At 37.7% G+C, this 72089-nt stretch overlaps 3 protein-coding genes across 5 annotated transcripts; 2 read left to right on the forward strand and 1 right to left on the reverse strand.

The window, feature by feature from the left end:
* Positions 1-649: 649 nt before the first annotated feature.
* LOC109096247 (lactadherin-like) lies at positions 650-17199 on the reverse strand. The gene is made up of 10 exons (XM_042760655.1): positions 17052-17199; positions 15612-15737; positions 14343-14474; positions 9084-9197; positions 8672-8853; positions 8295-8450; positions 8065-8209; positions 7746-7948; positions 7337-7492; positions 650-1525 (listed from the first exon to the last, which is right to left on the reverse strand). Exons 1-10 carry the CDS (start codon positions 17128-17130, stop codon positions 1382-1384), a joined length of 1437 nt encoding a protein of 478 aa, XP_042616589.1. The 5' UTR covers positions 17131-17199; the 3' UTR covers positions 650-1381.
* Positions 17200-17262: 63 nt separating this feature from the next.
* Positions 17263-36626, forward strand: LOC109085240 (carnitine O-palmitoyltransferase 1, liver isoform-like). Of its 3 annotated transcripts, none has more exons than XM_042760654.1 (19): positions 17263-17402; positions 18669-18830; positions 18940-19082; positions 20817-20988; positions 21074-21178; positions 21600-21737; positions 22332-22409; positions 24981-25088; positions 25879-25963; positions 26971-27166; positions 27385-27573; positions 27723-27828; positions 28281-28397; positions 28514-28678; positions 28781-28912; positions 32221-32373; positions 32647-32760; positions 32881-32973; positions 35584-36626. In XM_042760654.1, the coding sequence occupies exons 2-19, from the start codon at positions 18690-18692 to the stop codon at positions 35668-35670; spliced, it is 2322 nt and encodes a 773-aa protein (XP_042616588.1). In that variant the 5' UTR covers positions 17263-17402; positions 18669-18689; the 3' UTR covers positions 35671-36626. The 3 variants fall into 3 exon arrangements, with proteins under 3 accessions (XP_042616588.1, XP_042616587.1, XP_042616586.1); XM_042760653.1 differs by lacking the exon at positions 17263-17402 and adding an exon at positions 17615-17741; XM_042760652.1 differs by lacking the exon at positions 17263-17402 and adding an exon at positions 17673-18009.
* A 5360-nt stretch (positions 36627-41986) lies between these two features.
* LOC109085243 (insulin-like growth factor II) lies at positions 41987-45689 on the forward strand. The gene is made up of 4 exons (XM_019099860.2): positions 41987-42195; positions 42541-42673; positions 43436-43611; positions 44319-45689. Exons 1-4 carry the CDS (start codon positions 42136-42138, stop codon positions 44553-44555), a joined length of 606 nt encoding a protein of 201 aa, XP_018955405.1. The 5' UTR covers positions 41987-42135; the 3' UTR covers positions 44556-45689.
* Positions 45690-72089: the final 26400 nt, after the last annotated feature.

The following is a 72089-nucleotide window of genomic DNA, read 5'->3' on the forward strand; positions in this document are numbered from 1 at the left end:
TACTAAATAAATACTAAATTATTATATTATTATAATTCTTATAATTTTATTATATCTTTTTATTTTTTTTTTTAAATACTGCTATAATATTATTTAATATTTTTACATAAAACAAATCTACAACTAGTCCAGGGACATGATATTCATAAAGTAAATTATTTTATTTATTAGTGAAAATCTCAATAACAGACTCCAAAAGCACAGACTGTTTAGAGATTCCAGGTGCTGAAAAGTCAGAGATCCCTGTTTAATAAACCTTAGCCGGTAATTTGGCAATACACCCAATGCTTTTGACTTGAAGAAGGGAATCTAACGCTACGAAAGCAACTGAAGCAATTCTTCCAGGTTTTTTATTAGATAAGAAGACTAATCACCTAGTATTTTTATTTGACAAAACACATACTTATTTCTTTCATTCTTCTTCAGTTTAAACTACATGTAAAGAGAAGCAAATATATTGGACTTGTTTATCAATATTGTTAAAGACAATGTGTTTTACAAAAGATGAAAACACTCAATATTTGCACAACTGTACAATTTGGATTTGAATGTTTACATTGACTCAAATAAAACTGAGTTATAAATTATGTAAACTCTAGTATAAAGTGTAGAGCAATGAAGAAATCAGAAGATTGGAAGATCCCAGGAATATTGATAGTGTTTTCAATTCATTTCTAATTTAATTTCAGCACTGTTTCTGACAGACCCATATATCAAGAACATATCAGAATTTTTTTTAGACAGCTTTTGTGTGCTAACAAAACAAACAAAAAAAAAAGAAAGAAAAAAAAGAGAGATACACAGAAGTTGACCTTTTTCCATTACAGATCAGTGCTGTACATGTGCTTGAAGGCAGGTTGAATCACGGATAGGTTTTACTCACCTTGGTGACCAAAGATGAGGAATAACAGTAACATTTTGAAATACAAGAATGGTTAGTTGTTATGAGACAATTTTAGCAAGAATTAGAATTTTCAAATTTTCCTTACAGGTTAACATTTCTTTAAATTTCGCAATACTCTCTGAAAAATATTTGAAGGCATAGTTCACCCAGAAATGAAAATTCTGCCATTATTTATTTACCCTCAAGTTGTTCCAAAACTGTATTAGTTACTTTCAGCTTTTGAACACAAAAGAAGATATTATGAATAATGTTGGTAACCAAACATACATTGACTTCCATAGTACAAAGAAAAAAAAAATACTACGGAAGTCAATGGCTGTTTGGTTACCAACATTCTTAGGCGACTTCAAAAAATCATCACTGTGCCCAAAGGCTTTTTCAAAGTTCATCAAAATAATGGCATTGATTAACAATAACATACAAAGCAATACAGATGAAGCTAATGCACACTGAAACAAAACATCATCAGCACATCCACTAATCATCACAGCCCAGCAGCTCCATGCGTACAGTTATTCGCTCATGCCACTCCCAGGGCAGAAACCGAACAAATCGGGCAAAGAACGGAGGCTCAAACAAATTCTTTTTGTGTGTGTTGTTGTCTATGTTGCCTTGGAAAATCTGCAAAAAAAAAAAAACATTTAATTTATTCAGAAGAAACGACTATAACTGAATGTAAGACCTGTGTGCTTTGAGGGTTTTGTTATATATAAATAACTAAAGCTGAGTTAGTAGCCTGATAATTCCTTAATTTCCTCTGACTATCCAGATCCCAATGTGTAGAGCTTCGAAGTTCACACTTCACACAGAGAGATTTACTGTATCCAGTAAACAAAACCATGTGATATTGCACCCTACACCCAACTCAAAACACTACAAAATTTACCATTCAAATGTTTGGGGCAGCTAAGTTTTTTTTTTTTTTTTCTGTATAATTTTATTCCGCACAGATACATTAAGTTGATCCTTTCACATTGTTACAAAAATATGTATTTAAAATAAATAATATCCTTCTGAACTTTCTTTTCAGGAAATAATCCTGAAAAAAATTTATCACAGTTTGCACAAAACTATTGAGCAGCACAGTTTTGAAAACTGTTTTCAAATGGACAATAATCAGCACCAAATTAGCAGATTATAATACATTCTCAATGAACAACAGAAACTAAATACATCATTAATTGCTGCTGGAAATTCAGCTTTGTCATCACAGGAATAAATTATACTGATACAGAAAACAGTTATTTAAAATTGCAATAATATTTCACATTTTTATTTTTGATCAGCCTTGGCAGGCATAAGAGACGCAAAAACATTAAAACCGTCTAAGGTTACGTATGTAACCCTGGTTCCTCGAAGGAACGAGACGCTGCGTCGGTGACGCTTTGGGGAACGCCTCTAGCGTGACGTCTCTGAATCACGTGTGTAATCAGTCCAATGGATGGGCGAGACATCATAGGCGGGTGACGTCAGAGACCAGGAAGCATAAAAGCACAAGCGACGAAGCCGGAATCCAGCCTCAAAAGATGAAGAAAGCGCCGGCCAGAGATGCTGTAAGTGTGGCACTGCGACGCAGCGTCTCATTCCTTCAAGGAACCAGGGTTACATACATAACCTTAGACGTTCCTCTTCAGGAACTCGAGCTGCATCGGAGACGCTTTGGGGAATGAGAATGCCCACGCCGCCAGACTTACAAATCTCTGCCTAGTGTGGGAAACTGCACAGCTAAAGCAAGAGAAGGAGTCAGGACCCTGACAGTAATCGGGACAACCCGTCCAATGGCCAAACTTCAGAGGAGTGAGACTTGACCCCCAAGAGAGGGGAGATCAGAGGACTCGAGGCTTCAGGATAGCATCCTAATCCACCGCTTAGCCTAAGCTTCTACTGGCCGGAGGCCTTAGCCTCAGCGCACCGCAGAGGAAACGTGTAACCAGAGGGGTGTCTGCCCACTGACTGGCCACCGAGAGGGGCGCGGTAGGCCGCAATGGCCGCCACGTAGACCTTCAGGGTGGAGTGGGTCAACCCTGCGGAGAGAAGGGCCTGCAGGAACTCCAGCACTGTACCAACCGGGCAGTTAACTGGGTCGAGCTGGCGGTTTCCGCACCAAGAAGTGAAAACTTCCACTTCAAGACATACAGTTTCCTCATTGAGGGAGCTCTGGATTGGAGAACAGTCTCAACAACCTCGGTTGAGAGACCGGAAGCTAAGAGTTGTGCCTCCTCAGAGACCACACCTCCAGCCTCTAAGCTCCATGCGGGGGCGCACCCTCCGCCTGCGAGAGGAGATCTCTCCTGACGGGAACCTCCCAAGGAGTGCCGTCAAAAAGAGAAATCAGGCCATACCCGGCCCGGCCAAAACGGGGCTACTAACAGCAGCCGGACTCCGTCCCAGCGCACTCTCTCCAGAACTCCCGGGAGCAGAGCAATCGGGGGAAAACGTACAGATAAAGCCTCGGCCACATCTGTACCATGACGTCCAGCCCCAGTGGAGCTGGATGAGTCAGAGGAAGCCAGAGGAGACAGTGCAATGTCTCTCGAGTTGCAAACAGATCCACCCGAGTCTGGCCAACTTCTCCAACTGTGCTTCATCACCTCAGTGTGAAGCCGTCATTCCCCGGGCCTCAGCCCCTGCCTCGACAGGATGTCTGTTCCCAAGTTAGATGCCCAGGAATATGGACTGCTCTCAGCAAGAGGAGTTCGTCCTGGGACCACACAAGGATCTGGTACACTAGTTTGTACAAACGGTGTGAGTGCAGACCTCCTTGGTGGTTGATGTAAGAGACCACCGCTGTGTTGTCGGTGCGCACCAACACATGATGATCTCTCAGGTCCAGGAGCTCGAAGCACGGCCAGCATCTCCAGGCAGTTCATATGCCATGTCGGATGGCGACCACTCCACAGACCGCGGGCAGGGTGGCCACTCATGACCGCACCCCAGCCGGTGAGGGACGCGTCCGTCGCTAGCATCACGCGGCGACAAGGAGCTCCCAGCACCGGGCCCTGAGACAAGAACCAAGGCTTTCTCCACATGTCCAAGGCACGTAGGCACCGCCGCGTGACCTTCAGCATGCGAAGTGGGTTTCCCCTCGGGGAGAACCCCTTGGTCTTGAGCCACCTCTGTAGGGATCTTATGTACAGCAGGCCAATAGTATTCACGTTGGACGCAGCTGCCATCAGACCCAGCAATCTCCGAGACTGCTTGACAGAGAGTGACCGGCCTTCTCTCACTCTCACGACTGGAGTGAGGATCGACTCTATCCGAGCAGGTGACATACGTGCCTGCATCGTGGTCCAATCCAACACCACGCCCAGATAAGTGGTTCTCTGTACTGGAGAATGCACACTTTTCTTGGCGTCAAGTCTTAACCCCAGCTCTTACATGTGAGCGAGAATGACATCTCGATGCCGAACCGCCAACCGCTCTGAACGAGCTAATATCAACCAATCTTCGATGTGGTTGAGTTGTGAAAGCGTGGGGTGAGAGTGCAACGCCAGAGGAAGAACCGTATTGGTAGGCTTTTGCCCCCAAAAGCAAACCTCAGGAACTTCCAATGAGGAAGGATGGAGAAGTGCAACTTATGATAGATCGTGACACACCAGTCCTCGGACTTGGTCTGTGCAAGCGTGCTGAACTTCAGTCCCCTGACTGAGCGGTTCAAAAATGCAGATCTAAAATAGGACGCAACACCTCATCCTTCCTCGGAACAGTGAAGTACCGGCTGTAGGACCCGGACTCTGCAACGGGAGGAGGGACCACCTCAATGGCCTCCGTCCTCGAAGAGTGTCTACTTCTGTTCCATTACCAGAGCCTGCTCGGGGCCCACCAAGGTGGAAAGGTCCCCATTGAATTGAGGCGGAAGAGAACCGAACTGGATTCTGTGGCCTCTCACTACAGTGTGCAGGACCCACTGAGACACATTTGGCAGTAGTTTTCACGCTGCCAAATAGTCTACTAAGGGAATCAGCTTCTCGAGACTGATCTCTGGTGTCATCAGAGCAGTTAGCTCGGTGCCCTGAAGCGGCGCACCGGCAGGAGACGGCCGAACTAGCTGCTCTGGAAACCTCCCAGGAGGTCGCGAGCCTCTTAGCACCGCTACGTTTCCGGGCGGTAACTGAGAGAAGCGCTCGCCGGAGACCGCTGCGCCCTGGAACACCGGCAGGGTTGGCAGATCGATCTCCTGAGGGCACTGAGGAGAGACGGGCACAGTGTAATGCGGTGTATACCGCTCTTCCCCAGAGGGGCCTGCCCTCTGAGGTCCTGAGCCACAGCATCAGGACTCTCATAGCTGAAGTCTCCTAAAACAACGGTCCTCAGACCCACGTCGTCTGCTAGGAAGACTAGACCAGATCCTGCTCGGGGCAGGACCCCATGAAGTACACTTGGCAGGGACTCCCATACTGCCATGTGACCTCGTAGGGGAACCAGTCTCGCGAGACTGGCCTCTGGTGCTCTTAGAGCCACTAGCTCGGTGCCCTGAAGTGGCGGACCGGCAGGGGACGACCATACTAGCTGCTCTAGGGACCTCCGTAGAGATCGCGAGCCTCTTAGCACCGCTACGTTTCCGGGCGGTGAACTGAGAGAAGCGCTCGCCGGAGATCGCTGCGCCCTGGAACACTGGCAGCGTTGGCAGATCGATCTCCTGAGGGCCCTGAGGAGAGACGGGCACCGTGTAATGCGGTGTACACCGCTCTTCCCCAGAGGGAGCTGGCCCTCAAAAAGTCCTAAGCCTTATGCATCAGGACGTTATGACGAAGGCTCTCCAGCGAAAATGACGGTCAATAACCAGACGAGAAAACACGGTCTGGAAAAATTCACATCAAACGAAACCAAGAAATATACACGTTGCCTCGGCAGCGCGCTCCTGGTTTTTATTTAGTAAAAATAGTTTTTTTTTTTTTTTTTTTTTAAATAAAAGACCGCTTTGATTGTTTTTTTTTTTTTGCACTCAGTCACACAAACAACATCAATCTCCCAGAGAAAGATGAATGCTGCAGCGAGCTCCGCATCAGAGGAGGAAGAAACCGCAGCGCGGGCTTCCAAACCTCGAGAACGAGCTCTAGATCTAGTGAACACGGGTGGAGATAGGACGATCCCTATACAACACTTCCCCAACACCACTCCCCATTAAAGCTACCCATGTCGCCGCCGTGCCTCAGCAGCAGCGGGACCGCAACCGCGAGATCGCACGCACGGACACACTCCTCGGAGCATGCCCGGCGAGAGCAGCGAGAAAAGCATGGAGCAGCAAGCTCTGCCTCAGAGGGGGAAGAAACCGCAGCGCGGGCTTCCAAGCCTCGAGAACGAGCTCTACATCTAGTGAACACAGGTGGAGATAGGACGAGCCGTCTCCAACCCGTTCGCCAGATCATGTGCGATTCCCGTGATCTCGGTCGCCGCCGTGCCTCAGCAGCAGCGGGACCGCAACCGCGAGATCGCACGCACGGACACACTCTCCTCGGAGCGTGCCCGGCGAGAGCGGAGCGCTTAACAGCGAGAAAAGCACAATCAGCCCCCCGAGAGCCGACTGCGCGAGCTCCACTCCTCATTAAAGCTGCTCATTATAATATCAGAATAATATGCTTGCTTGTGTAACTGATGCTTGTGCAACTGGCGAGCTCATCGACGCCTTTCACATCAATCTCCTCAGAGAAAGACAGGAAGAGCGTCGCGCCCTCTCACCAGGGAGAAAGTACCGCAAACGCGGGCTTCCGAAACCCCGAGAGCGGGCGCCGGATCCGGTGGTTAAGGAAGAAGATAGGGACTTGCCCGTCTACATTCCTTCCAGCGGATCCGAAAGCGAAAGCCGCGAGCGCAACCACCGCTCCGCCTCGGCGAAAGCGGGGCTGGCACTGCGAGAAACGCCAGTGAAGGCTCCCTCCTCAAAGAGAGCCTTCTGAGAGTGAAGCAAAATGCTCGCATCGCAGCCGTCAACTCCCTCGAGAGCTGATTCTGCGCGCTTCACTCTCAAGCAGACAACACACAAACTGCGTGTGTCCCTACCCTTTTTCTTTGCGGGCAGGGAAAACACACAGCCTGAACGCTGCCTGCTCTCGCCCAAGACTTCTCTTGATTGAAGTCTTTGACAAAAGGAGCTTATCAGTGGACAAACAACACTAAATAAGACTCACAAACAGATAGCAACTGACACACACACAGAGCGCTTGCTGAAGACAGAAGGCCGGATAGCGGCTTCGCCGCTCGTGCTTTTATGCTTCCTGGTCTATGACGTCACCCCCGCCTATGACGTCTCGCCCATCCATTGGACTGATTACACACGTGATTCAGAGACGTCACGCTAGAGGCGTTCCCCAAAGCGTCACCGACGCAGCTCGAGTTCCTGAAGAGGAAAGTCACTTACAATCTCACTTACTGACCCCAAACCTTGGAACAGTAGTGTATATTTAAAATAAAGATCATTGTCATTGCTGAAACCTTATCTGTTCTCATTATTTGATCCTTCACAATGCTCCAAGATTGTCCATCATCACTGTATGCAATCTTAAAGGCTGAAACAAACTGCACAACTCCAAAGTCTTTTGCTCCCTGAGTGATGATGCCTGTGATTCTTTTAGGTTTCTCCAGAGCCAGCTGTCACATAAGAGAAAACGCATTAAAACATACAGTAAGAGACAAATGTCAGACTCTGCAATTATTAAACTAATTGATATCAAAGCTAAAAAATAGGATAGTGTAAATTATTAATTTAGAGAGTTATTACTGTCTTTACACAGATCTATGCATATCATGTTATGACTGTTTTAAAGCATAACTGAATTATGATTTCAAGGACTGTTTTTCACAGCTTTGTAAAAAAAATAGACACAACGTCTCACAGTCTCACCTGGAGCCACTCTGAACGGTTGTTGTTCGCTGCCGCCCAAGCGTTAGTCTTGCCTTGTTTGTCCAGGCGAGCGTAGTAGGGGTACCAGGTAAAGGCATCAATACCCCAGGTGCGGAAGCTACTAGATGCCGTAAGCTGCACATCAGAGATGAGACGGGACTTCATGCCCAGCGGATTGGTGCAACCAACTGTTCTGGAGTGCACTGTCATATTAGGAAAAATGAGAGTGCTAAATGGCTAAGAATGAGTAAAAATTAAAATAAAAAACTATTAGTATAAAAATAGTGATTCATAGTTAATTCAACTGCAATTGCAGTACCATTAAGCTCACAGCCCACAAGTTCCATCCGGAGAGTACAAGCTTTACGGCACACCACAGGAATTACACGTATATACTGGGTCACAATGGGAGGGTCAAACATGTTTGTCTTAGTTCCATCGTTGTCTGTATTTCCGAAAAACACCTGAAAAAAAAACAAGAGTTATAGTCAAGAGGATAAATATTAGCTTTTAACACACCAGGAAGACAAGATTTGTAAAGTTTCTCACTTTGTCTTTTCTCTGGCCATCCACTCTGTACACTGTGTAGGATTTGCCATCAAAGCTGGACGCAACCTTGAAAGCCTTGACAAACTCAGCTGTCCCCATGCGGCTGGCTCCTTGGGTGATGATTCCAGTGAGACGCATCTTCTTCTGCATGTTAACCTAAAATGACAAAATCAAGGACAGGAAGTGTGAACATCTTTTCAGATGTACACAAAAAGAAACTGAATCCCTCTGTCCTATTTTGTTCAGTTGTCAGTTGTCACACAAACATCTCAAAAGGACCCCCCAGCTATTGTTTTAGATTTTTTTTTTTTTTTTTTTTTTGAGGTAAAGAGGACCATTTTATTAAAAGGTTTCAGTAAATGGGCTGATTGGCAAACCTCAATCCAGGGGTTACTGTCTTGGGGTGCGGAGCTCCAGGCATTCACAAGGCCCTGGTTATTGAGGCGTGCGAGCTCCGGTCCCCAGTGCTGCAGCCCCAGAATGCCAGAGTGTACAGAGGAAGCCGAGATCTGGGACTCTACGATTCCTCCTTCCTCCATCCCCAGCAGAGATATGCAGCCTGCACCATAATATAGTGTGAGTACCATTTAATAGGGCATGAAGTCTACTTTGTTTTGCATGGCATACTGCTACTTGGTTTATTCATTAATTAGCTGTACCTCAAATACTCTGGATTTGTAGCGAAACACTCAAAACTCAATGATATGGCACTCTAAAATGTTATTCAAAATTAAGAGGCTAAATTAAACACTGCCACCAGGAAAATATTGGTTGTGTATAAAAACTCACGTAGCTGGCATTGCTTCCCAATGTATGGAGAAGGGCAATGGCAGGTGTAGTCCCCATCCAGATCACGACACAGGCCTCCATTCTTACAAGGCTGGTTTGCACAGTCATTCACATCTGTGTAAGGATACCAAAAATAATACAGTAAGTATACAGTAATTTGGAAATGTTGTAATGGGACACTTCTCTGCAAAAGAAGGGAGATGTCATGTAACTGCAGCTGAAGTATGTATAATTAAGTGTGGTGACAAAGGTGTGGGGCGGCACAATGCTCAGCCTATGCGCCTACGCAGGTGGCTGAAGGATCTCTAATTTAAAAGGGGACAGAGTTCTGTGTGGAGCACTGGGTGGGAGTCTAGTCTGCATTGCCAGTAAACTGCTTAAAAATTGCAACTACAGCATGTTTACTGAAAGTAAACACTTTACATGATGTTTGTTAGTATAATTTTCTTCTTATTAAAGTACAATTATTAATTAAAGTCAAAACTGGCTTATTGCAGTTATTATACATCTTCACTAGGGGGCAAACTTCTTCTCTCAGAAATATATGGTATAAATTATATAAATTGTAAGACAAATATAATTTTTCACTGTGTACATGACCATTCAAAGATACGGGTTCAGTCATTTTATTTACTTATTTGTTGAAGAAATTACTACATTTATTCAGCAATGATGCATTAAATTGATCAAAAGTGACAGGTAAGACTTTTATAATGTTACAAAATATTTCTGTTTCAAATAATTGCTGTTCTTTTGAACTTTCTATTCACCAAAAAATACTGATATATCAGTTTAACACAAAAATATGAACAAAAATATTTATATTATCTACACATTTAATATATATGTAGTATGTGTTTGTGTGAATACATATATATTTACTATAATTTAATTCCTGTGGTGGTTTCTGTTTGAATATATATATATAAATGATTTCTAAAGCACAGGAAAATTGAATGATAAAATATTAAAGTTATTTTAAATTGTAATAGTACTTCACAATATAAAAAAGTTATTTTAAATTGTAATAGTATTTCACAATATTACCGCTTTGACAGTATTTTTCATACTGTAAATACAGCCTTGGTATTCATTAGAGACTTCTTAAAAAAAAGTAAGTAAATAAATAAATAAATCCTAAATCCCAAAAATTTAAACATAGTGTATATTATTCTGCAGGCTGCTTTTTACCCCGTTTGGCCTTGGGAAAGTATTACAGAACTAACAGCCAAAAAATTCTAGCTGATACATGCAGAAATGCTGTGTTTCTTATTGTTTTGTTCACAAAACAACACAGAAAGGCTGTAATAGAAAAGAAAACACGTCCCAACAACAGAAGTTGTTTTGCTCCTAAACTGTTAAGAGGATTGAAGAACACAAAAAACCTGATTCTGCTCAAGGCCTGGATATATATGTGGCAAACTGGCACACACACACACACACACACACACATACACATGCATTCACATAAGCAAACACACCTGTGCAGTGACAACCCGACAAGATTCAATAATTCTAGGTCAGATGTGCTCCTGAAAAAGATGTCTTGAGGACTCTTTTTTTATATTGCAAGCTATGAATTTATATAATATCAGAGCAGCATCTATACATATTACATATATATTACAAGAAAGCAACTTAACAGTCTGCCGAATAATCCAAACAAACATGTAAAATAACAAATTAGATTTAGTTTCAGGGTCAGTTGCTTTTCATCCTTTAATGAGTGTTTGAATTTGGCAGGACATTCGATGGAAGCGTTTAGAACATTCTTAATGCCCCAAGGCTGGTCTGTACTGTTCTTCTTAGTATAAAACCTCTTTGGCTTGATTAAGTCTTGCCTAATTGCACTGAAGCTGTCTGTAAGGCATGTCCCTGTGCCAATGCTAGTCTAATATTTCTAAAACCAGTATTTTTCACATTGCATTTTAACCCCATTGATGCATGAATTATTAAATAACAAAAAAAAAAAAAATCTTCAAATTTCTCCTTACTTCAAAACAAGCATATAAATATTTCCAATATCCTTTTTAGTTTTACAAAACGATGTATTATGCATCGGTCCACTGCAATTTAGTAGTAGAGGAGTTCAGAGGTGTGTGGTGAATCACCACTTTCATCAGTCGTTTTTAATGAGTCATAAATAAAAATCACAATGCCATATAAAGAGGACAGCTGCTGTGTTCATGCCATGTCGTAATTACCATAATTACTAGATGACACCCTGGACATTCTACTCGGAGCTGTCCTCACATCCTCAGCCTATGAATTATTAATTAACTATGACAACAAGTAACAGTTGCTATGCAAATGCTTTATTAATAAACTTATAGGTTTAGCTTTATTTAACTGTGTTCTAGCTACTTGAAATTGTATTGTATGCCTTTTCTTTATTTTCAGATAAATCTTGCATTAAGATATTAACAACAATCAATTATATCTGAAATATTATGAAATCACTACTTTTTAGTGTTGAAGCTGCTGCTATTTTTGAACATTTCCACATGACATTGCCGTGGTCAGTTTTAACGCAAGTCAGAATGTCGTAATTAAGGTAATTCCAACATAGAACAAACACACCACATTATATAGAATTACAAGTATGGATCCTTTGTAACCAACCATTGTGCTTTGGATATAACATCATAATCTGAATGGTTAAAAATGGCTTTAATAGATGTGTCCACTATAGAGGACCTCAGGTAGCAGAGAGTTAAATCATACATAGAAATGGACTTGTGTGGACCGGAAAATTTTAACAAAGCCTATTTAAAACTCAGTATGGTTACAGCTCTCTTTAACCACCACTGACTGCTCAACTTCCTGGGTGTGTCTGGTGTTTACACCAGTCCCATTGTACAGTACATTTATAAGCTTGACGTCAATGAAACAAAGTAGAACAAATGATGTAGCACGCAGTAACTGAATTGTAGGTCTCTGTGGGCCTGCAGCCACAAGAAGATTCATATGCTTTAAAATGAAATAACCACCAAATGCATCATAGGAACTTCACATATTACATAATTGGGCACAAATGAGTTTCAGTCAATTTGTGCATAATAGGGGTCGCACATCGGATGAGAAGCGCAGCACCGCCATCAAGGACAACTCACAGGTATCACACTGGATGCATCGCGTTCAGTTCAAGACAGCAGTCCAGGGCCGTGCAGAGACCTTTGGAGTATAAAAAGTATAAAAGGGGCACATGGAACACACTTTTAATAGGGCTGTGCTCTTTGCTAATTTGTGTATCGAAACGGATGCTTCTGTATTGATACAGCAGCAAATGCCGTGACGCAGTTTTGAAAAAGAAACACAGAAAGACCATTTTAAGTTTAAAAGCTAACGATTTTTTTCTTTGCACCTCTTAATTACTCTGGAATTAGAAACTGAACTATATTATTATTATCATTGAGTTAACATGGTATGGTGGTTTTGCTGTTGTAAACACTACTGTTGTTGTTGTTGTAGAAATAAAAATATTTGTCTTTTTTAAAATAGAATTCTATTCTAATCCTGTTCTGAATGTATTCATTTTTTGAATGATAATTATAATAAAAACAGGATTGATAATTATTAATTCGAAGGATGAGAAAATCAGTATAAGCCTGTTTTATCAGTGTTGTGATAATTATTTTAATGCACTCTACGGTTTTAAATAAATACTGTAATAATAATAGTTCAAAATATGAATAGTTTTTAGTCAGATAACATAAAAAATACAAGATCCCTTGACGCCCTTTAAACTTTTCTCAATCAAACAGCAAGAACGAAAGAGAACAGAAAACTTTGTTTATATTGCTTTGTGTAGAACAACATTAGCTGCATTTTTAATATTTAATAAATATTAAATTTTAATAAAATGTAAATTCATCCCCTTCACTTTATTCGGGCAGGTGGTTTCACGTAGAGGTTTCTAGATTTAAATCTAGATTTAAATTCAAAGAGACAGTTGTCGATAGTCTCTGCATGACCTGACGTTTTATTCGTATCCAAAATGAGGAGATGTGAACATTACAGAGCGCTGAACACTCTCATGCAGTGCATGTTTCATTCATACTCGAAGCCTGAGGGCGCTCTCGCGCAGAAAGTACAAAACGGACTCAGAGAAGTAATAACTTATGACGTGCAGGAAATCTCGAATATGGACAAACGCATCTGGCTATCGCTGTAGCTGAGTTGAATAAAAAGCAGAAACATTACTGATAAAACGTGAAGACAATAAACACACGATTGCGAAAATATATGGTTTATGTGTGTTTTTCAAGTTATCTCCAGGTAATAAATAAATAAACTGTTTGAATAATGCAGTACTGATTGACATATCATTTCGTATAGAAACTATAAGATACATTTCCTGCCTTATTCTGTGATAAAAATTGGAAAAAGGTGTTCGTAGTAGCCTTTATAAACCAGTCATAAAATTGTCATTAGGAAAATATTGAACAAAAATATTAGAGCCCCTTGCTGCAGCTATAGTTACTTCCAAAGGCTACATCAGCAATATAAACAACAGCTGTGCATGCTCTCTTCACATCGTTCTTGTAAAATAATAATAAGATCTCCACTTACCGGCAACTGCAGACAATGATGCGCTAAATTACTGAAGGTGTCTGAACGTGATAGATCATCCCGGATGAGATCGTCAGGTGAAAGGTCATCATGTGGATAATTTACGGCTAAATTATTATTCATTAATTTTACTTATAGTTAGATTGGGCAGGCCCTCACAAAAGGGCATTTAATTAAATAAAAATTTAAAAAATTCACTTGACAAAAGGGCAATTTGGGCATCAAGGGGAAAAGGCACTGCAAGTGCCTGCAGCAGTCAGTTAATCTAATCACCAAACAGGCAAATGTTCACTTCAAGAATGAACAAAGTAGCGTTGATGAGTTTAAAGGTATTTGACAAAAAAGAGCAAACTGTGAGTGGCGTGTCAAGATTTTGAACAGCGTCCTGAGCTGCTGAGGACAGTCACAGAGTGGTGTCGCCGATAGAAAACTGTTCAAATTTTAAAGACGTGACGTGGTGCGGTGGTAAGCTGTTGGTTTTATTAAAATAGGACAAAGATTTTGTATTATTTTGTATTTACACAGAAATTTGTTCTTCTACTTTTTATGAATAAGGCCCAATGTGTGTGCTTGTTCAGTTTTGTTCAAATGTAAGTTTTCTTTTTTTTATACAAACTTCCCCTATTAATTAGTGCAACAGATATTGATGGTCTGATGTAAATCTGAAATAAGTGGTACAAAACTTACTGATATGGCAGTGTGCACCTTCAAACCCAGGTTGGCATTTGCACACATATTCATTAAAAACATCTCCTCTTCCAGAGTTAGCGATCACCTCACATGTCCCATCGTTTTTACACGGGTTTGGAATACAAGGACCTGCAGTGGAAACAGTTAAAAGTTCTGATGTGAGTATCAAAATAGGGACAAACCCATAGGAAAGAAAAAAAAATCATCCTCAGTTGAAGCTGTAATAATAGGATGCACAGTGAAACGTTGTGCGTATTTGTGTTTGCATCAAAGGTTTCTATTTACAGCGTGTTTTTGCAGGGATAGGTAATGTAGCTAATCACTGACATATCTGCAATGGTCAATCAGAGGTGTTTAAGTCAGTTAGAATCCTGCTGAAAGTGCGGGAATATTTGTGAACTTGTGCTAAGTTATGCATGCTGGCGAATCATCTCGCTATAACAAACAAAGTGTTAATCTGCTGTAAATAAGATATTCACTGTGCAGTGGAAAGAGCTTCATTAATTATAATGGAACTGTTTGTAAGATCACAGTGAACTGAGATGAGTGTCAAATTTTTAGCGATTATAAAGGGAGTGCTCTTTGCGCACTTTCTAGACTACTGTATATATAATACATTCAGAATTTGAATTCAAGTTTTGTTTTTCAAACTGCTAAGAGGACCAATGGCCACATACACACTGGAGTGATATCCACTTATAGCCTAAATACAGGATTCACTTCCATAATTGCAATGAGTGACATAGTAATAACCATAGCAATGAATGGGACAAAAATACAATACTCCCAAATAGATGAGGCTAGAGCACACTCACTAATTTCAGAAACACCCTCAGTGATTTGATTCTGGAGCCGGGCCTACTTGAGATCATTTGAATTGTTCTTCCTAGACAGCAATGAGATTTAAAGAAATCAAATGTAAACTCATTCCCATGTCTCTCATATTTTTCTTCTAAAGAAAGTAGTAATCTGATGTCTCCTTGTTTCTGAAAAAAATAATAATAATCTCAACAAGGTTTCAAACTGTGTTCATTTTCCAAGACACCAAAATCTGCCATCGGAAATCAGAACACATATTACAAAATCCAAGCATTTTTTACAATTTCTACTCTACGCAATTATTATTATTATTACGTTTTCTAAGCTATGAAAGAGCAACTTCTGAGCAGTAAGGCTTTCCACAGGGAACAGGTTGATCCATGTGAACCTAATCTGAAATTCAAATGAGCAGTAAACCGGGAAATTCAGACAAACATCATTTCTGACCATTCTCAGTGGCATTGCAAGTATCTCCAGCAAATCCTTCAGCACAGATGCAGAAGAAGGGATCTTCTCCAATGCCAGTCACACACGTCCCTCCATTATGACACAGGTTCACCTTGCAGTAATCTCCTACAGAGACACACATAAGCAGGAGTGACTGGAATTAGATCTTATTTTATAATTCAACAACAGACAGAGTGGTCCTGCATATTAAGCTTCGAGAGATACAAAGGTATAAAAAGGGAAAGAACACTTTTCATGCTTCTCAACATGATCAGGAGAGTACAAAAGATAAGAGATGTGAGCAGCATAGGCAATGCACATAGTGAATTTTCAAAAGCAGATGTATACTTTCAAGGGTAGGAAAGGTTCTGTGATATTTCTAGATAAGTGAACATGAAATAGAGCTCATATTGTGTTATTGTTATGTGTATAAGTATCAGTGCAGCACAAAATGTATGCAAAGCAAACAGATAAATAACAAATAACACAAAAGAGCGGCCTAATTAAAGGCAGCTCATGTTTTGTTTGGGAAGTATCAGGATACATTGCGCTTCTTTACGGCTGACCAACATTACAGAAAAGGCATGAACAGAATGTAAGCACATAAAATGCTCTTAGGCACACATTTCTAAGATGAGTGAATGTTACACAACGTGCTCTCTGGAAAGCTGGGAGATTTGTGCCATGTTTACCCTCTGAGCTCATTAAGATTAGATGTAGAATGGGGTTCTTTGAATATGCTTGAGCAAGAAATTAAAGGCACTTTCCTATACAACAATGCACAGATTTATTTTCCAGAATTTTGTAGTTGTGAATCATATTATCCAGTCGAGTGCAAATCTCTTTCCACCTCCCTGCACTGGATTGGATTTGTTCTGTCCTCAAAATGGACCGGACGTCTCTGTTTCATCCGGACGGTTAGAGATCCACATACTAAATCATCTGAATTTCATTTAGCAGGATAATATAATTATTTGGATAGAATAAATAAGATATAATGAATAAGGCAAATAAAGAGAAATCATAGTACACAAGGATTTTTTTTCTTTTCTTTTTTTGAACATAAGATTTTTTTTTAACTATTAAACGTATGTTACGATACAGATGCCTTTTGTACAAGATGGTCTAAACCAGACTCAGGGAAAAAGATACACTGCATGAAGAAAACAAAACTGTGAAATGTTCATTAACCACAAATAAACTTCTTCATACAATAAGAAACATTCACTATTTAAGTACTGTAATACCTGCAGTATCATTTCCTTGTTTTCTGTATCATAACAGGAAAAAGATGTCCATAACTATTGTTAAAAGTAAAAGAGGCAAAAGCTCAAATTATTTAACTAACGTTACAATGAAGCAGTGACACCCAATACTTTTATGAAGGTTAAAAAAAAAAAAAAAGCATTTTAAAAAGTACTTAGAATTTAAGTTACTCACCATTCACGATACAAATGCTACAAATTACTAAACTGACGAAAACTATTATACAGGACTGAGTTAGGCTAATGGTATTCATATTGGTACTCCACTGTGTGATTCTTTTCAAAGTCCCGGAGCGATTTCTTTACCGCTAGGTCTCCTGACGTCATCCCCAATCGTTGAGCAGCAAGACCATAGACGCGCAGCACAGGGCGCGCGCACTGTTCACGTGCACGGCTCGGCTATTTCAAGATCTGTTGTAGTGTCACACTCGTAACCTAACGACTCGATACTATATGATAGCTTGCGCTTTAATAGACTAACAGTATTGTGTAGACGTGTTTTTCGGATGTTTCGTTGAACCGAATAGTAAGTTTTCTGTACTGCACTATGTATCATTTTTGGGTAATCAATTTCAATTACATTAGAAATATTCAAATATTGGCCAGTTCCGTAATCCTATTATCCCCTATTGAAAGGTATCAGTAAACAACCTATGGGACTGTGGTAAACATGCTTTGTTTTTGTCTCATCGTAAAGAAAATTATGCAGCAGGCAGAAGGTCCACTCAGCCTTCACTTCCGTGTTGGGCACGCGGTGAAGCACGTGATAGTTTTAGGTTCTCCGATCGGTTACTTCCGACATTTCTCAAAAGATCTACTTGGATGATGAAGGTCAAACCCTAATCTCTAATAATAAAAATCCAAGGTATCTGATATTGATATTATATTTAAATAAGCCTGTTTGAAGGCAGTTTTATACCATTTTATCTGTAAGTTACAGCTTTTAGCCGTCTGGTCACTGGAAAGTAGACGGGCTATGTTAGTGCTCTGTTGTTTAGTAACAGGCGGGGAGAAAAATCTAGCCAAGTAAACGTTGCAGTTCTGAATTTCATTTCAGCGAATGCATGTCCGATTATACAGTTAATCTGATCAAGTTTACAGGTCTTGCCAGGAGAATAAATAATCAAAAGACGGTAAGTCTGGCATAGAGTTGGCAGATAAATGTGTCATCACGGACGTAAATAACAGTCCACCGGGTTAGCCATAGCGCACGCATGGAGATAGCAAATCTAGAGCAGATTTGTATTCAGCAGGACCAGATTCAAATGTGTACATGTGCCATTTACGATTATATTGTGTCATTGTCTGTATTAAATCGCGTGATTTAGTTCTGTTTGGTAGATAGAGGAGGAAAAGGTGGCCACATCATCAGGTCTGTATGCATTGCTGTGTGCAATTGCATCTGCAACTTTCCAGATTTAGCTGTTTTTAAAAGCTCTGCACGATCGAAATAGTCTTTTATTATGTAATAAACCGGTGTAATTTGAATATGAACTTGAATGAGTCAGTCAACGATGTAAGTCCACAGCAGTGTTCGGTTTAGAAATTTAGAAATATTAATGACTTAATTATAATTCAGAAAGTTGGAGTATTGTGCTTGCTTGTTGAATATGAAGGCAAGCAAGTAATTAAGTATTAGTTAGTCGATTGATGGTCATTTATTAGCATCAGGTTATAACATATATAGCAACGATTTTTTTGTAAACAGCAAAATGACAGCATGTTACAATAATTTGTACTTTAAGCTAGTGACCTCATGTGTTTTGTACTGAAGAATGCTGTTCCTTCACAGAATTGTTGGTGGTGATTCAGTATGGCAGAAGCTCATCAGGCTGTGGCCTTTCAGTTCACTGTTGGCCCTGATGGCATTGACCTACAGCTCAGTCATGAGGCTCTTCGGCAGGTCTACCTCTCCGGAGTTCACTCCTGGAAGAAGAAATTTGTTCGCTTTAAGGTACCCTGAGTGTGTTTTTTTACATTTTCTGTGGAAGTGTTACCTTTTCAAGATCATATGTAGATTTAAAACCGGTCTTGGAGAATTTGATTTGTCATTGTGCCCGCAGAATGGGATTTTGAATGGGGTTTACCCTGGAAGCGCGCCAGGGTTCATGCTGGTGTTGGCAGGGTACTTGGGAAGAGCACATTATTTAAAAGTGGACCCTTCCTTAGGCCTGCTCGTCAAACTTGGCAAACTTGTCCCAGTCAGGTATGTCTGGTTTATTTGTGCTGTATGTTATTCCATATTTCAGTAAAGTGCCTGTGGAATTATGTTTTAAATTGTATTCGTGTGTAGCAGAGGTTTTTTCTCAGTAAGGCTCCTTTGAATACACTACACTACTTTTATGCAGATTTTTGCCCCAATTTGCAGTTTGGACGAGTTCAGAGCCAGTCTGCAGATTTTGGGTAGTTGGAATCGACAGATTTCACAAAAAATTGCATACTGTATAATGGGCACTTCAGACTACATCTGTGCCTGAAATCACATCTATGTAGTATGGATATGGGTAGTATGAATGAATTCGGCATACTACATCTGCCATGTTGTATTGTCACATGACCTACCAGCATCAGTTGTTTTGTAAATTTACAGCCAATCAGGAATCCTCTCCTCTGGCCTTACTGGGTAGTGAAGTGTTCATCGTGTACACAATTAAATATATCGGCAGTCATCCTCAACCTTTCACCTACTGAATACTATGAATTCTGTGGAAGCTTGTTTCTCCCACTTAAAAAAAATAATAATAACTTTCTCAGAATTGTGAGCTTACATTATTTTGAGTTATAGTGTCATAAGTTTATAGTATAAACTCACGGTTGCAAGTTATGATCTAAACTTGAAATTGTGAGAAAAAGTAAGACTTTATTTCTCAGAATTGCAAGTTTACGTCTCGCAATTCTGACTTTATAACACGCAAAAGAAAACAGGATGAAAGAATTGTAAGATATATAATTGCAATTGCGAAAAATTGTGTGAAGTCACAGTTACGTTTTTTTATCTTTTATTCAGTGTCAGAAACAAGTTTCTATAGATTTAGACAAGTTCAGGATTCAAACAGCACGTCACATTCAGTTATGATATATTCCTATTATAATACTTGATATGTAGATAAAAGTCTGGGGATTCGCATAAAATTACATCTTGCTGGAGTTCATTGCTCTCTTAGCGTTTCACATTATCAAAGTTTTGCAAACAGAAAGATTATTAGAAGCCTTGTCTCATGATTTTATCTTATTTTCATGAATGTAATTTGTAAGAATACAAATAGTTAATAGAATAAACATGTTTGAATTGTAAAATGTGCACCAAAGATTTTTTTTTAAGATGCTAAATTTTACAGTCAGCTAGTTTAATTTCATAGCTTATATATTTTTATTCAAATGTAGTTTTTCTCTGTAATGAGGAAGTATTTAGTGGATTGTAAAAAAAAAAAAAAAAAAAAAAAGAGTGACCATTAGTTCCACAAACACAGTATTGATATTCTGTAGTGGTGTAGAAAAAAAAAAATAGCAGTCGTGTTGGATCGGTATTGGCCGATTCTTAGAGTTTGGAATACTCTATGTAATCTTACGCTGCAAAATAATAACTCAAAAAGATTAAAAGTTAACATCATAATTATTAACTGAACCCTTAAATTAATCACAATTATATAATGAAAGCCATAAAAAACAGATAATCGGCATAATCGCCAAAGCCCTAAAACAGACAATTAATTGCAATAACGGTGACTATTTTTAGACAAATAATCGTCAGCCAAATTTCATAATCGTGACAGCCATATCTGGTACTAGTGTGTGATTCTCAGTCATTTACTGAATGATGCACAGTTTTTCTCTGGAAATAATAACAAAGTCAGCAAGTGTATGATGCCTAGTGTTTTAACCTGTTCAGGTTTTAAAAGTCATTTGGTGTATTCTAGCCTTTATTCTTCTCTTTTTGCAGTAGGTACATGTCTACACAAAAGCAGATGTTAGTTGGGGGTGTCATGGTGGGCACGGGTCTGTGGATTGCCATCATATACAGCATGAGGACTGTCCTGAAGGGTCTGCTGTCCTGGCATGGGTGGATGTTTGCTCCCCATGGCAAAATCACCTGTCAAATTCGGATATGGCTGGTGTGTATTTGTGATAACTGTTTTCTGGAACAGTTTACGCTCACTAATCCATTCTTACTCTTTTATTTGTTCTCTGACTTTGCAGATCCTAGTGAAGATTTTTTCTGGCATGCAGACACCAATGCTATACAGCTTCCAGAACTCTCTCCCTCATTTACCTTTGCCATCTGTGAAGGACACCATGAGAAGAGTAAGTTATTCATCTTTACAACAGCAATCACATCAAAACTCAGTCAAATGCTGTTTTTATTGAGACGTTTTATTCAGTTATCGAAATGTCAGATTGGTAAGCCAGGAACAGCTGCACTTTTGTTCGTTTTTCAATGTGAATTTTGGTCACTTGTTTTCAGAGTTAACTTGCTCAGGTGATTATCTACTGATTTTGGAGGTAGGTTGCACAGCGTGGATGAAGTGAGTTAACTTACTAAAACATGCACGCTGTTCAGAACGGTACTAGAAAAACAAAACTAGCTTAGTCGCTGGCATTTATTATGAATATGCTTGGATTTCAGTTAATACTAATTTCTTTGACAACCCTGGCAGTGAGATTTTGCTTTAAGGTGTGAATTTTAGCTGGGCTTTCTTATTTTCTTTTAATGTTGGATCTGTAGTATCTTGAATCAGTTCGGCCACTGCTGAGCGATGAGGAACACCAAAGAATGCAGAGCCTTGCACTTGATTTTGAGAAGAACCTTGGACCAAAACTTCAGTGGTACCTCAAGCTGAAGTCTTGGTGGGCCACCAATTATGTAAGTAAAACACATTACTCAACATATCAGTGACATTTCAATAAAGAACTACAGCAGGAGTTTAAGTTATTGCATTATGTTGTGTGATATTTTCTTCTTTGTGCATCACATGGATGCAGACTACTTGCATTTCGGCAAAGTTTGACAAATTTTTACAAATATTGAGATAATATTAAAAAATGTGATAAATTTAATGTGATTTGTGCATATCTGAGTAGTTCATTCTAATTCACAACGATATTGTAAAATAGATTTCAAATAAATGCTGTTCTTTTGAGCTTTATATCTTTAAAGAATCCTTTAAGATATTGTGGTTTCCACAAAAATATTGAGCAGCATAACAGTTTTCAACTGTGATGATAATAGTATTTTATTTTTCAGCTTTAGATTTTGAAATAATTGGGTTAAACTTTATTTTAAGAGGGTGCCATTGTAACTTAATTATACATTTTATTACAGAGTAGCATTAATTACCAACTTACTATAGGGTTAGGGTTAGAAATAAGGTTTGGTCTAGGATTAGTTGCATATAATTATGCATAATTAACTATGATTACTATTTTACATTTGTTTGCATCGCTGTGTGTGTTTCAGGTCAGTGACTGGTGGGAAGAATATATCTACTTGAGAGGTCGTGGGCCAATCATGGTTAACAGCAACTATTATGTAATGGTAAATAGTACTTGCAGGCTTCACATGCATATGCAGCCACAAGGTGCAGTGTATTTATACAGTGGGTATAGAAAAGAATCAATCCCCTTTAAAATAATCACATTTTGTTGCTTTGTAGCCTGAAATGAAGATGGACACAGTTTTTGTTTTATCCAGCTGTATTTACTCAGTGCAACTTATAACATCCAAGTGAAAGATATAACCGCAACATGTCAGAAAAAATAAAATAATAATAAACAGAATGACTGAGTTGGAAAAGGATCACCCCCCTTCTAAAAATGACTTTTAAAGTCAATCAGGTGTATCTAATCACCTTCTCAATGGCACACAAAGCCATTTGCCTTTCAACTGTGATGAGCTGTGGTCATTTTGATTAGCTCAGCATGAAAAGACCTTTCTTGGAGCATTTTAGGCTGCATCTGAAAACTTAGGCAGCTGACTTGTTGCCTCGCTGCCGTATGACTTTGAAGGCAGCCTTTTTGCATGAAGGCACCTCATGAAAGTGATTTTGGACAGACTTCTGAGGCAGCGTAACGGTTTAATGATCTACAACAAAATAGAATGAGTTTTTGTGATAACTAAACGAATATTTAATTACTATAATACTGATTTCTCGCTAGAACTAACATCAAAAATTAGTCTGAAAAATACATGTACACACAAACTGACCACCAACGCAACTTTTAGACGCCTTTTTTTTTTTTTTTAGCTTAACCATCATGGAATGGAATGCACAGGATTGTGGGTGATCAAAAGCAGCGAAGGATACATCTATGGCTGCATCCGAAAACTATAAAATGCTGCCTTAAGAGGCAGCATTCCAAGACAGGAGGGCATCAAGGCACGTTCGAATCCAAATTCTGCTTTACTTCCTGTCTCCGGAGGTACCTTCTTCTGATCAAATTTTGAAGGCAGCACAGATGTATCCTTCGCTGCCTTTGATATCCCACAATCCTGTGCATTCCATTCCATGATGGTTGAGCTAAAAAAATATATATATATGGCATCTGAGAGTTGCGTTTGTTGGTCAGTTTGTGTGTAAATGTATATTTCTGACTAACTTTTTGCACTTTTGATGTTAGTTCTAGCGAGAAATCAGTATTATAGTAATTAAATATTTGTTTAGTTATCACATAAAGGCATTGTATTTTGTTGTAGATCATTAAATGGTTATGCTGCCTCAGAAGTCTTTCTGAAATCAGTTTCATGAGATGCTTTCATGCAAAAACGCTGCCTGCAAAGTCATTGCCTCATACGGCAGTGAGGCAGCAAGTAAGCTGCCTAAGTTTTTGGATGCAGCCATAAAATTTGATCAGAAGAAGGTACCTCTGGAGACGGGAAGTAAAGCAGAATTTGGATTTGAACGTGCCTTGATGCCTTCCTGCCTTGGAATGCTGCCTCCGAAGGCAGCATTATAAGAGTTTTCGGATGCAGCCTTAGTCTTTGGTAGTGCAACTGAATTAAACAATCAACTATGAGTGGCAAGGGGCTGTCAAAAGATCTCCACAATAAAGTTGTGAACAGGCACAAATAAGGAGATGGATATAAAAAAAAAATTAAAAAAATTAAAATGCCTTATCAATGCCTAGAAGCACATGGAAGTCTATTATTATGAAGTGGAATATGTGGTATAAAACAGACCCTCCCTGGATCTGGACGTCCCTCCAAACTGGATGAAAGAGCCAGAAGGAAACTGGTCAGAGAAGCTACCAAGAGGCCTACAGCAACTCTGATGATACATTGTGTGTATGTGACAACAATATCACAAATTCTCCACAAATGTAGCTTTGTATGGGAAGATTGCAAGAAAAAAGCCACTCCTCAAGAAAGGCCACATGCAGTCACGACTGAGCTTTGCCAAAACACACCTTGAAGATTCTGAGGCAGATGAGACTAAAATTAAATTATTTGGTCTCAACACCAAATCCAATACAGCTCGCCATCCAAGTAACAGCATACCTACTGTAAAGCATGGAGTTTGTTATATCCTGTTATGGGGGAGATTCTCTGCAGCAGAGACTGGAGCAATTAAACCTCATTGAAAATCTGTGGAATGACTTGAAGATTGCAGTCCACAAACGCTCACCATTAAACTGAACTGAACTTGAGCAGTTCTGCAAAGAAGAGTGGTCTAGATGTGCAAAGTTAGTAGAGACATACTAGTAGAGGCAAAGTTAGTAGATACAACTGACTAAAGGCTGTAATTAAAGCAAAAGGTGGTTCAACAAAATACTGACGCAAGGGGGTGATCCTTTTTTCATACTCTGTGATTGTTCTTTTTTTTCTGACATGTTGCTGTTATATCTTTCACTTGGATGTTATAAGTTGCACTGAATACAGCTGGATAAAACAAAAACTGTGTCCATCTTCATTTCAGGCTGCAAAGCAACAACATGTGGTTATTTTAAAGGGGGGTGATTATTTTCTATACCCATGGTAGATGTATAATAGTCGGCTAGCTCCATACTGTATAGCAGTATGCAGAGTTTGACTAGATTATATTTTTGTTTGGTCTCAATTAGATTATACATGCATTCTTGGTTTCTGAAACCTTTTTTTTCCTCTGAACAGGACTTTCTTTACGCCTTTCCTACACATCTGCAAGCAGCAAGAGCCGGCAACGTCATTCATGCAATCATGCTTTACAGTAGGAACCTGGACCGGGCTCAAATGAAGCCGGTTAGACAAGCTACCATATTTTATTGCATCTTTTCTAATGGTTTAATAATTGGTTTTAATCATCTGTTTTTTTATTTTTTTATTTATTTATTTATTTATTTTTTTACCATTTTGTTAATTATTTCATGACAAAGAAGTTAAAAAAAAAGATCTTTAGAATTTAATGGCATGACACTGTAATAACTTTTGCCCTCTATCACAAATAAATGATTAGCACTAACTAACCTTAGGCCTGTTACTAAGGAGATTGATCTCCTTATTTAATCCTGTGAATGTTTCTATATTTCATGCCTCCTGATCATATGGTCAAAATGGTGCAGCTTTTTGCACTAATGAACAGCGTTCCACTCTGTTGTGTCCAGTGGGAGCGGCTGTTTAATACATGCCGCATCTCAGGGCAGGAGATGGGTAAGAGTGGCCAGTCTGTGCACCACAGACCAATTAACCATCAGTTAATTTTGATTAGAAGTATAATAGACATGGTATTGTATAAGTTCATTGGCAGTTCCATTGACAGTTTATTCAATAATATAATAACTTTGTAATGACAAGCTGGTGACACAATGCTGTGCTGCTTAAAATCCATCTCCATTCATTCCATTCCCTTCCTTTTATTTTATATAGCATCATTTTTCAGACTAGGACCCCAGTCGGTCTTCTTATATCCTAATGATTGCATAATTCTCTCTAGTGCATCCATAAGTGATTTGTGACCCTTATCTCATCTGTTAGCTTTATCACTAGTTCCTCCATCCATCTTTTATTTGACCTCTTCCTCTCTGCTTCACAGCTTATGCTTCAAAACACCATCCCTATGTGCTCGTCCCAGTATGAGCGCATGTTCAACACCAGTCGCATCCCAGGCATAGAAACAGGTACTGAACACTGACAGTCTTTGCGCAGAGAATTTGTCTTTGTGGCAAATTCAAGTTATAGGGCGATGTACTTTCAATCCCACTTTCCATTGCATGCACACTTTCTACTGTTTTAGTTTAAGGAGCAGAGATAGACAGTTATAGAGTTCTACAGTAAAAGGGGGGAGGGAGAGTGTAAACAGTGGGACTATCTGTTTGGCTGACTGGAAGATATGTTCAGGAAACCCATTTTCAAACTTTGACTCTAGTGGTGTAGGAATTACATACTTCAGCTTTAACTTTCACCTTAGTTCCTCCCTTGATCATTTGCACCCCATTTGTTTTATAATTGTGTGTATATATATATATGTGTATATATATATATATATATATATATATATATATATATATATATATTTTGTATTATAATGGTGTGTGTGTGTGTGTGTGTGTGTGTGTATATATATATATATATATATATATATATATATATATATATATATATATATATATATATATATATATATATATATATATATATATATATATATATATATACACACACACACACACTACAGTTCAGTGTCACATGATTCTTCTGAAATTATTCAAATATGCTGATTTGCCCAAGAAACATTATTATTATATTTATTTTTATTACCAATTATTACTTTATTACCTTATTATTAAAGTTGTTTTTTCACAGTTTCCACAAATATTTTTTTTCAAGATTTTTTAATATTTAGAAAGTTCATTAGAACAGCATTTATTTGGAATTGAAATATTTTGTAGAATTATAAATGTCTTTGTCACATTCAATTTAATTTAATTTAATTCATTCAATTTAACACACACAAACACACAAAAATCTTACTGACCTTAAACGTTAGAAAGGCATTATGTGTCTATATATACATTTTCTTTTTAATTTATATTCATTGTAATGTAAATGTTTGACTACCTGCAAAACATTTAATACCTACATTTAATACCTACTTACTTTCTTTCTTTCTACCATCTGAATATAGACACAGTTCAGCACATGTCTGACAGCAGGCATATTGTGGTGTATCACCGAGGCCGTTACTTTAAAGTGGGGATGTTTTATGATGGGCGGTTATTGTTGCCACGGGAGATAGAGCAGCAGATGGAGAGGATACTGGCTGACACGTCAGAGCCACAGCCTGGAGAGGAAACCCTCGCTGCCCTCACCGCAGGGGACAGGTATTCATAACACACCCAACAGCAGGAGTCACTACCGTTTTCCTGCCGTTCATTTGTCTGATCTCTTGTAACCACTGTAAAGCATTGGGATGTCAATTTGAAATAAGGCCCTTCTTGTTTCTTCTTTCCCCCTTTTTTAACTGTTATTTGTTATCATTTTTACTGAACAGTCAAAACTATTTTAGATGAAGTAAACACTTGTTGTCTGTCTATGTCAGAGTGCCTTGGGCGTGTGCCCGTAATGCCTACCTCAGACATGGCAAGAACAAGAAGTCTCTGGATTCTGTGGAGAAGGCCTCTTTCTTTGTTACACTGGATGACACAGAGCAGCGCTATGACCCAGCAAACCCTGTGGAGTCCCTTGACCGTTACGCTAAATCCCTGCTCCATGGAAAGTGTTATGACAGGTGAGGAAGAAACCATAGCATGTGTTAAGAAAGACCACCTCCTTCTATGCCCATTTGAAATGCTTTTTGTTAGTCTCTAGGTACCCAGTACTGTTCCTTGGAGTAGCTTTTATATAATGTACATTTGGTATTGGTTAATTTTTCCATAGGTGGTTTGATAAGTCCATAAACTTAATTGTCTTCAAGAATGGAACCATCGGCCTTAATGCAGAACATAGCTGGGCTGATGCTCCTGTTGTTGGCCACCTCTGGGAGGTACACATGCACACATACTCTACCATTCAAAGGTTTGAAATCAGTAAGATATATTTATTTTTTAAAACTTTATTGTATATTTTTATTCAGCAATTAAATTGATTACGTTGTTACATAAATATTTTTCAAATAAATGTTCTTTTAAGCTTTCTATTCACCAAACTGTCCTTGAAAAATAATTTTAAAATAATAATAAAAAAAAGTTAAAAATCCCCATATTAGAGTAATTTCTAAAGCATCATGTGACACTGAAGACTGGATTAATGGCTTATACAAATACATACAGATAAAAGCAACAAAACAAAACAAAACAAAAAACAACAACTAAAAAAACTTACCAACCCCAAACTTCTGATGTTTATATCAGTTATATTTCACTTTTAGTTCATATGTATCATGCATAAAATGTTAATGTGCTGCTAATGTAAATTTTAATGTCATTTTTCATAAAGCAAGTGCTCTCGATGGACCCTGTTAAGCTGGGCTACACAGCAGATGGCCACTGTAAAGGAGAACCTCACCATAATCTTCCTGGACCTCAAAGACTTCAGTGGAATATCCCACCTGAGGTCCGTGTATGATTCACTTTGTAGTAAAATAATAATTTTCTCAGTTTGCTTAAGTGGATATGAAAGGACCAAGACATTCTTTTGTTTGATGTTCTCTCTGCTGTGTTTCATGGCAGTGCCAAACTATGATTGCCAACTCTTTGTCTGTGGCCGTGGCTTTGGCTGATGATGTGGACTCTCACATCATCCCCTTCAGTGACTTTGGGAAAGGCCTGATCAAGAAGTGCAAGATCAGTCCTGATGCCTTCATCCAGCTTGCATTGCAGCTGGCCCATTATAGGGTGAACTGTCTTCTCACTGAACATCTGAAATGTAGCAAAATATGTCTGCTTATCACTCACTTGAAATGGTGAAATAATGTCAATGTTTTTTTCATTATACAGGACAAAGGAAAGTTTTGCCTGACTTATGAGGCATCCATGACACGTTTATTCAGAGAAGGCCGTACAGAAACGGTGCGCTCCTGCACCATGGAATCCTGTGCTTTTGTCCGTGCCATGATCAGCAACAAAACGGTATCATGCCAAAAACAACCCTTGAAGGGATAGTTCACAAAAAATTGAAAATTACCCCAAGATTTACTCGCCCTTCAAGGCATTCTAGGTGTATATGACGAATACAATCGGAGTTATATTAAAAAATGTCCAGGCTCTTCCTAGCTTCATGATGGCAGTAAATGGGTTTTGACATTCAATTGTCCAATAGAAGTCCAATAAACCGTGTCCATCCATCATAAAAAAGTACTCCACATGGCTCTGGGGGGTGAATAAAGGCCTCCTGAAGCGAATTGGTGTGTTTTTGTAAAAAAATATCCATATTTACAACTTTATAAACCATAATCTCTAGCTTCCATTAACTGGTATGTACATACCCGAGAGAGTGGCGTTCCAGCGTAGGACATAATTGAGAATATGCTAGTCTTGCGAGATCCAAGTTTTGTGTTCAGGAGTAAAGGAAGCAAAGTTTTCCTTATCCTCATTTGTCTCCTCTCACCAGATCTTATGCTATGCCTACATCGTACTGGAATGCCACTCTCTCATGAACGCATGTACGAAAGTTAATGGGAAACTAGAGATTAAGGTTTATAAAGTTGTAAATATGGATATTTTCTTACAAAAACACACCGATTCACTTCAGGAGGCCTTTTATTCACCCACTGGAGCCGTGTGGATGGACACAGTTTATTGGACTATTGATCGTCAACACCCATTCACTGTCATTATAAAGCTTGGAAGAGCCTGGACATTTTTTAAATATAACGATTTTATTCGTCTGAAAGAAGAAAGTCATACCCACCTAGGATGGTTTGAGGGTGATTAAATTATGGCGTAATTTTCATCTTTGTTTGAACTATTTCTTTAAAACCCATGGGGGAGGGCGATTCACGCTGTAGCAGTGTTGTAGTACTTGAGACTAGACTATGGAGACAGATTAGTCTCAAATATAATTCACGCAAAAAACACGATTCACACATGCGTAAACAATTTCACATGCATGAAACCTAATTCACGTACACACAAAAAAAATTCACGTGCGTGAAAAAAAAAAAATATATATTCACAAAAAGCAATTCACATGCGCAAAATAAAATCATATATTCATAAAATACATTTCACAAATGCAAAACACAATTCGTAGATATACAACTGTGCACAAAAACCTTTGAATGTTTAAAATGTACGAGTGTCTGAATGTACAACTCATCATTTACTACGAATCCCCTCGGATTTGTGTGTGTGTGTTTTTGAGACTTTTCTGGCAGAGCTCTCTTCCCACGTGGGTCTGTCGTACTCTTTAGCCAATCAGATGCGAGCTTACCATTCAACCAATCATATCATAAGCCACCGAGAGTGCATTCAGAAGCTCGCAGTAAATCGGGCAGACGTCAAGAGAGAAGCCCATAGAAGCCCTGGCGTTACATTTTAAAATACTATACAAAATAATTAATCAGAATACTTACTCCTGCTCACTCACGCCAAAGAACTCCCCGCTCAAGCTCGCCGTCTCTGCAAGATTAACGATGGCAGTTTGCACGCACAGCTACTAGAAGATTTACATCTGTCAGACAGGTTGCTGACGTCATCAAGCTTAGTTTGAGTCTGCACGTCAGAAACGGAAGTTCTAAAAATCGCTAAAAATGGGCTTCACTTGTCTCAATTGAGTTCCAATTGGGTCGCTGTGTCCATTTCTTTTACTGAAAATGGGATTACTGATGTAAAGGCTTAATTTCCGTTCTAATTTATCCATATTGCGCAAAAGGTGCGCAGAATTGTGCTCCTTGAATGCACTCTCAGTGGCTTATGATATGATTGGTTGAATGGTAAGCTCGCATCTGATTGGCTAAAGAGTACGACAGACCCACGTGGGAAGAGAGCTGCTCTGCCAGGAAAGTCTCAAAAACACACACACACAAATCCGAGTGGATTCGTAGTAAATGACGATTTGTACATTCAGACACTCGTACATTTTAAACATTCAAAGGTTTTTTTGTGCACAGTTGTATATCTACGAATTGTGTTTTGCATTTGTGAAATGTATTTTTTGAATATATAATTTTATTTTGCGCATGTGAATTGCTTTTTGTGAATTTTTTTTTTTTTTCACGCACGTGAATTTTTTTTGTGTGTACGTGAATTAGGTTTCATGCATGTGAAATTGTCTACGCATGTGTGAATCGTGTTTTTTGCGTGAATTATATTTGAGACTAATCTGTCTCCATACTAGACAAGACCGGACTGGCATTCCAAGTCCAAGACCATTGATTAGTCTGTAACATTTTGTAATAACTTGCATTAATAAATCATTAACAGACATTGTGTAATGCTTAACAGATCATTAGTTATTATATATTCACATAGCTAGAAATATGAGATAATGTGCTTGTTAATGTTTACTAATGAGATTATTAAACATTACCTAATGATTAACAGATCATTATTTTATGTGAACTGAAATGCTTACAAATGTCATCAAACTTTCAATTCATAGGATTATGCACTTTTTAAATATCTTCAAATGATTTTGATAGATGATTTACAATAATTAAAAGATTCATTAATAAATCATTATCAATTATGTAAAGTTAACAGATCATTAGTTAATGCTTACAAATGTCCTTAAACTTTCAATTCATATGCTCATGCACTTTTTAAAAAAAAAATCTACAAATGATTTTAACAGAAATTGAGCAATGATTAAAAGTTTATATGTACTTTTGAATGTGAACAAATGTCATTAAACTTTGGTTCATATTACATAATGCTCTTTTTTACATTTACAAATGATGAGAAAAAAACTTAATTAGTAATTTTAAGCACTTTACAAACTATTCGTGTTAATATATTTGTTAACTCATAATCATAGTCTGTAAAGGTCATTAGTTTCCATTTGTTGTGTAGACTTCTACTATTTACACATCTTAAATCATTTATTAATTATTTATTCATGTTTTTTTTTTCAGTACCCAATCTAAAGTGGAAATTATCAGTCATTTGTAAATGTGTACAAACATTTACTAATCATTAGTAATATCTTTATGAGCAATCTCGATGATAAAATGTGTCCCAAATGACCTGATTTCACCCTATTTTCACATCTTTACAAATCAGTTTATTTATCATTTGTTCATGTTTTTTGCAGTACCCAATCTAAAGTTGAGTTAATTCATTATTTGTAAATGTTTATAAACATTAACTAATCGTTCAGTTCCTTTATGGGCATTGGACTTTTAGCTGCTGTAACAACATTTGAGTAAAGGGTGGTTAGTTAAGTTTAACTAAATGAGAAAGTCATTGAAAATGAGTCTTCTGTTGTTGTTTTGTAGAGAGAAGAGAGACTTCGTTTACTAACCCAGGCCGCTGAGAAACACCAGCAGATGTATAGGCTGGCAATGACTGGACAGGGCATTGACCGCCATCTCTTTTGCCTCTACGTAGTGTCTAAGTACCTTGGACAGGGCTCCCCATTCCTCCAAGAGGTGGATTTTTGCATTTAAGATGTTCAGAAATTAAGAATATAAAGGAATATAATCTGAAAAAACATACTTTATGAGAATTTACAGTGTCCTGATTTTTCTTCTAATTCTTCTTCTTCTTTTTTATGACAAATTAATGATAAAGGACATTTCTGCCTTTGAAGACATTCATGTATTTGGCTTGCTTAAGAGTAAAGTAGCTTATGTTCTTTAAAAAAAAAAAAAAAAAAAAAAAAAAAAATTGAATGCAAAATTCCCCACTTCCTGTCTGTTCAGGTGTTGTCAGAGCCTTGGAAACTCTCCACTAGTCAGACTCCTTTACAGCAGGGGGAGCTGTTTGATCTGGTGAATCACCCAGAGTATGTGACCAGTGGAGGAGGATTTGGACCGGTGAGTCTTTCAAAGATTTGGTCTTTATCTGGTAATATATTAAAATGCTTTGGTGAAAGGATCGAATTGAACCGGGTTTTTTTTGTTTGTTTGTTTGTTTGTTTTTTTTAACTCTGGTAGGTTGCAGATGACGGTTATGGTGTGGCCTATGTGATTATCGGCGAAAAACTCATCAATTTTCACATCTCTTCCAAGCGTTCTAGTCCAGAGACGGTGAGAACACAACCTGAAATCCTCAGAAAATACAGAAAATGCTGGTCCTTTTTCATTTTCATTGACAGTAGATGTTTCATCCAAAGGAATGTGAATTTTGGGTTATCAAAAACCTGCACTAAAAAAAACATACTGTAAGTTTCAGAACTCAAAACTTTCCTGTTAAGGCTGGTTCACACGGCAGGATAATTAGGCCGATTTTAGCCCCGATTCACCCCTTCCGACAATCTTAGGATGCTCCGATTATCGTAAAATAATCTGATCAAATATTCCTGCCGTGTGTGGGTGTGTTAAGACTGCTCTCCTCTGCTCGGAAGGACGTCGGGACCGCTCCGATCTCAAATCGGGGATATCCAACATGTTGGATTTATTTGGCCCGATTTCTTCTCGTGTGTGGTGTCCCCCAAGGACAAACGATCACGCAGCCAGTGGACTGTGGCGTGTAGCCAATCAGAAAGCGAGGTGACGAGGCGGTGAGGAAGTACTGGGAAACAAAATCAAAACAGCCGGCGGCATGGCGCACCAGAAAGTCCGGTAACGATACTTATTGTGTGTTTGACGGACTGTTTATCAGTTTGGACCAGTTCAGCGCGAACCGATCGTGATCATGCGACGCTGTTACTACACAGCGCTAATGAGATCCAGTAAAGAAAGCATTTGAATTCGTCACAGAAGTAATAACATCGCTGCGAGATCTAGAGAGAAACATTCACATTTCTCCGTTATTCACGGATCAAACAGCGCGTGGAAACCAGGAATGAATGAACTAAACTTATCCAGTGTCTACAGATCAGCAACATTCGTCCGCCATGATTGTTTACTCTGAAGTCACGTTTGATCTCGAGGGATTTTGCGAGATTTCCCGTCTGACATGGAAATGCTCGGGAGTCAAATCGGTTCGTGTGTGATGTGTTGATTTTGCCGTGTGGCTGCACACCACACACTGTACGACCAAAACTGTTAGACCCGTGATTTTTAAATCGCCGTGTGTGGGGTCTCTCAGGTTTGGAAAATCGGCCGACAATTTTAAAATCGTCCCGTGTGAACCAGGCCTTAGTCTAAAAACAGCTTATACTGAAGCCAGTCTGCCAAAACGAAAGCTTGTGGAATGTGCCACTTTATGATGTAATAAACCCCGCAATCCACAAAAGATCATCAACGCCTGCCTCTACATCACTGCCTGTTTAGCCCCACCCACCGTTTCGCATGTGTAGTGTAAATAATGACAGAGGCAAACGCAGGTCTATGCAGAAACCAAACGATAAAGATGCTCCGAAGACAACGAGATGCTGTGGAAGAACACAGTCTTTGAATTGCCTTCCTTCTGATCCCAACATTAGGAAAGAGTGGATGAGATTTATTTTTAATGAAGTTCCAGACTGCGTCAGTAAAAACTTGGTCTTTTTTCAATTCATTTTACCGCAAATTCGTTTAAAAACAATGCATAATTTGATGCAGAAATTTCAGAAAGTTTGAAACTAAAAGACGATGCTGTGACAAATATATTGGATCTGACAGTAATGTCGCACCACACAAGTGTGAGTAGCTGTTTTTATTACGTGATCACTATTGCTTTGTCTGTTATTACAGATTGTAACATAAATCAAAACAGTATCCAAAAAATTACAAAAAAAATTTCAGCAGTGTTCATCTATGAAGGATGTAGGCTGTCAAACAAACACAACTGTTAGCCAATCATAGCAGTGGGTGTTAACTTCCTAGTCTACAATCCTCTACGCCTGTTGAAACAGAGCGTTCCGATGAGGGGGCCAAAACAACACAGAAAAGCCTATTACTTGTAAAAAAAAAAATTATATATATATATATATATATATATATATATATATATATATATATATATATATATATATATATATATATATATATATATATATATATATTATTATTATGTTTTTTATTTATTTATTTATTTATTTATTTATTTTAAATCTTGGCAAAATTATAAGTGGACCAGAGGCAGTTCACGACCCCTTTAAAATGCACATAAAAACAAGTGCTCAACTGAGGTAGATAATTTATCCGATAAGAAGGCATACATATAAATTCTGATGGAAACACATTTACCGAATAAATTCCTCAATGTGCAACAAAAATCATATATGACTTTGACTCAACAGATCATGTGATTGGATAACTGGACTAACCAGTGGACCAATCACATTTCACACTGCATTGCATCTCCAGTGTTAAGTCATTCTGAAAAGCCTGAGCCAAAGTATGTAATCAAAATGATTTGCTAAAATTAGGTTATCTGCATTCCCAAACATCAGGCATTTGCCTCTTAATGCAAGAAATCATGACTGCATTTGTATTGTGTTGTATTGTGTATTGAAAACGAGCCACAGTGACTTCTTCGGGTGCAGCATCTTCCATTTTTATTATTGAAACTTTGCGCCAGTTTCCCAGTAAGTGATGATTTGATCACTTGAACAAAAGAGATGGAAACTGTGCTTTATTCTCAAATGTTGTATGTGATATTCCATTCCTTTGGAAGAATACATGGCTAGTGTGATTCTTAAATGGTTGGGGGATTTCTTTCTTAATATTTTTTTTTTTTCTTCACGTTTTTTTTTTTTTTTTTTTTTTCAGGACTCTCATCGCTTTGGAAACAATATCAGGCAAGCAATGCTTGCTATGCTGGATCTGTTTCAGCTTGACAAAAAGGACCTAAAGTGATTTGATTGGTGAAAGGATTATGCTTTTAATGACTCATGTCACCTTAATTATATATCAGCAGTGTTGAGAGACGCTTTTTTCTTTGCATGTGTCTGTAAGATGCAGCGTATGAAGGAGAGAAGTAGGCAGGGAGTGTGAGAATCTCATTCTGTTGTTATTTGTGCTGGTGCCTTAACATATGTCTTAACTGCATTTCATTACCAAGACTACTTTCACTTTCAGCTTTCAGTATAATTTACTGAGATGTACAGTTTCATAGATATTTCAACAGATGACATTCTCTTGATAAGATATCAAGGAGCATAATAATCACTTGGCTGAAATATTGAGTCACAAATCAAGCAGTACACAGTTCTCCATTTGTGCTTTCAGTTTGCATTCTGATATTTGCAGTTTTTCAAATTAAGACTTAAGTTATGAAGGAAATGAGATTATGCAGATGATAAGTTTCTGAATATCCCAAGTGTGCCGTCTTTTATTATGGATTTTGCACACATTTTGCTCTCAACCTGATTTAATGGGTTGGTATCGTGTTGATTCAACATTGAAAGGTCACTACGTTTTAATGTGGGATGTTTTAACGCTTATCAGAGGCTTTATCACATTAATTGTAATTTATTTTTATTTGATTTAATTTAATTTCCTTCCATCATATTTTATGTTTTGATTTGAGTGTTATATACTGTAATCATTTTGGAAATCATTGTCAAAAAATGATTCAGGTTCTGGGGAAAAAATCGAATGTATTCTGAACTCAATTATTTATTTTATACACCACAATGTTAATGAGTAATTAATGAGTGTCCTCTCAAAGTACATGTACATTTATTTGGAAATTCAGAATAAGCATTAAACATACCGTAAACATATTAATAATGTGAATAACGGAAGCTGTTTTTTCTCAGTTATTCATGTCTGGTCTAATAAAATAGTGTTGACTTTTTTTTTAAGATAAAGGTTCATACAGACAATTTTCTGGTCAGATTATTCTCATAAATATAAGTTGGATGTTTTACTAAAGAGAAACTCTGGGAAATCTTAAACATAATTTTTACTTTCACATTAGAGTTTTGTTGCATTTATTGCAATTTCATTGCATTTCCTATTTTTAATTGGTTTGTATGCATCACTGGTGTTTTTCATATAGGCCAGGGTCCAGTCATTGACCTATTGAAGGTATGTCAATTTCAATCTAAAACTTAGTCCACATGAAAGGTGCAGTATGCATTTGATCACATACGCCATCATTTATCTGGGCCTGGGTTGCATTTTAATGTCATTGTACACAGTAATAAGAAGAATGTTTGGATAGTGTTTCTGATATTTTTCATAATGGTCAAGCAGCAGTTGATAATTATGTTCTTCTTTTAAGAGATCTGCTCTCGTTTTATTTTTCTTTCAGCAAATAGTGCTGTGCTGTGTTGCATAATGAAAATTTAAAAAGTAGAAAAAGGAGTGTTGATCTTCCAGTTTTTTCTTAAAAAACCCTGAGCCACTGGCGCATTTGATCATTTTTTCTTAACTTCAGTCTGACTTTTTTAATAATAAAAAAAATCTTTCTTTTGAGAACCTTGCAGACCATGAGACTTACTCTTTTCACACAGATGCTTCATTATTTTCATGTATACCAAAAACTACCTTTTTAAACCACACCACTTTTTGCAGTTGTACATGCATTGCCTTTAACAAAGTCAATGCAATTTCATAGTTTGTTTAAGGTAGTTATTAAGGTAGTTATTCGACGCCTTACTTCAAGATAAGAGGGACGCAAGATCTTGTGATGCTCTAAACAAAAGCAGAAGCATTGTGAACATTGTGAAATTTATTTAATCATTCTATGAACAAAAGTAAGAACAGACCCTATCTTTATTGAACAGCACATGGAGATATATAAGACTAGGACAAATTAAACTACTTTCAACCAATAGACAACTTCTTGTCAATGTTTCTTGTCATCTATTAGTGAGCCTCCTAATGCCAATTTTAACCAATTTGCTTGCCTTTGAGTCGGATCTTAACAGGCAAAGCAAGCAATTAAAAAATATGAACGTTCAACTCAAAATAGTAACATGCTTATCCATCTATTTGTCTAAAATTAAAACCGCACAATATTGTCTTTTTCGTAAGGTTTATAATACAATGTTACTCGTGGTGTGAATTGTGGTTTTAAGGCTTTAAGTGCTCTAGTAAGGCGTAGTGCAAATGAGGGCCATTGCACAGATCTAGGTGCTGGATTGGTGACTGACTCTAGATTGGACGATTGGTTGGAGGACGCCTCTTTCTCGTTGCCCGGCCACAAAGCAAAAACAGAAAAAAACAAGAAAGGATAGCTGTATGATAGACAAAATACTTGAGGGCTGCCTTTGGTCTGCTAATGTAGGTTATCACTATAGAGATGTGTGATTTAATGTTGCTTTACTTCTGGCTTGTACAATGTATGAGACAGAATTAATAAGTAAGGAAATTAATGATTGCATATTAGGTTTTGAAACTCAACTTCTTGTGCTAAGACTAGGTCTGCCAGGTGGTGTAGAGCTGGACCTTGAGATTAGAGATCAAAGGCTGATTGTCATCACATCCAACTGTAGATTAAATATAGGCCAAATAATCAGGTATCAAGGAAATTTACTTTAAACCATGTAAATGTATATTCAGTTATATGAAGAAACTTCAAAATAAGTCAATGGGGACCAGCAACTGTGTGGTTACCCACATTCTTTAAAATGTCTTTCAACAGATGAAAGAAACTTATACAGGTTTGGAACAACTTGAAGGTAAGTAAATGATGACAAATTTTTCATTTTGGGGTAAACTATGCCTTTAAAAAAAGTATTGGGCCATTTACCTACTAGTAGAAATGTGTAAAATGGAAGAGATAATTGCAGTAATCAGATCTTTCCATATTTCTCAACTCAAGTTACATAACGGGAAAATGTTTTTATATTAACTCAAGGCTTATTTTTCATTATGAACAATCTTATTTTTGATTTGTGTATCAAAATGATACAATTGTTTATTTATTAAAGTATTTTAGTTAAATTTCCAGCTAAAGAAACGTTTACTTACTCTTATATATCTCTGTTACAGTAGTCGAGGTGAACAAGGATTTTTCTATTGGTAAATGTTTCTTTATATTTTTTTTCTTTATATTTTTTGTAAACCGCTTTAAGATGTTGTCCGACATATACTTTGTTGAGATTAATATATTTATCACACAATAATACTATTCATTCATCGAGGTCAAAATGTAGCGACATCTATAACCAAAAATCAATGGAAGAATGTAGAATGTGTTGGAGAAGGTCATTACTGTGAAATATGTAATGCTAGATGTATGCAGTATAAGGTCATGCATGTGTCTTTGCTACATTGATATAAAATAAAATAAAAAAATTATAAAAACTGTATAACAGCCTGATGCATTAAATATTGTATTAAATTATACTCAAAATTTTCTGAAGTAACACTGTTTTGTAAGTTTTAATTTGTTAATTCTGAAAATGCCTCATACATAATAAATTACAATTTTAATCGATACACATTTTGCAGAAAAATAGATGCTTGTGAAACTTAAGCACTAGAAAGTAAGTTACCATAGCAACTTTGGTCCGCTCTAGTATTTTTCTGGCTTTTCAGATCATTATATCAGACAAAACAATACTCTAACTATTTATCACTAAAAATTTAAATATCACAAATATCATTAAAAAAGAAGAAACAATATCATATCATTTTAATGCCTTAGGTGAAGAATTGGAATTGCCAAATACTTTTGTCTGCTTTTACCCAATCAGCTCAGCTTCAGAGCATTCCCCCTGGCAGTATAAGACAAATCCTTTATTTGCTTTTGGTTATATATATAAATAATAATAATAAAAAAAAAATCACATGCAACCTCACACTAATGCGTGGTGACTAATAAACCTTCATCAGGGTGTTGTAAACCCACATCAGTGGGTCCTCTTTCAAATGGTTCTAGGGTAGATTTAGGGATGACCTGGCAATGGAATTTTATCAATGATTGGTGACCTTTTCACAATGGCAGCCATGTTGCCACATTGTGAATTACACCCAGTATAATAAATGTTATTTTCTTAGAGCACATTTGAACTTTATTTAAATATTTTTTTTCACATTACATAATAAAATCACATATTTATTACATGGGACATTTTATCAGTGACAAGAAACAAATGTACCTATACACAGATTCTAAACCTGCAATGTATGATACAGAGTAAGGCTTTTCAACTGTTTTTTAAAGAGGTGCAACATTAGCATGCACTGGTAAATCTACTTTGAGCACAGAATTACAAACAACCGTGCAAAGTAGAGTAATGGTTTTATTGCACCGGTAAACATTGCTGTTCTAAAAATAATAGTGAGTGTAAGAGGGTGTTTGGTGTAAGGATTAGAGAGTGAATGAGTTACATGAGGAATGCAAATAGATGCCTGAGCAGTTACTTGCTGGCAAAGAGTACCAAACGTCAAAAACAGCATGTCCCAAATAGCCCAATGGGTCACTGCTCACTGTATCAGATTCCCATACTGTAATTGTAATAGCAGTACACACATAACATAAAGATCGCTTCTAAAAAGATTTATATATTTAATTAATTTTTATTTCACCCAATCATTCATTCAATCAATCATTGCCTCACTTTAACCAGAATAAGCTAAAATCTCACTCATGTAAAGTCATTTTACACTGGCTTTATCACTTTGGACCACTAGAGCGTGCCATATTGTACTTGTCATGATACAATGTCACAGTATTCTTCACACACACACTATATTAAAGTTTGCATTAACCATTTTCCTTTGTGGACATTCTCTCCTACCTAATACATTATCACAGGCTGTTTAATGAGTGCCGTTAGGCCTGTCTGTTTGTAAAAATAACATCTTATGAACCCTAAGTTTATAATTGACATAAAACTAAGCATACTTATTTTTGTCCTAATAGGCTATCAGTGATTGGTATTTATGTCCATTTCCACTTTAAGAAGGAAGTTCAAATTAGCATATTTTGCATGACACTGGCTAATGTTTCAGGCAGACAATGAAAGTGTTTTTGCTAAAGTTCCATTATGTCTAGTTTGAGTCATGTCAGGACATGTTGATTTCCTTCATTTCCATATAGCACTTTATTTCTTATACTTTCTAGACTGGAATTTATTTGTATGTACAAATTGTATGCTAAATAGTATAGTTGTTTCATTGTGTTCAATACTGGGTCGTAATCAGCGTATAAAACGGATTGAGTTGCTTTTAAAGAAAGGATAAATCCTTTAAGGTTTTCGCATGAGATGTCGCGCGCGCACAAAGGGTCAACACTGTTGTCGTGTGAGAGTGAAATTTCAGCACGGTGTCTGTCTGCATTCACTGGAATGCGATTGCAACCCCCTTTGTTATGGTGAGAAGCTGGAAGAATGTTCCCTCAATTAAAATTCCTTAGGCTGACCTGTTGCCAAAAGGGCTATTTGACTAAGAATGCGCCTCGTCATTGGTGAGCAGGTAGCTACTCCATCAGCTGAGTGTGCATTCAATCATAAACCAGTAGTGAGCGCTGCACTTTCACAATATTCTTGCATCAACACAAGTAGCATATTCTCTATAAAAATGGTTAATACTATTGCTTGTCATCTGTTTTCAAGATGCCCGAATCAGACGAGCAGATAGGGTGGCAACAACAGAGACAATTTGGGAAAACAAAATCTAAATATGAAGTTTGATTTTTCCTTTTTGTGTTAAGGACAGTGTTGCCTGCAGTTGGAATAGGCCCATTTATTATTGAAATCAAATAGCTTCTGATTACGAGAAAAGCATTACAGTTCACAGTGAGCGGACTGGCTGTAATTGGGAAATTATTTCCGCGAATCGAATCTTATGAACCATTCATTTCAAAGAAAGAGTTTGAAAAAGAATTGTTACATCATCACGCAAAGCGTTCCAAAAGCGTCCCAATAACGGCACTTCATATTATAAATGTTTTCTTAATAAGAATGTTTGTTGTAATTTTGTATAATATAATATTTTTAGAATCAAGAAACAATTGTAAAATCCGTTTATATCTTGGTTGAAATTATATTTATTTATAAAACTATCACAAAACAAGTTCTCGTTTAGTGAGCAATCGAGTTGTTGACTCGAGAACCGTTCTTACTAATTTGGTAGCTGACTCTGGCCGTTTTGTGCAGCGTTTCAACCAGTTCATTAAAAAAAAAAAAAAAAAGATTCGACTCAAAAGAACCATTCGTTCACGAATCGGACACCACTACTGGGCTGGGGGTGCGAGGGGCGGGTATTAGTATAAATTGCCTCTCACTACACATGCCTTGCCTGTCCTCTGAACTTTGAGACAGCCACAAGCATCACTCAAAGAAATGCAACAGACTGGAAATTAAACAAAGCAACTCTTTAGTACAACAGCTAGTAAACGTCGCTTTCCACAATCCGCCTGCCATGGATGATTGCCATCTATTCTGTGCATCGTGCCGAAAAACGGTGGAAAGGCAAACAACGGTAAGAGAAAGTGACAATGACATGACTGAGGTTTCAGCACTTATCTTTCGCATAGTTTCATCGTTCTGCGTAATTACAATGGCATTTTTAGGAATGTTAATGGCGATAGGTTATGTAAAACTTAAAGAGAAGTTTGGAGAATCATCATTGTTTTAAGCGTAGCTGTTGCATGATTGTATCACTGACAAGGATAATAGCGTCTCCACGGTTACTTTGAACTTGTTTGTATCACTTTGCTCGAGTGATTGAAATCCACACAGTCACACCAGTAACCTCTGTTAAACGATGCGGCTTGACTACGGATCTATGAACTGACTCACACTCAGATCTGTTTTCATTTCACAGATGCGCTCACTGATACTCTTCATTCTGTCATTGTTCATGTTCGCATCCCCCGTAGCAACGAACGAGACCCTCTGCGGTGCAGAACTAGTGGACACACTTCAGTTCGTGTGTGGAGCAGATGGGTTTTATATCAGTAAGTGTAACTCTTACAGTTCTGTGTGATGGTTGTCGGGAAATCTAAACATTTACATAGCGATCTGTCTTGTAGAAGTAGTCACAGTGTGGCATTATCATCTGTCTTGTCTTTCAAATTGCAGTTTGTATAGTTAGCATGTACACTAATGACTGTAACAATAAGACTGTTTATTGAGGAAACATGCATCATATTGCTTTCTACAAAGTATTCTTAATGACATCCATTAGTGCTGTTAACTGCTGTTAAATGTAAGTATTTTGGGGGCAAAGTGAATTAGTGTCTGCAAGTGTTTAGTTGTTTGCAACTCTCTCTCTCTCCCTCGCTCTCTTTCTTTTTCTCTCATCCCTTGTATTCCTATCAAATGACGGTGGACTTCCCCCTTTTGTACCTCTCCTGCTGTTCTTTATCTTTTATCTCTGTTTAGTAGGCAAATGGCAAGGTTAAAGGATCCATTTTGCTAGCTATTCACACATCCCTGGGAACACAGAACTATATTTGTTTTTCTGTGTACTGTTCTTTTTTGTGACTTTTAAAAGTCTTTATCAAATCCGTTAGTACCAGAAATAAGAGAGTCACAAACAACAGGAAAGAAAGAAGGGATCTGTTGATGCAGTCTCCGATTTCAGAAATCCTAGGAACATGCCAGCAGCCACATGTGGGATTTGGTGAAATATAAACAATAGGGTGTGAATTGGTAGCGTTGGTTGCTTTCCAGAGGAACCCCAGAGTTGATCGCTTACCTTCTCTTTCCCCACCCAGGCAGGCCGAACAGATTAAACAGCCGCCGTCCTCAGAGAGGAATAGTGGAAGAATGCTGCTTTCAGAGTTGCGATCTGCGTCTACTGCAGCAGTACTGTGCAAAACCCATGAAGTCTGAGCGCGATGTTTCCTCCAGCTCGCTGCAGGCCTTCCCAGCATCGCAGGCTCTTCACAAGGTACATGGGGCTGATGATCTCCCCTTCCCCCCATCGAAAGCCCAGCACAATGATTTTGCTGAACCCACAAACACAGACTCAGACTAGACAGGCTAGTCAGACATGCAGCCTGTTTTTATCACGCCAAAATCAATATTAACCACGTCTCCTCTCAGAATCGCTGAGTAATGTAGAAAATGGCACAGATCATCAGAAATCTGTAGAATGCATTAAAGATGATGTTCGAACAACACTGAGGGGGATAGTTACACAAACAAAAGCCCATGGTAACACCATAAAACTCTATTGGACAGCATGTGCAATGATGTCATTATTCCAAGCACCAAAACAAGTACAAGTGTTATGCTGCATTCTGGCAAATTTTTGTGCCATGTGCTCTTGGCATGGAAATATGTTAAGCGTTGGCAAGACAGTTGGCCAGCTGGCCATGGCTTGGATTTGAAACTAACAAAAACAAACAACCCAACAACAACACAATAGTCAACTCCCATTTTTCAGACACTTTTATCCAAAGTGATTTACATTGAATTCAAGATTTACATTTCATCAGTTCATGCAGTCACTGGGAATCGAACCCATGACCTTTCTGTTGGCAGTATGATGCTCTGTTGTTTGAGCTACAGTGTTTCAAAATTTTAAAGTCAGTTGATAATATGACAACAAATCAATGAATTACAGAATCTACAGCAAGTTCTTCTGTTTTGCAGGACATCTTAGGAGGGCCTCTTGGTGTGAAGTATTCCAAATATGAAGTATGGCAAAGAAAGGCTGCCCAGAGGTTAAGGAGAGGAGTACCATCCATCCTGCTTGCCAGAAAGTTTAGGAGGCAGGTGGAAAAAATCCAAGATGAGGAGCAAGCCAGTTTCCACAGGCCCCTCATGACCCTCCCCGACAGACACCCTGCCATCCATCCACACATCCAGATCAACACGTCCCACAAATGATGGCCAGCTTTCTCAAATGGGAACAAACATGGGATTATAGCCAAGTCTTGGTCAGTAGAGGCACTTTTTTCACGAATCATACCACTTGCCCATCCAAATCCAGATTATGAACACTCAATGTGTTATCAGTCTTCGAAACACTAGAAGTTAACATTGAAAGTGAATGTAACGGGACAAGAGAGTTGAATGCATTCTTGATGAATATCACGGGGATGCCCAGAACTGATGCTGAGGAAGCTGCCAGAATGCAAATGTCAAAAGTCTGCCGTCTGCAAGAGCATTTATGGTTCTGTCTTGCTTGCACCCTATTTTAAAAGTCATATTTTAAGGAATGAATTTATTGAGATTAGAGTCCTTTACCTGCACCTTTAAAATGCCACATATGTGGCATAGAGACAGAAGAAAATGTTGGCTGGCTGTGCAAAGCCAAGGACTGATGTTAACAGCACTATTTTTTATGAACATTATGGTGCTAACTTGGACTCGAAAGGAGTTTTCTAAAGAGTTTTTCCGTTTTAGGAAAAAAAAACAAGATTGTATTCAAAAGACAATTCAGTAAGACTGGTTGTTTGGAGATGAGCTCAACCAGGAAAAACTATCTATGCTTGGCTGTTCAAGATCCATAATCTGTGCCCTGGAGAATGAAGGTGAAGCCTTTGCTATCAAACATTATAGCGCTGCAATGGAAGGCAGAACACATTGCAAAAATATCAATCTGATATCATATCTGAGGACATCTGCAATCAAGTCATCTTGGACTTTGGGTGTCACATATTGTATCCATAACATTCCTGTTTCCAGAATGAGTTTCTGCCATTTTATCTTTGCAAATCGTCTTCACTGTTATTTAGACAGTATTTTACACATATACACAAAAGAATCGAACAATCTTTTTAAAGGGAAAATCAGCAATAACCACTTGCATATTTTCAACATACAATCATAGTATTCCATTGCTTTTGTTGTAAAAAATACTTGAATATGTATGAATAGTCTCATAAGATGTTGTCATTGACCCTAGTATGACCAGTGTTGCAAATTGAGCCACCAAACATTTTATGTAATAAATGTAATGGCACTGTATCAAGGCGTTATTTATTTTGATGAAACCCATAAAATTCAGTCCCAATGAAAGATTACATGCACAACTGACATTTTTTTTTTTGTACATTATCTATTTTAGTTTTTCTGTTTATGTATGTAGATGCTGTGTACCAAAAAAAAAAAAAAATGATGTCTCCTTTTTTAAGTAAAGTCAATGGAAGCTTCTAAAGTCGTCCTGACTCATTTTTTTAACAGCTTATTTTACTGCATGTTGCCTAATCTAAAATATGTGGATGAGTCAATAGCATTTGGAGTGGTATTTTGAGCGTGCATACATTCACAGGCAGTGACCTGGCTACCCTAAGGGAAGGGTGAACTCTTGATGATTTGCTGACTAATCTTGACAAAATGCCATAGGTCAGCTCAGAAACACGCAGGTTCTATATCACCTGAGCACCATGAAAAGGTGAGCCTCATCTTCAGTGCCCTCAAGGTTTAGTTATAGGTGTTTTCCCCAAACTATGCATATCTAAACATTCTTTTTAAGGTCTGTTAATGAAGATATTGCAATTCAAAGTATTTCTGAAACACAATGGATCAGTAAGTGCTTATCAACTGGTGCATACAGATGGTGCATCCAGAATGGGAATAGTCTCTTGCAAGTGGGAAGAACATGGTCGAGTGTGCAATTACAGTGCCTGTTTTAGAGACAAGGTTGCAAGTCTGCAATTACATATGATCAGATTGAATAGTATGCATCCATTTACCTACACGTCTCGCTCCTCCTTTTCAAACCCCAGGAAATTCTACAGGCCTAGGCCTGCTTCCAACAGTCTTCTTCATACCTTATAAAAATTTGCAAAAGCTAAGCACCAGATATTAATTTGTCTGACTTTGTGCCTTGGGAATGTTTATGTAAGACTTGTACAGGTTGAGGTGTGATTTAAGGACGGGACTGTTTTCCCTAAAACCTGAGGTTCGTAGAGCTATTAACAATATGGGGAAAGTACAAGAATGATACCTGTAGGCTTCACTTTAAAGGCGCTGACTTTCTTTAGTTCACTCTCTGGCAGCTGAAATTATCCTTCAATCTATCAACAATCCACTTTGTCATTTATCTGTTGTGCTTCTCTCGTCTGTGTACATGTTGTATCATGGAACTGAAGGATGTTTTTGTGTACATAAGAAAGACGATTTATAGTCTTTGTGGTTGCTGTGTATAAAAACTACAGAATCAGGTTAATGGTGAAGTGGATGATTGGTGCTTGTGTCTAAAATCATCACAAGCTTCTGTTCAAAAGAAGTCTGGAAGAACAGATTCCCACTGACACAGTGTGCCTGTTGTTCAGTCTATTGTGTGAAGCGAAGGCTGCAACTATCGATGTCCCACTGAGCAAAATATCTGCTCTCTAATGTGAAGGCAAAGCCAGAAAACAGTCGTAAGCAAACAAACGACCACTAGATAGCTGTGAAATGTGAAATAGAATTCCAAAAATATAGCAAAACATTAGCCATTTACCTTTTATCAGTTCACATCATCATCTGTTGATGGGTTGTGACGTCTTTCACAGCTTATGTACCATGCGGATCTTGCAAATACAAACCCAATTCCCAAAAAGTTGGGACACTGTACAAATTGTGAATAAAAAAGGAATGGAATAATTTACAAATCTCATAAGCTTATATTTTACATCATATAAATTGTTGAAAGTGAGACATTTTGAAATGTCATGCAAATATTTGCTCATTTTGGATTTCATGAGAGCTACACATTCCAAAAAGTTGGGACAGGTAGCAATAAGAGGCCGGAAAAGTTAAATGTACATATAAGGAACAGCTGGAGGACCAATTTGCAACTCATTAGGTCAATTGGCAACATGATTGGGTATAAAAAGAGCCTCTCAGAGTGGCAGCGTCTCTCAGAAGTCAAGATGGGCAGAGGATCACCAATTCCCCCAATGCTGCGGCGAAAAATAGTGAAGCAATATCAGAAAGGAGTTTCTCAGAGAAAATGGCAAAGAGTTTGAAGTTATCATCATCTACAGTGCATAATATCATCCAGAGATTCAGAGAATCTGGAACAATCTCTGTGCGTAAGGGTCAAGGCCTGAAAACCATACTGGATGCCAGTGATCTTCGGGCCCTTAGACGGCACTGCATCACATACAGGAATGCTACTGTAATGGAAATCACAACATGGGCTCTGGAATACTTCCATAAAACATTGTCCGTGAACACAATCCACCGTGCCATTCGCCGTTGCCGGCTAAAACTCTATAGGTCAAAAAAGAAGCCATATCTAAACATGATCCAGAAGCGCAAGCGTTTTCTCTGGGCCAAGGTTCATTTAAAATGGACTGTGGCAAAGTGGAAAACTGTTCTGTGGTCAGATGAATCAAAATTTGAAGTTCTTTTTGGAAAACTGGGACGCCATGTCATCCGGACTAAAGAGGACAAGGACAACCCAAGTTGTTATCAGCGCTCAGTTCAGAAGCCTGCATCTCTGATGGTATGGGGTTGCATGAGTGCGTGTGGCATGGGCAGCTTACACATCTGGAAAGGCACCATCAATGCTGAAAGGTATATCCAAGTTCTAGAACAACATATGCTCCCATCCAGACGTCGTCTCTTTCAGGGAAGACAATGCCAGACCACATACTGCATCAATTACAACATCATGGCTGCGTAGAAGAAGGATCCGGGTACTGAAATGGCCAACATCCATCACACATATAAAACCCATAGAAAACATTTGGCGCATCATAAAGAGCAAGATGCGACAAAGAAGACCTAAGACAGTTGGGTAACTAGAAGCCTGTATTACACAAGACTGGGACAACGTTCCTATTCCTAAACTTGAGCAACTTGTCTCCTCAGTCCCCAGACGTTTGCAGACTGTTATAAAAAGAAGAGGAGATGCCACACAGTGGTAAACATGGCCTCGTCCCAACTTTTTTGAGATTGATGCCATGAAATTTAAAATCAACTTAATTTTCCCTTAAAGTGATACATTTTCTCAGTTTAAACATTTGATATGTCATCTATGTTGTATTCTGAATAAAATATTGAAATTTGAAACTTCCAGATCATTGCATTCTGTTTTTATTCACAATTCGTACAGTGTCCCAACTTTTTTGGAATCGGGTTTGTGTGTGTGTGTGTGTGTGTGTGTGTGTGTGTGTATATATATATATATATATATATATATATATAGAATTATATATATATATATAATTATTTTAAATTGTAATATTTAACAATAGTACAGTTTTTTTATCAGATAAATTGATCAGTCTGGAGCACAAGATACTCACAAACTGTCATAAAATCTATGCACCCATAAAACATTATAAAAGTCAATTGGCCAATAAAATAAATAAATAAATCAGAGTCAATCTCTGGTGTTTTTGAATTACATTATTTCGTTTACAGCAAACTAGGTGCTCAAAATGAAAGTCATTGCAATGGATTTTTAAATTCAGAAAACAAATGAAAAGTCATTCCCTCATTCCCCTTTTTGTTCAATTTTGGAGACATATAGTAATATATTCCTTCTTTTGTCTTACAGGGCTTTTGAAATTTTATCTATTGATCCTGCAATGAATGAAACTGCTTATTGACAGCATATGTCATCAAAGGCATACACAAATACGAAGCTTTTGTATTTGATTGAATTGGTCATGTGAACCTTTTTTGTGAATGATTATTGTTACTCCAAATGACATTCTGTGACAAAGACAGTCTTTGTATTGTATTGCGTTTACACAGATCTTTTCATTACCGCACTGGGATGAGTGCATTTACCCTCGTCATCGTCTTGCGTAACCCTATTATGCAAAAAGGCCAAATGTGTTCGAAAGCATGTGGGACATTCAATGTGACATCCTGTCTACTCAAACAGGTGGAGATCTCAGCAGCACGAGGCAAGCTGCCATGATGGTGTGTGCATGAGAAAATGTGCATAGAGTAGACGGGGATAGAAAAGGGCAGGTTCTGAACTTTTACACACAAATGTGCATGTTCACACTTGTATACACTTGTAAAAAGATAACAGATGCTCATAAAAGCATGCAATCATACACACCCTCACTCCTAATGATCTCTCTGGGGGTATTAACGCTTAATCACTGCATCTATTTATATTGATGGGATGGCTATCAAGTCATGAAAATGCCAAATGTAAATGCCCTCCAAGATGCATTGAAGACCAATTGCAATCCAGTCACTCAGTGGTTGAAGGTGCATACAAAATGAATGCATTATCAATCATTCCTGTAGCTCAAATGGTAGAGCAATGTCAGTGTCATGGGTTCAGTCCCAAAGGGAATGTGAGAAACCATAAAAATGTATATCCTGAAAGCAAATTTACATGTATGCACATGATATGTTGAAGAAGAAATGAATTATGAAGGGCCATGAATTAAGAATTTGTTTCCACAACATTAATTTTCACAAAATATGTCCCAACCACTCATATCATTCCAAACCATGACTTTCTTTCATTTTTTTTTTTTTTTCAAAAGATAATTTGAAGAATGTTGGTAACTAAACAGTTCAGTTTGTATTGACTTCTACTGTATTTTTTGTCCATATGATAGAAGTCTATGGAAAGCAAAATTGTTTAGCTACCAACATTCTTCAAAATATCTTAAAATCATAGTAAATGACAGTATATAAATTTATAGGTGAACTGTCCCTTGAAATCGTGGACATGATTTAACTAAAACAAGGGAACAAAATCTTAAATCGTGGCTGTGATATCTTTTTTTTTCTTTTTTTTTTTCACATCACGTACAGGGCTTTATATAAATGCTGGTTGTTTAGGCTACATATGTAAACTTTTCCTTCCCAAACAGAACTACATCATCAAACAAAATTTGGGAGATTGTGTCAAAGCAGCTTTACGGTATATATACGGTAACAGGAAAATAGTGTCGATAATACTAAATGACTAATGCAAGAGGACCAAAGAAGTTAAAGTCAGTTCTTCATTGATTCAGTAATGTCATCCAGCTCAGTTCAGTTCAAATAGTATCTGTGCAATAAAGCGGAAAATATTTCCAGAAATTAGGTCTTTAATTTGTTTTTGATCATTAGACAACATTATGTGATACAGAAAATTACTGTATTACAAGTCACAAGTCACCAATTCCAAAACAACTTGAGTAAAAGTCTTAGAGTATCTGATTTTAACCCTACTTAAGTATTTCACTTATATTAAATATAGGCTCAAAGATGCACTAGTTAAAGAGACATGCCAGTGCAAACTAATTGTTTTGTGAGGAGAGCAATCACATTTATTTTCTAAAACCAAAATTAAACTGAAAACCTCAAAATTAAAAATAAATAAGAAAATCAATAAAAAATCCTTCAAAAAGGTCTCTTTATGATAACAGAAGTAAAATTAAAAAGTCAAATCCTTCTTGCACTGGATGTGTTGGTTTCAGCCTCATTGCCAGCTGCAGTCATATCCTCATCTCAGGGCCGTCCTTAGCTGACGCGGGTCCCGGTGCAAGGTAGGGAACGGGGACCCCCTCTGTCCATTCATGTTTGTGTTCCGTTGTAACGGAAATAAACTGCTGCAGTAAAAGTTAGGTGCCATGCAAAATGTAATGTGTAATTGAAACACTCATTACAAATGTAGTGGAGTAAAGAGTACAAATGCTTATTCAACAATGTAGTGAATAGAGAGTAAAAGTTGCTAATAGCTTTGATACTCTAAACTACAGAGTATCCAAAAAGATGCTTAAATAAAGTAATTAATTACATTTACTCAAATACTTTACACCTCCGATTTGGTCTTGAAAGTCTGTCCGAAGTAGGCTAACATACAAAAAAGTCTATGTGTGAAGCCACTGACTGACCTTTGGTTTTGGACACACTGCCAACAACTGTGAAACACTAAGTGCTATTTGGGACGAAAAGAGCATTCAGTTTTCCTGCTTGGCATTAGTGAAGTCTATATTTGTGAACTCTATATGTCTCTATTGCGTGAGAGTAGTACATCAGATTTGGGTATATCCACTGAATCTTTTGCAGAGTGTAAATGGAATGTGCATATCAACCTATTTGATCAGGAAGCCTTAAGCGGACTAAGTGTAAATAGGCCACCTGATAAATCCAAAGTTTCAGTAACATACGATCATTTTGGCAGCTCAGAACTGATGTAGAGCCAGCTGGATCATTCTCTTCTCTAAGCAAAACACCAAAAACTACACAGATAGTGAGCACAGGGAAACATTAATCATCTTTTCTGTGCCAGGCATAGAGTCTTGAACTTTGAAATGTAAGTGTAGCTTATGAAAGCAGAGTTTAAAATGACATTTTTGCCAAGGAAAAATATATATTACCTAACAAAATTACATTACATGTAGTTAGTTTATACATCTAACCATGTTTTGTGTTTCTTGAGGGTTTCACCACTCTCTAACATTTCTCTTCATTGTGGTTTATATTTTACCCTGCTGCATAAGGTATATTGTAACTGTACAGTTAAGAAACAGATTTGTTTATACTTACCTCTATAATTATACCACAAAACTCAATCACATAAACTCAATTTTATGCACAACCATTAATAAGTATAGGGTCGGTAAGATTTTTATTTTATTATTATTTTATATATATATATATATATATATATATATATATATATATATATATATATATATATATATATATATATATATATATATATATATATGTATATATTTACATTTACATTTTTTACATTTTAGTCATTTAGCAGACGCTTTTATCCAAAGCGACTTACAAATGAGGACAATGGAAGCAATCAAAAACAACAAAAGAGCAATGATATATAAGTGCTATAACAAGTCTCAGTTAGCCTAAACACAGTATACGTAGCAAGGGCTTTTAAATAATATAATAAATAAAAAGAAAACAGATAGAATAGAAAAAGAATAGAGCAAGCTAGTGTTAGAGGTTTTTTTTATAATTGTATAATAAATGAAAAGAAAATAGATAGAATACAAAAAGATTAAAAAGGTAGTTAGATTTTTTTTTTTTTTTTAAATAGAATTTAAATAGTGAGTGAAAAAGTTAGAGGGTCAAATAAAGATGGAAGAGATGTGTTTTAAGCCGATTCTTAAAGATGGCTAAGGACTCAGCTGCTCGGATTGAGTTGGGCAGGTCATTCCACCAGGAGGGAACATTTAATTTAAAAGTCCGTAAAAGTGACTTTGTGCTTCTTTGGGATGGCACAATCAAGCGATGTTCACTTGCAGAACGCAAGCTTCTAGAGGGCACATAATCTGAAGTAATGAATTTAGGTAAAGGGGTGCAGATCCAGTGGTGGTTTTGTATGCAAACATCAATGCCTTGAATTTAATGCGAGCAGCTATTGGTAGCCAGTGCAAATTGATAAATAGAGGTGTGACGTGTATTCTTTTCGGCTCATTAAAAATTAATCTTGCTGCCGCGTTCTGGATTAATTGTAAAGGCTTGATAGAATTGGCTGGAAGACCTGCCAAGAGAGCGTTGCAATAGTCTAGCCTGGACAGAACAAGAGCTTGAACAAGGAGTTGTGCAGCATGTTCGGAAAGAAAGGGCCTGATCTTCTTAATGTTGAATAAAGCAAATCTGCAGGAACGGACAGTTTTAGCAATGTGGTCTGAGAAAGTTAGCTGATCATCAATCATAACTCCAAGGTTTCTGGCTGTTATTGAAGGAGTTATGGTTGATGTGACTAACTTGATGGTGAAATTGTGATGAAACGATGGGTTTGCTGGAACCACAAGCAGTTCTGTCTTGGCAAGGTTTAGTTGAATTTGATGGTCCTTCATCCAGCAAGAAATGCCTGTTAGACAAGCTGAAATGCGAGCAGCTACCGATGGATCATCAGGATGGAATGAGAGGTAGAGTTGAGTGTCATCAGCATAGCTGATATATGTATATATATATAAAAGAAATTAATCACTTTATTTAGCAAGAATGCAATAAATTAATAAAGACTTTCAAATAAATGTTGTTCTTTTGAATCATGGTTTCTACAAAAAATATTAAGCAGCACAAGTATTTTCAACATTGATGATAATAAATGTTTCTTAAGCAGCAAATCCACATATTAGAATGATTTCTGAAGGATCATGTAACACTGAAGATTGGAGTATTGCTGCTGAAAATACAGCTTTGCCGTAACAGGAGTAATAATTAAAAAAAAATATTCAAATATATTATATTAATAATATTATTTTACCATATTACTGTTTTTACTTTATTTTTGATCAAATAAACACAGCCTCGTTGAGCATAAGAAACTTATTTCAAAACATAAAAAAAACTTACCAACCTCAAATGTTTGAATATCTGCCTTTTTCATAACCAAATCACAGCCATCCAAACAGCAACACAGCAAATATTCAAAAGTATGTATGTGTGTGTGGGTGGTAAACGTGATTTTGAGCAGTTTGTGTAAACACAGTAACCATTAAAATAATCTATAGGTTTGGATGTTATTAAAATACTGCATGCATTATGTCAAACATATTTTCATCTAAGGAAGAATTGGTTTTATCATTACAAATTCTCTTCTAGATCTTAAATGAATTACTTTGCCCATTTTTTCCTTGGTATCTCTCAGAAATCATCATGTGTGCTGTCCATGGTCCTGAAAATGCCTCTTTGAGGTCTTATAATAGAAGTTCTCAGAAGTAAAGACTTGATTTAATTACACATGATGAATGAACTAAGTTTAGTGGTGAAGGAAATATTTCTTTAATGTCTTTCTGACATTGATTTACCAAAAAAACAATCTTCCAGAGCACAGCAGAATATACTGGACTGTGGAAGGAAAGTTTTCATATGGAAAGATATTCATATGAAGTAACAAAGAAAAACAAAATGCAACAAGAAACTTTCTCAACAAATGGAGCAGAACATATGATGGGTTTTAAATTACCTGTTCACAAACGTGCCGTACAAATACCAATACAAATTAGATCACAATGTAGCAGGCAGAGAGTTTCCTTACAAATAAACAGTTGTTATAACATGCCAGTAGAAAGTGTCTGACCATTATTCTAAGTAAATAATCATAATTCTAATAATGATGTGTCACTTTATTTGTAAGTATTGCTACAATATAAGCCAAGCCCCCACTCAACCCCTCACATACCCCCACACAGACGGCATTGATTTAAAAGCTAACAAGACAAATTAAAATATTGACCTGTCCTTTTTAAACATCCCATTTCCCAGGCCTCCTCTGCTTTTTGGCAGCATTATCCAGCAACCCCAGAGTTCACTTTTCAACATTAGTTAATGTTAAACTTATTTTAACATAGTCCAGAGAGTTACAGATGAAAGTCAAAAGTAAAAAGCACAATTTATTTATTTTTTAATACGATTTGCCTAACCATTCTGATGAAATATGCATATAATTTTGTTTACTGTAACACCTACTTTTAATGTTTGCTTTTATTTATTTACTATTAACTTAATTTTTCCAAATTACATAGTCCCCCCTTCCATTCTTTTCCCACCCTGTATGTATCATAAAAAAAAGTCTAAATAAGTAATTAAAAACCTTCTGATTAGAATCAATCGATCCTTTTCAGGAATGTTGCCAGATTTTCACCTAAGAGAGATACACACCAGGTAAACTGACAACTTTCGCAATATTGAGGGGCTTCACTGTCAAACTATACACAGAATTCAGACAGGATGGACATAAGCAGATTAGACTTTGGCATTATTGCAGCATTTCTAAGCAGAACACAGAAGTCAGATTATATATTTTCTGTGATATTTTACTTAAAATATATGTTAATATAGTACTAGTGCATCAAAGGTACATGTAACTAGATATCGATTAATATTATTATTATTTTTTTAATCTTCATCTTTACTGTAAAGTCACAGAAGAATCCAGAAATCAAGGAACAATTATTTTGCAAATCAAAATTATTATTAGTATTACAAGAAAGTGAACATGTATTATATTATATTATGTTATGTTATATTATATTATATTATATTATATTATATTATATTATATTATATTATATTATATTATATTATATTATATTATATTATATTATATTAGAACTCTGATCTCATGAAAGGAGGCAATTCACATAGAAACTTGGAATGAGATGTCATACATACAAAAATCATTATAAAATATCACAATATGCAAAAAAATATAAAAATTGCACACACTGTTTTCTTTTTTTTAATTCCATCAAAATATGTGGTCAAATATGCATGTTTTAATTTTTAAAAAAGTATTTTTCAATGACACAGAGGCACACACATTCTTTGCACAGTGTGAAAGACCACAAACATTATAAGAAACATAAATACTGCATAAATGCATAAATTTAAATCTGCTCCCCTCTTATATAATATGTAATATTATTAACTCCTTGACTGAAAGTCATTATACTGAAGAGTAAATAAGCAATAAAGAATAATAAAGACTCTCAATGCATGAGTAGACATTAGGGACTAGATGTAAAGTTATGCAAAACTGGCATAAGTAAAAAGTGCACCCTGTGTATAAGAGGTTCAGCCAGATGTCTGATAGCACGTAAACCTTTTGGTTCTAGGCAACGATTGACCCACAGCACTGAGTTGGGAAATGTTATCCAAAATAATAAAACACTGCAATCATCTCTGCTCCGCAAACACATATAAATCCACATTCAGATGTGTTTATTTTAGCTGTTCAAAGAAACATGCTTAGCAGTAATATGCACAGAGTAAAAGGAAACTTTGCTCTGAAAATGGCCTTGAAAAGATAGGACTATTTAATCATGTGGTGCACAGACCTGACGGACAGTGCTGAAACATGGGTCACATGGGAAAACAATGAGGCGGTGATGTCACTGATCATAGAACCGACTAAAAACTTTCCTTTAAACCATCCTTCAAACTTAATCACTTTTCATCCACTGAATTCAGTCATAAACCATATGCCATGTGTGTTATGTTATGGTTACGTTTCAACCAAAGTGTTATTATGTTTTTACAGTGGTTGAGTCAGCGGTTGAGACAAGTTGGCTTTTTTTTTTGTGTTATTTCCCACCACTTCATTTGTTTTTCTCATATGAAGGTGTACATGTTCTAAATAGAGATCCCTTATTATTTTATGGTGAAACACATCTGCTAATTGTCTGCAACGTTTTCTTTGTTCGGCACAATGCTCTAAAAATGTGATTGTATCGGATGTCTTGACCTTTGCTGAAACTCCATGACAAAAACAAGTCCTGCGGTCTGACCTAGTTGAGCTATTTTCTGCCATTCTCTTCCATAAAAACAACACGGTATGAGGTCAGGGAGATGCTGGGCCAGAGCTCAATAGTACGGGATGCAGTTTGTTGTTTGGATGCCTGGTGGATGACATCAGCTCACACAGAGCTTTCCCCTCAGCCCTCACAGCAGGAACAGTGGTTTTCCATACTATTACCCCTGCCTCGAAGGAAAGTCCCACTGATTCTGCACTACCGCACAAACTCCTTTTACCTTAAGGGCTCTCTGTAAACGGCAAATAAATCACACTTAACCGCATGTAGCTAAGTCTCAACATAGACATTTATGTCTCTGGAAGGAATAACAGCAATTGTCAGTGCAGGAGCATAAGAGCCAAAATAACCACAGCAGCTGATGGAGAGCTGATTAGCAAGACAACTTTATTCTATATACGACAGCACACATGAAACACATGCAATTATGTATATTCATAACATGTAATAAATAACTTAATGACATTGGCTCCCTTCCTGTGTAGTGCAAAACAACTTTAATTCAATGGCAGCTTTCCAAAGTGTAAGTTAAGGCTCTCCACCTCTATAATGGATCATTGCAGTCATCCTATACAGTTTGTAGGAAGAAAGGAGCCTTTTTTCTTGGCTCATGTCAGTTGTTTATAAGCCTGTCTTTTTTTTCTGAAAAGAAACAGAAGCCAAAACACATCAGTATGTGCACTGCATGCTGAATGGAAGGACTCTAATGTCTATGTTGTGTGGCAGACAACTGTATTTTGTAACAGGTGCGACAGCAGTTTATACAGAAGAACGGTCTCACACACATCCACCATGTTTGTAGTTCTTTTTTATTTTATTTGTGTTTGTAGTTCAGATCCAAAATATGAATCACGTTCCAAAGTGCAAGGGGTTGTTGGCAATATTAGCTGTTAGTGTGTATCTGCACTTTAAACATTTACAGGAAACGGTGCACCATCTGTCTTTGGGATACTAATTTCAACACATCATCATTTGGCAGACACTCACTATAATCTGGGACACTATTTAGGGCAGAGACTTTGAATAGATAGTAAGATAATACAATACTAAACTAATACTATAGTAGATAATAAGAATAGGTTAAGGTTGGAAGAATTGTTTTCTTACGTAGTATTTTGTCTTGTTTTCCCATACAAGTTTCCAGAAGCAAAATTACTTAAAGGGGTCATCGGATGCTACATGCACTTTTACAAGTTGTTTGAACCTAAATGTGTGTTAGCAGTGTGTGTACACAACCAACCTATAATGATAAAAATCCACCCAGTGTTTTTTTTTTTTCATCTACTAAAATCATTACCCCTTTCTCAAATTCTCAAGTCTTATGACGTCACACAGTCAGACCCCTACCACGATAGTTTGATTGTCAGTAGCATTTCAACACAGACTGGACTGGCATCTTAGACTCGCCCTAAGTAAACTGTCATTAATTCGCCATTGTTTCACCGCCAGAGCAGATATAAACAAGAATGACTCCTAAGCGATTGAGGTGCTCTGTTGCTGGATGTAATAATGAACATAGCAGTCGTCATTTACTCCTGACATCTGAGCTGCTGAAGATGCAGTGGATTACATTTGTTTTTGAAGGTAATGTGCCCCTGATATACATAAATGCGTTTATGTTCGCGCAAATCATTCGTGATCCAGCTTCACCAACAGAAGAAGTGAGTATAAGGTTTTTTAATGAATCTTTGCAAATCGCCTTTCCTAATAATGTGCTAATTAGTGAGTTTCACGATGAATGCGGCTAAAGTAAACAGTCTCTCAGACAGCGGCTCGGAAGAGGGGGCGGGGTCAGAGCACATTAACATTTAAAGGGAAATGCTACAAAACGGCTCGCTCTGAAAATTATGTGTTTTTGGGGTAAGGAAAATAATCTGAATTCAAAGAGAAGACAAGTTTATTATTCTTATCCCACTGATAGATTTTTTCTTGTTTTAAGCATAAAATTACTTAATTTTGATACGTTTTGCTTCTCAAGTAAATGTATATTGATTTAAGAATGTTTGTTTGATATTTGTAAGAAAGTCATTTTTGCAGTGTAAATACTTTATTCATGAAAAATTAAAAAAGTGCTTTGGCTATTTTGGCACAGGAAAAAAAATGGATGAAAAAGCCAGTAAATTCTGTATTATAATGTTCCAGAAAATGACATCACTACATGTAGGAAATACAGGCATGAGGTGAGTTGGCTGTAAAGATCAAACAGGTTGCCTGGCTTATTTCATCCCTTTTAATTCCCTTCAGTCACATTACTCTATAAAACTGGAGGTTCGCTATTTTTATGTTGCTAATACAGATGAATACTTGTCTCACATAACCTGATGAATGATGATTACTAACTTATGTTCATAATGACCCTCATACTGCAGAACTAAACTCAGTACATACTGTTACGACACACCACACTAAAAGACTCTCTAGAGAAGCTGAGAGTGATAAATCCTTAAACAGTCACGCTGAGTACAGTGGCTTATAACTCAATAGGTCATGGTGAATTAATCCGTCACTAAATCTCCTGCTATGACTTTTTAACCTAGTTCAAAACTTGGTTCTTTACAAAGTCCAACAAAAAGGAGATAACAATGTGCTTTTTTGGAGAGGGTAAAAGGACCACTCATTGCAGTTGGCTGTAGTTGACAGGAATGTGACCATGGGACTTTTTAGCACATCAAGTCTGTAATCTAGTCTAACAGCACTTCTTTGTCCAGTTTTGGTTGGAAGGACAAGACAACAGGGTAACCACTCTAATGCAGTTCAATGAAACATCGGGGCAGCTGTTGTCCAGAGCATGACCACTGGCTTATTCTCAGCCTAAATAAAAGCTTAAAACATAACAGGCCCTGGATTTTCCCATGGATGCAAGCCCACTGTTTACCATAACTGTATTAAGAAGTCCAGCTGTTGAGTATCTATGCTGAGTTAGACTATGTTTACAATCAGGTTAAAGGCCCTTTTGTTTGGTTTTATTGATTTGATTGTGTTCAAAATCTCAAGGGTATTCAGAGTCCTCTCGTGAACTGGATGAAAACCTCAACAATGTTTCAGTTAAACTGATGGCATTCGATGTGTTGATACAACATAAAAAATTAAAATAAAATAAAAAATTGGAAGGTGTCTGAAAGTATGGGGGTGATTGCATGTATTAAGCATCTCATGACAAGAAGGGAAAAAAAAAACTATTTCACAAAAAAACTTTGTGATGTTTACAAGACATCAGTTTTTCATCCAAGTTCACATTGTTTTCTGAAAACTAGGCTAATTAACCCATCACTCTTACCTGTATTCACCCTAAGAATAACATGATTGAAGGTGTTTTTCTGCTTAGTGCCTGACAGTGAAATACCTTCACTGTCTTATATGAGTCCAAGAGCAACTAGCAGGAGATTTCCTTTTTGATGTTTCTAACAACTTTCCCAGTTAATAACCTTCTCATGGCCTTGCTGTACTAAACAAAGTCATGTTAGTCACCCTTGGCTTTCTGATATGCCACCCACCCAATCCCTGTCAGCTTTTTTTTTCGCCACAAAACAATTTGTTTTGTGCACACTAATGAAGGATACCAGGATACCAAGACCAATCTGAGCTTGACTTCTTTAAAAGCAACACTCATGCGTGAGAATCATCACACAATGTGTTTTTGCAATCCAGTGCACTGCTAGATGGATGCGTTTGACCATTGTACATAACATCTTACATCCTTTGAAATATATCATGCATAACACGCCATTCTAAAACAAATGCCTCTTGCATTTTTAATTGTACATCTTAGACTGCTGCGCCATGTTTTGCTGCATCTTCAGTCTCTTGCGCTATGTGTTAAGTTTAAAGAAGTTCTGCTTTTAAAAAAGTGTTTCGAGACCTTTTGTCATTTTTCATCCCATTGTATGTTCTGCAAGAACTGGCACATCATCTAGTTTCCCTCTCTGGAAGAAGAGAGCCCTTTTAATGTTTGTGTTCTCAACTTTGGATGAGTTTTGCATGCACAAGCTTTTAGTGGAGGATGTGGACAACAAATGGCTTTTAATTATGATAAATGAGTTCATACTATTTGCATACAGATGTTTCAAAATGTGTTTGTTGTGTCTTGTGAAGAGGCCTTTAATTATAAAAGGAAAGATACATGCCAAAAAGCTATGGAATCTCATACAATTCAGCATTTGTTTGTACATGCTTTGTGGTCTCAGAGACACTAATAACCTCATTGCTACACTAGTAATTATAATCTTTCACCAACTTCTTGCCTGTATGAATGAATTGTGAAGATTTTTTTTTGGATAAGAGGTGTAAATAACCAGTAAATATAAAATTAGGAAATAATAAATCCAAAACGTCATGCATGTGTGATGATCGGTACCATCAAATATGCCTTAACTGAGAGATCATTCATGTATTTTTCCTCTTTTACTGCTGACTCATTTATACATAAATATCTCCCTCTTATTATAGCTGTTTTACTTCCTGTCTGCCCCTCTCTGGTTTCCTGTGATATGTCAGGACTGCTGTACCTCCAGTCATCCTTCTGACCTCTCTGACTGGAGGCCTGTTGAGGCCTGTTGAGGCCTGTTGAGACCGGTCGAGCAGGCAAGGGTCCCTCATAGGCCTGGCACTGGCACAGGGCACCATCCTGTTTCTGTGCAGCTCATTGTTTTCCCACTCATCTGCAGGGTGAGGTCTCACTGACTGCACGCGAGCCATCCTCGCATCCTGCTTTCATTGCACGGCATGAAGAAAAACAAATTGGGTTTGCTGCATTGCACAGGCACCTTGTTTTTTAGGCCTAGAGGTATTCAAACTATCTTTATGCTTATATATTTCTTTTTGCCTGAAGCTTTCAGACCAAAGTCACCCAGATAAAAACCATACTTTATATTGTGGTCACAGATAACAGACAGCTGTGTTCTACAAGGTCAAGTCTAGAAGGCATTACTCACCCAAAAAATGTTGTTCCATACTTATATGTTTTTTTTTTCTTATATGTTTTTATGTTTCCTGAATACATAGAATACAGAAGATAATGTTTGGTTTGTACTTTGAAAGTCAGTGGGGTCTAAAACAACACTTTCAGTTTATGGATGAAAATGCATGCCTGTATCCATGATAAAACTACATATCACTGATGAAAGGTACTGTACAGTTACAGTTGTTGTGTTAGAAACAGTCAGTATTAAGACTTCAATCTTTCATGCATGTATATCTATATGGGGAAAGAGATGATCCACAAATCTTAAGTCAGAAAAAAAATAAACAAATAATCAACAAAACTACTTGGATGATGCGGTCTAGAAAAGCAGTCCAGTATTCGGTAACTATGTAACCTCACTGAGGTAAACAGAGAGCACAGCCTCATTTGAACCCCAAGCAACCCCTTCATCCATCTGACATGCACAGACTTGGCACATTTGTTATATGGGCCACATGCAGGGAAACTCCTTGGGAAGTGTGATGAGAGCAAGAGACCTTTTCAAGGCGGGCTATTATTCTTTGATAACCAGGCTTTTGCATTTGACCTCCCTAGTGCTTTTCATTAAGAAAGGAATCACCTTGGCTTTGCCAGGATTTAATCAGAAACAGCCCGCTGCAACAGCTAACTGAAACAAGCTGGACCTCCACGCTCTATACAATACACAATAAGTGACAAATTTGACCACAAGCTGCAGTGTATATTAAGAAAAAGTCATCGGAACACAAGACTCCATGCATGCTTGTCAGAACTATGCCATATAAAAACATGTTTTTGGCAACTCGCTGGATAGACTGGGAAGTTTATGCCATTGATGATCTGACTTTCAGTTACTTCATTAAAAGGGAACAACATATTTCAAACCTGTTGATGCTAAGCTTTGCTGTGATGAGAGGTTTTATTTCAACTGAAACTTTATGTAAACTGAGCCGCTTTATGCAACATTGTGATGTGTTGTTTTGCAGTCTGAAGTAGAACAGCATGTAGTTCTGCTTTAAAATCTGACAACATGAAGAAATCTACAGAACATTATTATTAAAACGCCATTCAACTGTGTGGTATAGAATATTTACTAGGTACAGTATAATTACAAACCTGTAGGAATGAAGATATCATTTCAATGCCGAAATATCATAATGCAGCTTCAGGCTATAATTGTGTATTGTCATCCAGGCTTGGTTGACACAGTTATCTGTGTTACTGTTTTCATTTTATTTTTTATGTTGTAATCAGAGAGGAGGATACTGTTAACACTATACTGTACAGTGCATCCACCTTCCCTTGATCAAAGAAAAAGGAGGGCACTACAATGACATACATAACCATATCAGCAGAAAACAAATCTAAACTCTGGCTCATACAGGATAGCTTGCGCCAACCACCATTAAAACACATAATCAGCTATTAGCCTGTACTTTACACAAAATATTTCATTTTCGAATCATTTGTGCAAAATGATTCGTCTAGAGCCCACTGTATTCAAGTTCCAGTTGTTTGTTTTGATGAATCAGCGAACTGGAGTTGTACTGACTTAAAATAACAAAAAGGAAAAATTATGAAGATCATTGGTTAACTTCTGGAGAATACAGAATGGGAGAGCTACACTGGGGCTGCTGGATTGTTATGGAGTTTTGTGTTTAAAGTGTGCCTGACCTCTTGGATCAGATTCACCAAATTATTGATTCATTTATTTACTAACCTTTAAGATATATTGCATTTTCAGTAGTTAATACAGGCTAGAACTGGGACAAATATTAGTAAAACCAAAATAGGTCTTAGATATATTTATTTATTTTATAAATCACTAGAAATCACTAGATTTAGGTGTATTTTAGCTTATGTAATACTTTTTTCCACATCTTGTGTTCTCCAAAGTAAATGTTTGAATATAAGTGATACATTTCTTGTTTGCTTACTTTTTAAACATTAAATGACAGACATTAAGGACAGTAAAAAGAATGAAAGGAGCAGCAAAGTGGTAGTGATCGTGTGCATTGTCTCAATTTTTAGGTCCCCCTTTTGAAATCAACACTTGTCCCATTTTTCATTTCAGTGTTTGATTTAGATATTCGATTTTCCATGCCCACTGTACTATGGGTGCCTACTTAAAGGTAATTTCCATTCTCATATAATATGGAATGGTTTGAATGCTTGTCAAAGTTAATAATTCCTGAGTCAAATTACCTTTTATTTATTCATATGGCAAGTGCTGTCATATCAGAGTTGGCAATGGTGTATGGCTGTCATTCAGCCCGAGTGTTATTTCTGGTCTTTGGCTTGTGGTTGCAAGACTGTAAAACTAAATCAAAAACATGTGATGAGAGAGTGACAAAATAACCACATATTCAAACTTAGTGCAGTGAGGTCTAGCTAGTAAAGACTACTGAAATGGTACCCAAAGCCATGCGTGCAGTTGTTGAGAGCTGAAACGTTTATTCAGAGTCATTAATTAAGCCCGGCTGCCACCAGACTGGAATTAATTTCAGATTTTTGCAGTCGTGCAAGTGGGACTTTTAACTGTTGAGCTATCAGTGGTATTTGAATTGCTTGAGGGTTTTGTTGTTGTTGTTGTTTGCATTTTATTTTTTCCCCAAGGTCCACTAGTGTAAACAGTTTTCATCACCATTTTCACCTCTTGATGACCATTAAACAGACTGTTTGTGAGGCTATGTCTTTAAAAAAACGCCCCTCTCACATTAGAAATTGGCAACAGCATTCCAGCTTGTCCAATATAGTTTTGACCTCCCAATCCTTCAGTAACAGCCTAGTCCTTAAAGCGTTTAGAACCAATTGCATATTACCGGCATGTGTAACCCAAGGTGTGAAGTTTTGTCTGGTTAGCATAGTCCCATTAGGCCCTGCTGGTAGATGTTATAACTACACTATCTGAAAACAAAAAGCATCTTTCTCAATTGACAGTCAAGTAAAGAATATTGTTTCAAAGAAGCTTCACAGTAATAAACAGGAAAATAACAGAATCAGTGATGGAAACTTCATCAAATATGAGGCAATTTTAACATCTGTGGTTAAACAGATCATGTCAGTTCAGTGTTAATTAATTTCAGTTAAATAACTTTGTAAAAACCAATTATAAAATCAGTTCAGTTCAATAACAGTGTCAATGTTGCAAAATAGTCGATTAAGCATTAAGGCTCTATAGAAGACTGCAGGGTCATTATTGAGCATTATGTTTTGTTTTTATTCAAAAAGTAATATATTTTGATGATATAAACTCTGTTTGCAAAAATGATCAGTCAATAAAATATATTTATGATTTTTTTTTTAATGTTTCCAGCAATCTGTATGGCACAGCTGTCAAATAAATGGTCAAATAGGGGATTGCAGACCAAATACAGCTAAAAGAGCCAAGAAAAAACTGCACTGGGAATTGGTACATTATATATGAACTTCATTGGGGGGGTCTTTGAGTTCAAGGGTGAACACATTGAGAGTTTCTCACAGTCTTTCCCATGTTTTCTCTGAAGCAGCTAATGCTGATTGTTTAGGTCAGTCTAATCTGCCTCAATCATTTCCGCCTCGAGAGCAACATGGAGGCCTCAGCAAGCAAAATCAAACACATATATACGTCAGAGGAGGCCATTTTGGTAGCTAATCCCATCCCAGAGGAAAGCTCATTAAAATAATGTGAGCATGGTCTTCCCCTCTCCTTTTTTACAGGACGGAACCATGCTTAATTTTACACTAAATATGCATATTCTAAAGATTTTTTTCTTTTCTTTTTGGAGTCAGATAGGACAGCTGGAGAGTAAACAAGAAGCAAAGTGGGAGAGAGAAACAGGGTTAGAAACATGCAACTGCACTGCACTTCATATGATTTTGAATATAAATCATGCTATGAAACTACACACTCCTGGGATAAATCTTGTTGCCGCTATTACACAATCCAGTGCATTTGGTGCTGCTAAGGTGCCAAAAGCTGCATAAAATGACATGGTTATTTTTTCCCAAAAACCAGTCAAATTAAAGAAATAAAGTCAAAGAAAAAGACTTGGCTATTAGTGGGTTGTTCACATATTTTTAGTACACCTTACATCCTATGTAAGATACACAATTTCCTCCCATTGATGCTCTTTTGTCTTTATTCTGCATACATTTACACTCTTATTAGTATCCCTTGGCCTCATCAACATTCTTTCACTGAGTATGTTTCTCTTTGCATAAGATATTATTATTTTTTATTGAATAAAACGAGGTTTGGGCCAAGAGTTTTATTCAATAAATAATTGAATAAATTGCATAGGTTGCATACACTCATACTTGCACTTGTTTGTTGCCATCAGTTCAAAACATATCTCTGACAGTGGTCATTTAAACGCATTTAATAATAGCTCAAAGGAACTCGCTGCTTGATTATAGACAAACCAGAGTGAGATGGATCTGGGCCCAACATTGCTTTAATTACTCCAAATTGCAGGAGATGTTGTCACATTGTATGGGGCAGAAAGCTGAAATTGTTAACCTAAGAACTGTATTAAATATAAGAGCTATTTGTTACTTTTACTTTTCTTTCACAGGCCACATGGGTTCTTCACTGCCAGCAGTCCAGGGGTAAACTCATTGTTTTTCCACATTTCTTCAGTGCAATGAGAAAGCGTCTGTCACACACTTCTTTTCTGCACGTCCTTAAATCTGCCTGAAGTAGAGCAAGATGTTGATTTCAACATCTGATGATGAAGTTCATTAAACGGCAAAACCACAACATTCTCAGACATTTAAGAGTCTCCAAATGCAATCTTGAACCATTTTAAAGTGTTGCAGCTCCCAGTGGGCTATACTTAACCTGGCCTCCTATTTTATAACGCATGCACCTATGCAATAAACCTTCATATTCTCTTACTTGCTCAGTAGATCGGCTCGACACGCAAAACAAAATTATAGCAGGGGGAATGAGATCCCAGAAAGCTTCCTTGCATTTCCAGATCTCATTAACAGCAACAGTTCTGTTTATATCATATTAGTTCTTCAAAACACAACTGTTGTATGCTCTTCTCTATCGAAAACATTTTCTGTAAGCCCCAGACATTAATATTCTCGCACTGCCTTGTTTTTCTTGTCCTCAGTTTTTCCTTCATTATACTGTTTAAACATTCACAACCATTAGTATTCATTAGCAGATTTTGTATTTGCCACCTAGTATGCTTTTTGCCTAAATAGTATATCGTGCCTGCATCACTGACAGATTTGTAAAACTGTTGGACATTGTCCATCATGTTCATTTGTTGACCTACGATCTCTCATTGTGCTGGAATGCCTCCCCACCTCATATCACCGCCTGGGGATCTAAGCACCGCAAATAAACATTTTCTTCCTTTTATCCTCACTTTCTCCATGTTTTCTGCCGAACCAGAGGACTGGATGATTCCAAATAAGGCGTGTGGACTGAACACTGAATTCCATCTCTCAGGACTTGCCTATCGTCAAGTTGTCTGGCTTCGTATGTGAGCGTGAGCACTGACATACACAGTTGCCCTGCAACAGCACACACTCCTGTCCGTGTTCTCTGTAAACATCTTTCCCCTTTAATGGATTAAATATGTCATCGTCACTTTCCCGCTTTTCCCAGGGAAGGTAGAGAAAGGGGACGGCATTAATGCATCTGTCAGGCCTGTCTGACCTAAACTAGTTGCAAAACATCTGAGGAGATTTGAAACAAAAACAGCCTGGATGGAGGCCACAAACGTCTGAGACGATGCATGAGATGATGAGGCGTGGTTCTCAGGGTCATGTGAGGTGAAGCGTCTTTTCGAAACCAAAGGAGAACTCTGCTTATCTTTTGCACGCCTGCAAATCTCTTCTTTCACACCAGCCCATCCCATTTCCGTACACAAGACGTTTTCGTCACATTGATCACCCGAGTCGCTCTCAGCCTGTACTCTGTGACCTACTGCTGCTCTCCTTCACTTCCTTCCCCCTCCTTTCTGCCGTCTGAGAATTAGTTCAGGGAGGGGAAGCGCAGGCCTAAGGGTGTATGTACATTACAAGGGTAAGAAAAACAGAGCACCAGAGTCTCTGTGATCACTTTACACTCCCATCACCTAATCTCATGCTAGTCTCCTTTTTCAGAGTGGGAAAAACAGCTATTATTATTTTTGCTGCCCTGCAATTCCATAGCAGAGGTTGCTGTTGGAAAGGAACTTGGTGATTAGGGACATGGAGGATGGAAGCCCTGCTGGCTGGCTGCTTTTGGGTTGTTAGGACAACGGGTCAACCAGTCCACGCCCTGCCGCCTGATCCGAGTGGCTTTACCTCACAACAAGGGTAAGCACAGCTGTACAAGCTGGCTCAGGGCCACATGGATTCTGGATACTCTGGCTTTCTGAGTAGTCCACATGCATTCATTTTCATAACAGTTTGGAGAAAGATAATTCACACCCATTTGCATGATAGAGCTCATTTTTTTCGATGAAGGAACAGTCAAGAATGCTTTGGTAAATTGCACTTGACTTGACCTTTCCCCAACTCCAGTTCTTATTCAGCATTTTAACACATTCTTTTGTATTGATCAAACACACACAAGTGTACCACTTGCTGTAAAAAATCATGCCGTGCCATAACATCAGTCACATAGTTTTCATGTTCAAGGTTTTTGCGCAAAAAGCATCCAAGCGTTATTATTGCTGCATGCAGGTAAACCCATGGCTTTCATTGTGAAACATTTGCCATCAATACTGACATGAAGGTCATGGGAATTTTACCTTTGATGAAATTATATGCTGGGGTATAATTGTCATCACGATTATATTGTGGGCCGTGATTTTCATTATTCTTATTGGACACCTTTGGAGTAATAACAGATTTGTTTTTTTGAATGGATGGCCCTGTCCCAAATGCACCTTACGGGCTAACAATGGAGGCCGCATTCGATGAAGTCCATGGGACCATTGGGTGTTCCATTCGTTATTTTAGCTTTCAGAAGGGTGACTCTGCGAGTGCCCCCTTTGTGGCTACTATGCGCCCTCCATATGCACTTCTGCCGAGCACTGAAGCGAGATCTGCAGCAGACTTCTACCCAACAGTCAAAGCAGCATTATATCACAAAAGTGTGGACACGAGGGTTTAGGGCACCATTTGGGACAGGACAGATGTAATAGGAAGAGGCTTCAATATTTGGAGTTCAGTATGTTGATTTTTGAGATGTATCAGCTAATCAGTTTATGAATCTGGAAGTTCTGAATGGCCGGGAACTGAAATTTAGTAACCAAATTGGCTGGTGAGTAAAAAAGTTCATTTCAAATCCTGGTAACATATCATAACAAGCAATATAACAGTAAAATGTGCAACTAGTAAAAACTATCAACTATCAAACTTACTCTGATTTGGTCCCTGACACAAAGTATGATAACCAATATATTTATAAATTATTTATATATTAATTAACTTCATTGTGTTTCAATCCTGCATAACTTTCCCTTGATTTTTTTTTTCAAGTCAACGCTGTATAAAATAATTCATAATGCAGGAACTAATGTTAACTATTTAAATCTTATTGTAAAGTATTAGGATGTGAAATTCAATTTTGACTTTTTATTTTAAGAAACAAAAAGCAAACTGGTGTGGCACTTAAAACAGGTCAAAATGTTCAAATGATCAAAGGAAAAGAGCTGAATAAGACAGAAGAACAGCCGGATCTGAGGTGGTCTGAATTAGATAAATCCCAGTCTCTACACAAGGATATAGATGCACATGTTATTATTCCCTCTCTCTGGGATTACTGCCCCCCACCCTCTCCTTCTCCAAGAACCCCTCCCTCACCCCCAGACGCTCCTGGAAGCCAAACAGGGAGGCAGCTATGTAACCCAGGGCTAATGAGAGGCCTGGCCTCCCCAGACACATGCTTCCAAGAAGCAGACCAGCGGGGCTTTTGAAGAAAACCTGTCCTTCTCCTCAGAGGATTTTCTTTAAAACGAAAAAAAAAAAAAAAAAAAAAAAAAAAAAAAAAAACAGACCTCATGCTCCCAAGCATAGGGCATTGACTACTACTGTAGGAATGGCAAAGCCCACACTCTAAACAGAAACTACAGACAATTATTTGAAAAATATTAGAACCATTACAGCTGAACCGAAGAAGACGTTCGCACAGCTCAAATGTAAACAACGTCTGTTCGATGTCGTCATTAGCGAAAAGCAGGGGAATAACACTCATGTTCTCGCATTCATAAATGCCATAATCAAATGGGGCCTGAAACTAGTTTGAAACCTCTGTAAACAAACAAAACCAAATTGACAAAATATGCCTTGTGATGCAAAAGCCTTTGAGGTTCAGGTTACCAAAACATTTACACACATTTGATGAATTTCTTTCTGTTGGCATCAGCAGGCTTCCACCAACATTTCGTGCGATGTGTACAAACTCTGCCCGCAGTTGTTGAGGAACATTCTAGAGTATGTTTGTATGAACTTTTAACTTTTAACGTCATATTTGGCGGGTATACTTTGGTCAGAGTCAGTTACTCTGAATCACAGTGATACAGTATGTGTGACTTTTAAAGCAGAAGAACAGTGCTGTTGTAAACATAATTGCTTCAAAGAGCTCACACTGCACAATATCCATGGCATTAGTGTCTACTGCTACTGCTTTGCATTAACTCAAGAACTTTCTTGCTAAAAGATCAATCTTTTCATATTTCTTAGACTTTTCCCAACAAGCCTACAACCCATGGTCTGTCCTATTGCAAGCAATGATGTTTTTTTCGTCTTAATGTAAGCACAGAGAGTGGAAAAAGGGCAAATGGTGAAGACTAATGTTGTAGTTGGACTCAACACAAGCTTCCTCTTCTGTCATTTGGCTCATTAAAGTCAAATACAGCCTCCTTGCAATGCAAGTGTTACATGCCCTCTGGTCTCCACACTGACCTGTTCATCAACATAAGAACCCTATATGCCACATTTGCATTCATACATTTGACAGACTCACATTGCATTTATATATGACCCAACCCCCCCCACCCCCACCCATCCTTTAAATTCCATACATTTCCTGGGAATGAAATCCATGACTTTTAAGGTTCTAGTGCTGTGCACTTCAGGAACACTGTGCAGTGATGTTTATCTTAAATTCATCATAAGCTCAGATCGCTGCATAAGATAAAACTTGATCACTAGCTTTTTTTGTTTGATTTTTTTTTTTCACACCATTTCCTTAAATGACCTCTCCTGGCTCTCAAATGGGACAAGCAGCCAGCATGCTGCCAAACACGAGTATCAGCCTTTTTCAGCGTTCCTCTGTTTATTTATTTTACCCTTCAACAATTCATTTGGCTGTAGACAGTAATTTGGAAATAAGGGTGGATTCATCAAAGTGTGTTGTGTCTGAAAATGTGTACATTCACGTGTTGCATGAACATGATGCGCTGTTCGGTTGGTAGCAAAAGACCCAGCCACAGTAAATTGAAACTATTAAACTGAATCAATACATTCCATCCTGACAAGCAGCGGGAGGGAATGCCACTGGCGATATGGCAGTGACAGTCAAGTATGTCTTCAAAGAGTGTTCAAACCTATTTTGCATAATAGAAGTTCCCTGCAGCCAAGTGCTGTAATTGCCTCTCGTTGCGGTGGAGGTACTGTATGCAAACTGACACCATGAGGTTGTATGGCAACAGTAAAGAAAATCATTTCATCCAAGCTTTTGTTTTGACATTCAGCACAAGGACTGAAAAAAGAGGGAAATGTCCTCACCACCACACACTTTGGGTGGAATCTGCTGTGTCTTCCTCAGCCTTGCAAAATCAAATTGAAGAAGCCACAGACATTTGGCCCTTGTCATGCACATTATATCTCTAACTCTTTTTTGATCACAGCATAAAATCTGCTGAATTGCAGGCATTTGGGTCTTTCGCAGCAGTTCATCTCTCAGAAGTGCTGTGGTTTGTGGTTTCCACTGCCGGACACTTTTTGAACATAATCTTACAGACCACTCCGAATTTTAACCGCTGTTGGATGATATGTTGGTGTGTTCAGTTACTGTCATAGTTACTATAATATTTCACACACACACACACACACACACACACACACACACACACACACACACAAAAATGATTGCTAAAATTGTCAGTTATTATCTAAATGTATTTGAAAACAAATCTGTTATCCAACATGAGTGTTTGACCTAACTCATTCTTCATCTTACTTGACACGAAAGACTCCATATATATATACTGAAAGAGAGAGAGAGTGTGTGTGTTAATATAATTTAAAAGATTGTTGAACTGTATTTGAGTTTTGTTTATTTCTATATTT

Source organism: Cyprinus carpio, chromosome A7 (genome assembly GCF_018340385.1).
Source record: "Cyprinus carpio isolate SPL01 chromosome A7, ASM1834038v1, whole genome shotgun sequence".
NCBI classification, from domain to species: domain Eukaryota; kingdom Metazoa; phylum Chordata; class Actinopteri; order Cypriniformes; family Cyprinidae; genus Cyprinus; species Cyprinus carpio.

Excerpts from the sequence above, each read along its gene's own strand:
- LOC109096247 (XM_042760655.1), bottom strand. The coding sequence starts at position 17,130 with ATGAATACCATTAGCCTAACTCAGTCCTGTATAATAGTTTTCGTCAGT. Across the intron at positions 14,475-15,611 it reads TTGCAATGCCACTGAGAATG|GTCCTTGTATTCCAAACCCG; the intron begins GTCAGAAATGAT and ends TTTCCACTGCAG. Across the intron at positions 7,493-7,745 it reads ACCGTTCAGAGTGGCTCCAG|CTGGCTCTGGAGAAACCTAA; the intron begins GTGAGACTGTGA and ends CTTATGTGACAG.
- LOC109085240 (XM_042760654.1), top strand. The coding sequence starts at position 18,690 with ATGGCAGAAGCTCATCAGGCTGTGGCCTTTCAGTTCACTGTTGGCCCT. Across the intron at positions 19,083-20,816 it reads GGCAAACTTGTCCCAGTCAG|TAGGTACATGTCTACACAAA; the intron begins GTATGTCTGGTT and ends CTCTTTTTGCAG. Across the intron at positions 32,974-35,583 it reads AGCGTTCTAGTCCAGAGACG|GACTCTCATCGCTTTGGAAA; the intron begins GTGAGAACACAA and ends TTTTTTTTTCAG.
- LOC109085243 (XM_019099860.2), top strand. The coding sequence starts at position 42,136 with ATGGATGATTGCCATCTATTCTGTGCATCGTGCCGAAAAACGGTGGAA. Across the intron at positions 42,674-43,435 it reads AGCAGATGGGTTTTATATCA|GCAGGCCGAACAGATTAAAC; the intron begins GTAAGTGTAACT and ends TTCCCCACCCAG. Across the intron at positions 43,612-44,318 it reads CATCGCAGGCTCTTCACAAG|GACATCTTAGGAGGGCCTCT; the intron begins GTACATGGGGCT and ends TCTGTTTTGCAG.